Genomic DNA, 62,598 nt, shown 5'->3' with positions numbered 1-62,598 from the left:
TGGTCTCTTGAGGACTGAAACAAAAGGAAAAACACAAACAAGAAAAACATACAAATAAATGTAAGAACACAGCTGTTTTTCAAACAGTGGAAATAAATGAAGCGACCAGAGAAAATGCTCATTACAGACATTTTGCACTGTATGCAAGCTATTTTTGGCTGCATCCTTGATTCTGACCATTCACATCTCTTTCTCTTTTGATGAGACATGGTAGAAAAACTGAAAAAAAAAAAAAAAACTAGTAAAACAAAACAAAAAACATCTGAAATCAGTTCTTTCTCTCGTCACAGGCAGTGGGCTTTTTGTTACCAGATTTGGGGTTGGAGAGCACCAAAGAGGAGGAAGAGGAGGTGCTGCGGACACCAACAGGTCTCCTGGTGTATATGTTTCCATCACTGCAACTTCTCATTCGGGCTTCTCCCCGACCTCCACCACGTCCACATGCGACAGCTTTCACGTCCTTAGATGGAGTGACTGATGGAGACAGAGATATTGTTATAATTTTATTACTTCTTGCAAATCTTATTACACTGTTGATTAGAACTGTAAAAAATATTTTGGATTTGAGCACAAACATTTGACTTATTTGCCAGTATATAAATATACCCCAGTATATATATATATATATATATATATATATATATATATATATATATATATATATATATATATATATATATATATATATATATATATATATATATATATATATATATATATATATATATATATATATTCTAGCAGTAAGAGACTGTGTTTTTTGCCATGCATTTACAGTGTTGTACCTCTCCCCTCACTCCTCAGCACTACCTAGCAGTAAAAAAAAAAAAAAAAAAAAAGAAACACTGACCCAGGACCGAGGGTAAATGTTGACCTTAAAGTGATGAGGTGGAGACTTCCACATTTTCAATAATAAGGATTAAAGCTGACCCAGTTCTGTGTTTAACTTTGTTAATTTAGCTTCCAACAATTCAGTTCAAACATGCTTTGATAAGAGCCAACGCTTCTTTAAATAGCAGAGATAAGAAAGGCTAACAGAGTTCGTGGTGTTGGCTGAGTTGGGTAGAGAGGATGGCCCTGTTCCTTTTGCTCTAAGATGAGGGATGACTGAGTCCCTGACCCTTTCAGTCATTGATCACTATTTCAAAATGCACAAAGAACATTTCTCTCTAAAAATGTGAACTTGAACTCTCAAGTGATGGTGAGGGATGAGACCAAACCACTACCAGCACTACAGGAATGCTGCAAGTGTTGCAGCTGATTCAAAAGATCAAACTCCCCAAGAGTGACTACAGAAAATAAATGTGCTAAAGCAAAAGCATTGTGAATATCAGATTTGTGATAAAATGGATATCTGTAAATAGACAGAAGACTGGTGAGCTGCTCTCCGTGGTCATGTGTTGTCACGCTACCACCAAACCTTAGTGTCCCTTTTTCACACACACACACACACACACACACACACACACACACACACACACACACACACACACACACACACACACACACACACACACACACACACACACACACACACTTGTCTCTGTTATTTGTATCATTTTATGAATGGGTGATTCATAAAATGGGTGATTCAGTGAAGATGACTTCATGAACCTGGATGATAACATAACAGTAAAACAATAAAGTTAGTTTATTTACATGTGAAGCAGATCACAGGCTTTGTCACATCATAGTACTTCCTCTGTAGGATAATAATTTACTGTCTTCTTCCTCGTGTAATGAAAGTTGGTGTTGTGAGTCAATAACCGTGTCCATACCAGCACTTTTGGCAACTAGGGATCAAATAAAATTCGCAGACAATTACACCATTTTTGTTTTGATGTAATGTAAAGTAAAGGTTAACATTCAGCTGTCTGAAGTATTTTTGTCTGTGCTTTGCTCGTCCACTTGCCTACAATCACATTACTGTAAGCTTCTTTCTGCTTACACATTCTTTTATTTACACCTGCTCTACAGTGATGGCATGAAGGGTTTTGAAACAGAGGCTGAAATTGCTGTTTGGGAAAAATGTCCAGGCTAGAGTCTATCCCAGTTGTCTCAGAGTGACTGGCAGGGAACATCTTGCACAGATCAACTATTAATAATGTTGCAGGTAATTGATTACTTATAATAAGAACTAACCACAGAAGCTGCTCTGTATTAACTCTAAAATCATGCTGCCTCAGTGGCCTGATCTGTTCACATATGCAAGAGTACTATCTGGGAGCCACTGATGAGAAACCAAAACTCTCCTGGAAGAAACTAAGAAGATACTGTTACAGAGAAAATACAGATAACGCTGGAACTGAAAAAAACAAACAAACAAACAAACAACTTAAAGACAAAGCTCTGATCTTTGACTTTCTTACAACTTTTTTTTCTTCTATTTTCTTGTGATGTTACTGTTACACTTCTGGTGCGTGGCTGAGGTGTTATTTCTCACATTTTCAGGATTTCCAATCCTCCAGTCTCATTGTACATTCTGTATAATGACAATAAAGGCATTCTATTCTATTTGGAAAGCAAACTGAGATGCTCTTACCTCCTGTATGGGGTCCCATCTCTGTTCAGTTCCAAGTAAAGAAAACTGCAGAGGGTGAATCCAGAAGACAACAACCTTTAACGGCTCATACAAACTGACAGAAACATTGATGGATCAGGCTTCTGATGAGTCTCTTCACACGGTTGATGACACCTATTAGTTGTGTCAGTGTAGTCCTCAGTTATTGGACCTGTTTATGTGATCTGAAAGGGAGGGTAGTCAGCTGGTTAGGAGAAAAAAAACATGTGTGACTGAGTTAAATATTAAACCCTCGAACAAACAAACCGGCCTTCAGTAGGAGGCAAGAGGAGGCACGTGTGATGTACAGTTCTATGAAATAAAATTTAAAATATCAATGATTCTCCAAATTTGTTATTAAAAATTACTTGTGAATCATTAAAACAAATAAATGTAACAATCTTTTTCTTCCAGGCTTGAATGTAAAGATGTCGCATGGGAGCTCCTCTGTATCCCATAGTGAAGGAGTTTATAGAGACTTCACTGAAAAACATTAAAATATTCTCACAAAAATGGAAAGGGTCTTAAATGTTACTCATAATAGAGAATTAAATCTTAAATACATTTAAAAGAGGAAAGTCATTTAGAGTCAAAGCAAAAAAAAGAGAACTTATAAAAGAATTTTTATGAGGCCATTCAAAACATTAAATATGCATCAAATGTAAGTAAAAAAAGAATAAATATCTGTTCTGACATGAAGATGTAATTTCAAATAGTGGCATTGCTTTAATAATTTATGCTTTAATTACTTTGATAAGTTACATCATCTAACTATAGGACAAAGAACCTGGCAGTATTCCATAATGTTAGGTTGACAAGATGCTAATCTCTATGAACGGATATTAGCATATACACAAATCTATAGATATGGTACAATATGTTTACCTTCAGGCAGACTTTGGCTGCATGCAGGTTGTTCGGAGAACAAAAACAAAAGCATTTGCAGAAACTGAGCTGGAGCAAGCATCAAGCTTTGTATTTCCAGTAACTCAAACTGAATTCGCTGTTCCCCAGATCAGCATGAATGATATTTCTGTTTAAAAGTTTCTGCTAGTGGAAGCTACTGTCATAATAAAGGTAGATTTATGCTTAAAAAAAACTTTCGCATTGTGTAATTAAAAAAAAAATTATAATTGGCAGCCCTTGGCAACATTATAAGAAAGCAAGGGGACATGTGAAGGATTTAGGAAGGTGTTGCTTGTAAATGTTATTGAGCTTCAGTCTGGTTGCCATGCAGACTGCAGGAGCAGCTGAAGCCAGAGAGGAAGGGGAAACACAAGTATCATTTCTGCTCTGATGGATGGAGAAGAAAGGCAAAAGCAATGGAGATTTCCATCAAGCATTTTCATCAGAACAGCATGGTGAACACTGAATTGTTGTCCACATTATTCAATCCCCTTTGGACCAGGAAATGCTTCACAACATGTGCAGGACCTAAAACAGTTTCTGTCACACTCACATATTGTCACTACTTGGTTGGTATATACAGACATGTTCATGAGAGAAATGCTTTAACAATAAACAAAAAAGGGAAAAAAATGAGAAGAAAAATACACTAAATACTAACATTAATTGCCCTCAGAGTTGTAATGTGCAGTTGTTAACGGGGAAACTAACTACAAGAGGCAAATATTTTTGTGCCAGTATTTTTTTTCTGCTGAAAGCTGAGCAGTTTACCAAAGAAAACTGGTTCTGGAGTGTGATTTTGAAGCTTCCTTGTCAGCATTTTGGTTTCCGCCAACAACACACCCAGAGGACTCCAGAGGAATAGCAGATTTTGCAGCTTCTGTGTCTGCCTAATATTTCAGCCCTGGAGGTTGTCACTTGTTTTAGACCTGTCGATTGAGTCACACGGTGTGGCTGAGAGTATGACATAATGAGGAGATATGTGGTTGTAATCACTGTTATACAACAACATGTGGAAGATCAATGCACATTCCACAGATATATCCACATTCCTGAGTTTTGAGATTACTCATCAGTGAGTTGATCATAAGTCTAAAAGCCAACAGAGCTCTTTAAAGGGAAGATAAAAATACAAAGATACAAGGAGAGCTATTGTCAACAAGATGGAAGGAAACAGGTCAATAGCATCAGGTAAAAACCAGTTTCACACCATCAACAGCAGTGTCTGGTTATATTGGTTAATTTGTATCAGTAATACTATCGCAATAAGATTTGATTGAGTCCAGTAGTAATATCAAGATGACAGTGTAAACTGAAAAAAAGAAACAAAACTGAAGACATTTCCCCAAATTCATTTATACCAAGATACATCATGCTTATTTACATGTATATTGGACCAAGACGCTAACTAACTAACTAACTAACTAACTAACTAACTGACAATTAAATAAGTAAGTAAAGAAAGAAACAAATAAAGTTGACTTAAATACGCCAAAAACAATATAGAAGAATAACTGTGCTCAGTTTCTAAATGCTAGATTTGCATTCAATTTTTATTCATTAAAAAATGAGAATTAAAATAAAAAATACAATATATACAAAGCATCTGCGTTATTCAACACTGGAGACAGCATTTAGTTATTTTCAGTGTGGATTCTTATGAATGGAGTGTCAGCAAAAATATAATCAATTTTAAGCACAACAAAAGTGAAATAAACCCTCCTACCATATTTTTTTAACATGGTTTAAACTGCACAGTATAGTTGTCTGATGGTCGCTGTGTCAGATTAGAAAATCAAAGAATAATAAATCCTTGACTGATGTTGAGCAGGTAACAAACTAACCAAAAGAATAAACAGTTTTCTTAAACGCTTTTCATTGTATTGTTCCACCACCACCTGCTGAAGCGTAATCCTGCAAATATTCAATGTCAAGTTGGAATTTTGTTCTTTTTGCATGACTTCATTTTTCTACTTTGATGAAGGAATTAATAATAGTTTCAGCTCCCAGGGTAAATTTAATTATAGGAATTTCTTGGACACCTGGGGGTTGGATTACTGAAGATCAATGAGTTAATTTTATTAGCAACAATATTTTTTATTGTGACGTTGTTGCCGTTTAAAGCAAATGTAACTTGTGTTACATAGATGCTGTAAAGGCAGCAAATGATTAAATGGGACTTCCTGCCATCAGCTAAAGGAGTTCAGGCACCCCTGCAAACCAAAACAAGCTCTTAACCTTTGACACAGTGACCCAGAGGTCATAAGCGCCTCTAACAAAACACTTCTCATATGTCTATGAAAGGTCTTTTATTCACCTGGAAACATTTAAATTAAGCAAGGATCCGGGGTTGTCAACTATATGACTTTATAACAGTTTAGGACTTATGTGGGTGTGTGGTCTGTAATAACTCATCCATAAACAAGTTTTATTGTCATTTTCCGTCCTGGGTTCTTTTTATTAGACACCTCTGTGACTCACAGTTGAACACTGTTTTCTTCACATGTAGCTCAAAGCTGACTTTTCCAGTCATTTCCACATGAACAATCCTGGAGGATTTTCTTTTTATTTATCCTTCCAAGGAACAGATCACTCATCAGTGCAGTGCAGGAAACCGTGTCATGATCATATTGCAGCAAGTGGTAATAGTGAGCAGATTGGGTTGGTAGTTCTATTCATCCATTTCCTTCTGCTTATCCAGTTTGGAGTCGTGAGGGGGCTGGAGTCTATCCCAGCTGTCAGCCTCTTGCTTTCAAATTAGTTGAAAATTAATGGGAACTATTGACACTTTGAAATGGTCTTTCTTCATAGTCCACATATTTATTTTGCTGAGCATCTTATTGCATGTAATCTGTGAACGTTAAGTCCAGAAATCTCTAATACAGAGATATAATGTGAAGCAAACCAGGACAACTTTAGCTCCATAGTGTTTGGCTTAATGAACTCCAACACAGCAGTTCATTGTGCTAACACACAATAAAGCAGCCTGAGGTAGACCACAACACAGGAATATCAAGGTGCAATACCCCATCTGCTAGACATTTTATATCTATCTTGTTGTTTTTCTTGCATGTTTACTATTTATTTCTTTAGTCATATGTTTGTTTGTTATGATTTCTGCTGTGTTTGTGTGCCTATAATGTAAGCTGCTACTGGAACTTAAATCCCCTAAACGGATTAATAAAGTCTAATCTAATCTAATCTAAATTTAGACTAAATTTAGACCAATTGTTTTATTTTGCTCTTTTATCCAGGTGACATTAACTACTCATGTTGCAAACTGCTACTGCTTCTACATGTTTAAACAGAACCAGTTCTGTCAGGTACACGTGACTCAGACCTCTCTATGTTACAGGCTCGTTGTTCTTCTGATTAATAAATGTAGTTTCATGATTTTTTTTTTTTTTTTGATTGGCCAGTCCAGTCTCATGGCATGGTGTGAAATAATCTATTAATTTATGGTCATGGGCAAGAATTGTCCCCCCCCCCCCCCCCCCCCCCGTTAAGTTATCATGGTTTTGTGTTTGTGCCACTGATGTTTTTCTGAGGTGATGCTTCACCCTGGAAAACAAAAAGCTGGAGAATAAAAAAAGTTTCAACCCTAACTAAACCTAAGTAAGTTGTTAAAAATACATTACTAGAACACACAAATGCAGGATGTGACACAAAAGTTACAACAAATTCTAAATAAGCAAGTTGGGGATGGTGGATTCAGGGTCAGAAGAGCCAAAGAACACAGAGATGCAGACTGGGAGAAGAATCTGAGGGCCAGGGAAGAAGAATCAGGTAAGTCTGGCAAAAAGCCCATTTTATAGCACAGCATAAAAAGTGGAGGAAGACTCTCACACAGGACACATAATCTCACACAGGAACAGGAAGGACACATAATCACTCACCTCCTGTTTACGCAGGAGGTGAGTGATTATTTGATTTAAAGCCAAACAAAAACACTAGCTGAATGTGAAAGTAATACCAAAGAAAGTGTCAAACTTGTTGGTTCACTTCAGATCAAACTGGTCTCTGGTGTGAGCAGTGAAACCACATGTCACATTCCAGGGTGGCTGTGGCTCATGAGGTAGGATGGTGGTTCGATTCCTGGCTTCTCCAGTCTGCATGCTAAAATATCCCTGGACAAGATACTGAATCGTCTGCATTTGAACATGTGTGAATGTCAGACAGAAAGCACTTTGAAGTAGAAAACAGTGCTTGTGTGAATGGAAAAATCCAAATGTGTTGTATGAAGTGCTTTGAGTGCTCAGCGAGAGTAGAAAAGTGCTATATAAGAACTAGCAGATTTACATACAACCTTGTAAACCATAATTTCATGTGCATGGACACAAATCAGTCGACATAAAGCCAAGCTGTTTAAAAACAGTGCATGTGTAAAAGCAGAAATTAGTGTCTGACATCTCTCTGGATAAAGTAATTTCTTTCTTCTTTGTGTGCAGAAAAATAGCTGCTCATTAATATCATTTGTATGGGACCTGTTTGTTCCAAATGTAAAAGCTTATTTCATAATTAGGCTTCATTTAAAATCATTCAGCTGAGACAGTGGTTATATTAAGGAACATATGACACAAGAAAGAGGAAAATAGAAGCTATTAATAAGGTTCTTTGTACTGGTGAGCTTATTCTAATGTGCGTTTTAGTTCTTTAATCACACAATAATTAAAGTCCCAATGAGGGAAAACATAAAGATAAAAAATAGAATATAAAAAAGAATGAATAATTAATAACTTCCCTTCCTCACTGCAGACTCACTCATGGTGCCCTTGAGCAAAGCATTTGAGGCTTCACTTGTGAGCTGCTTGTTCACAAAGAGGTTTGGACATATTTTGAGGTCATTTAAATAACCAGCTGCTTGAAGTAGATGTTTCATGGATGTAAATTCCTCTGATTAAGCATCACTCTGAGGGCTTGCTGTGCATGTCCCTTGTTAATAATGCAACAGTGTCCTCAGCAGCTTGGTGATCTGATGCTGCCTTGTCTCATTGATTTCATGGATCAATAAGCTCCTAGACTGCAGGACACAGAACACTGGAGTCAATATAGATTATGTTTTACAGAACTGTTAACAATGTGTTTTACTATTGATTCACTGTCTTTATATAAATATACGGCACTTTTCTCAGCAGTAAATTCTGACTCTTGGAAAGGTCATCCATTAAAAACATGCTATCATCACGATGCTGTATGCACATGCAAATATGAGCCTGCAGCTTTTGGGCTGTAAAGATCTGACCTTGATTTATGGTAAGGCACCACAGAGAAAGTGTACAAAATGTTTTGGCAAGATGGAGTTTTTTTGGTTCGTTTGAAAGTCTTTCTTCATAACTTTCTGAGCAACTTTAATATCTGTTTTCATTTCCTGACTCTCTGCCTTTGCTCTCCAACGACTGCCTCGCCTCCATTGTAAAAGATGTAATGCTGCTCTCTGCTGGACAAAGCCTTCATTTACACTGTCACAGGTTTTGTTTTGTTTTGTTTTGTTCTGGTTTTTACAGTCACACCTTGTTTCTTCCTCCCCTTCTTTTCTTCTTTGTATCTCTTTTTCTTTTTTTTTTTCAATTTGCTGACAGGAAACAGTTAAGCAGGCGATGTTATGCTACTTTATTAACATCTGCCTGTGATGACAGTGTTGCTTTGTGTGAATGAGTTTGTAATGTGGGTATTCTAAAAGTAAAAGTATTCTAAAATGAGAATAATTGACCATATTCAGATATGAATGAAGTGATGGCTGGAGTGTGACCCATGATGCATTGGTTATGCCTTCAGTTTGAGCATTGCTATACTGCCAAGATTTAGTATTATCATTAATGTTCCTTAGACTGAAAACATTAATAATCTAAATGTATCACATTTGTGTATCATTGTGTAACAACCAGTTAAATTTCATTGACTTCAATCCTGGTAATGAAGTGATGTCTTGGTTATTAGTGCTGGCACAGCCTGTATACATACTGTAAGAACAGCTTTTTGTGGCCCATTTTTGGAACACTGAAGTTTCGACACAAGAGAGCCATACTGACACCTTCCACCATCACATCTCTGCCGTCAATGAACTGCTGTTCTCTTTTCTAACAACAATCCTTTCTTGCCTTTTTACACACCAGGCCATCTGGTCACAGCAAAAAGGGAGATGCACACAAATTCCAATTAAAACACTGTTTATTGTAATTAAAGCAACAAAGAACGAACTTAAACTAACCATGGTGTGAGTGGTCAGTATGATCAGTGTTTTAAGTGAGTGCATGAGTGAAGAGATGGTGTTTAGTGTTGTTTAGTGTAAGAAACTAAAACAAGAAGCAACCAAAATCCAAAGAAGGTGCCTCAGGGAGGAGAGCCACACAGCAGCTAAGCTCAAAAGGCTTTTGTAGTGCCACACGTTGTCCCAATACATGCAGAAAACAACTGCAGGGTGGAGTGGGTCACCACACTATTACATTATGTTTTCTGTTTTTCATCATCCCTGTTGACCTGGAAGATTTTCTTTTTTGTTTATTTGTTTGTTTCCCTTTCTCTCTCTATCCCTGTGCCCTCAGGTGGGGCAGTGGGACAGGTTTCCTCACTGTTGGTGGGGTTGGTGTTCCTGTACCTGTTTCTAATCCCAGTAATCAAGTCCTGCAGTATTTAAGGCCTGTCAACCATGCCCCTTTCTGGCCAGATTGTTGTTGCCTATGAGGGCCTTCCCCTGTTAACCCTGTTCTCATTATTCTCAACTTCTTCTCACTGCTGTGCTTACCTGTTTCAGCTGTCTGGAGGAAAATTGCTTACTTGCTTGTCTGCTCTCCACCACTTCTTCACCTCCTCTCGCTCGCTCTGGACTCCACTGGCTGCCTGCCTAGTCCCCCTGAAAAAGAAAACCAAGTAAGAACTTAAATCCTAAAATCATTAGCTGTAAAGATCCGTCTCTCATACTCACCTGGATCTCAATTATTAATCCCTGTTGTCCTTGGTGTTTTGCTATTTTTTTCAATTAAAGTTCTGAAAACTGCCACAAGTTTCTGAGTCCTGCTTTTGAGTTCTTGATCCTGTTCATTATGACATGTTGGCTCGTGATATATATATTTTTTTATCAACATACAGATAGTTTGTTCATTTCTTAACTTCTTTTATTTTGTCAGGACAAAAATCAGTCTGTAATTGTAACAAAATGTTTCTAAGATGTTTGTTGTGATGACACAAATCAGTTTGTGTATAGTTCATCTTAAATAAGAGATAAACACTGGAACAGGCTGTTTGTGTGGGTTTGTGTTTGAGTGTAGTGAGGCAAATATTAACCTTGTCCAAAGTACATTACTGTTTCAGAATTACAGTGAGCAAAGAGTTCATGCATTTCAGTGAGATGCTGTCTGAACCTCAAACTGCATTCAAGAGCATGAGTGGCTAATCTTCCATAGTCCCAGAATCAGGGTCTCTAAATACATATTAAAACATCTAAAGATGAAGTTTTCAGATTGTGCAACTACTAGTGAGCACTGCAAAGACTTGTTAATGTGTTAACTGTGACAACTTTGTAAAGCAGTACTCTGTTGTATGTGTTTGTTTTAAAGGGGACTACTATCCTTTTCTTTATTTTCCGTCACGTGTACTGTTACAATAGCCAGCATTTCAAATAATGAGGTCAGTATAAGTAGTTTCCATGAGCCAAAAGCCCAGGCTTCAGACCACTAACAATGCTTCACACAGCTGTTTCTACTTCTGAATCTGTATAAGATCAGTGAGAGCAGATACATTCATCTCAGACATTTAGCTCTGATGTGAGCACAGAAGTCCAAAAACCTGTTTTAGTGGTTAAATTTAGTGGTCAGTGGATTAAAAAGGTGGCATTCAAGCCAAGAAGTTAAAATGGATGAATTGAGGGACTGCAGTTCAAGGCCAAGGCCAAGCATGAGGTAAAAAAGATTATTTTCAAGTGTGAATAATGCAGAGCTACTGTAGTATAGTCCAAGAATAAAAATATGGCACTATGTCATGTTGTTTTCTCTGTCCCCAGTGGCCTAAAACATTAAGAAACTCTGGGAAGTCTGGCCCTTTGGTTCACCTGGACACCTGCTAGTTGAAATATGGACTTTACAATATGTACTCATTGTTCACCATATGTTAAAGAAAGAATTTTAAGGAAACTTACAAAAGGAGAAAACACAAGTAGAAAATCCAATTACCAAACGCTAATTGGTTATGTCCTTCATTTTCACTGGAAGATTGTCTGATCTGGATTATAATGCAAACACAATTGTTTGTTCTTACAAACTCTTGTTTGTATGTTTTAATGCTCAGTGATGACATTTGTACCTTAATATAACAATGTAGCTGTCTTCAAATTCCAAGTAAATTGCTGGTTTAGTGTAAACTGTGCATGTGTAAGCTCTGCTTAGGAAGCCAAAGCTCAGCATCTGCCTATCCTATTGCATCATGCTTATTTCTGCTTCTTGCTGTTTTTCGGTTTTTAACACAAAATGAGAAACAGTTTGGCTGAGCTGACAGTGGCACTTTGAGTCATCAGTAAAGGAAGTTGTAATTCTGTAAAGTCAGCAATTCTGTCCACAACATTCATGAGTCAGAATGTATAATTCAGATTGATGACTTACTTTCAAGCTGTTATCTCAGTAACACGGGGATGTTTGAACAAATTCCCCCACAGACCTTGATTTGAAAAGTGATACAAAAAGCCACACAAAGGATGTTTCCAGCAGTTTTCAAATGGATTCTTATGCATTTATTTATATTTACATGTCTTGAAGTCCTTTGAAGCTTTACTGTACATGACTCATTCAAATAGAATACGTAACATATATATAACATATAACATTTTGTTGGAGTGTGGATGTTTTCTAATCTTTTACCTGTTCACATCTCACTGACTTGACCATCATGGTTGCGGTGTCCAGGTGCTTTGAAATTCGAGCTGCAACTTGACATCCTTCTAGGATCAGCCATGCAAAGCCACAGGTGAGAGATATGGACACACCGGCCAGTAAGATGTCTTTGTGACTCCTGGGTCGGAATCTTTGTATTTGCATAAAATTTCAACATAGAGCTTCACAGGCCTCAGAAACAACTGTGACTGAGGCCCCATTTCTTAAAAAAAAAAAAAGCCTTTAAATGTTTTGGCTGTTCTGTTTGTGTCTATTTAACTCTTTGTGTGTGTGTGTGCTTCTGGCATGCAGCCGTGAGCCATGCCTCTGTATGAATGTGTGCCCACGCATATGTGTCTGTTTATGCATGTGTGTGTGGTCTATGTAAGATGAGGATGCTTGCCCTGAAGTGATGGATGTACAGATCAGTTTCAAAGCCCAGAGAGCCCCCTCCCCCAACCTCCACCCCCCACCACCCACAAACAAAGTTTTCCCAGCAGACTGCAGACAGAGCAGAGCCTTTAAAAGCTTTCATGTGTTCTTAAACTTGGGTAAGGTTAGAGTAAAGTAATTTGTGCGATGTCCTTGAATGACTCACTAAACCCTGACCTGGAGCACCTGACCTCTGATTTTGTACACAAGACCTCTGCACTGCTGTGGTGTTGCAGGAGCAGATGGTCTTCTCCACAGTGTGCAGGAATATTAGTAGACACAATCTCCTCATTTCATGCCATATTTGTCTTTTGGACTCTAACAGAGTAGGTTTGCATAATTCACATTTCAAAATCTATCCATCCCTTCACCCATCAATTTTCTGCAGTTTATCTGGATCTGGGTGTCTAGGACAGCAGTCTAAACAGAGACAGCCACCTCTTCCAGCTGTTCCAGGGGACACACTGAGGGATTCCTAAACCAGATGTTCTCTGGGACCTGCTCCCCATAGAACATGCCCGAAACACTTTCCATAGGAGGCATCCCAGAGGCATCCTAGTCAGAGGCCTGAACCACCTCAGTTGACTAATTTCATAGTGAATAAGCAGCGGGTCTACACTGAGTAGAATTACTGAGCTCTTCTCCCTACTCCAACCACTTCATTCTCTAAGGGAGATCTCAGAGACACTGTGGACAGAGCACATTTCCACAGCTGGTACAGCTGGTACCTGCAGTCGCACCCAAAGTTTGTGGCTATAGATGAGGGTGGGGGTGTAGATCAATCAGTAAATTGAGATGACCATATTAGGAATATCCCAACCTTCCTTTTCTCTCAAAGATTCTTGAAAGAGTAGTTGTAAAACAGCTAACTGATCATCTGCAGAGGAACGGTTTATTTGAAGAGTTTCAGTCAGGTTTCAGAATTCATCACAGTACAGAAACAGCATTAGTGAAGGTTACAGATGATCTTCTTAGAGCCTCTGACAGTGGACTCATCTCTGTTCTTGTCCTGTTGGACCTCAGTGCAGCTTCTGATACTGTTGACCATAACATTTTATTACAGAGATTAGAGCATACTATAGGTATTAAAGTTACTGCACTGCAGTGGTTTGAATCATATTTATCTAATAGACTCCAATTTGTTCATGTAAATGGGGAGTCTTCTTCACACACTAAGGTTAATTATGGAGTTCCACAGGGTTCTGTGCTAGGACCAATTTTATTTACATTATACATGCTTCCCTTAGGCAGCATTATTAGAAAGCATTGTATACATTTTCATTGTTATGTTGATGATACCCAGCTTTATCTATCAATGAAGCCAGATGACACACACCAATTAATTAAACTACAGGAAGGTCTTCTAATTTCTTGCTTCTAAATTCAGATAAAACCAAAGTTTTTGTGCTCAGCCCTACAAATCTTAGAAACATGGTGTCTAACCAGATACTTACTCTGGATAGCATTACCTCGAGTAACACAGTGAGAAATCTTGGAGGTATTATACAAATATGCAGGACCACTTTTTTGAATTGTGCAATATTTCTAAAATTAGAAACATCCTTTCTCAGAGTGATGCTAAAAAGCAAATTCATGCACTTATTACTTCTAGGCTGGACTATTGTAATTCATTATTATCAGGCTGTCCTAAAAGCTCCCTGAAAAGCCTTCAGCTGATTAGAGTACTGACAGGGACTCGAAAGTAAGAGCAGACTTCTCCCGTATTGGCTTCTCTTCATTGGCTACCTGTTAAATCTAGAATAGAATTAAAAATCCTTCTCCTCACATACAAGGTCTTGAGAATAATCAAGCCCCATCTTATCTTAAAGACCTTATAGTACCATATCACCTCAACAGAGCACTTTGCTCTCAGACTGCTGGCTTACTTGTGGTTCCTAGGATACTTAAGAGTAGAATGGGAGGCAGAGCCTTCAGCTTTCAGGCGCCTCTTCTGTGGAACCAGCTCCCAGCTTGGATTCGGGAGACAGACACCCTCTCTATTTTTAAGATTAGGCTTAAAACTTTCCTTTATGATAAAGCTGATAGTTAGAGCACTGAGTGTTTATTTTTATTCACCACTTTTTGCTCTGTTTATACCCCACTATGCAATTAATCAGTTAGTTATTATTATCTCTGGCTCTCTTCCACAGTGTCTTTTGTCCTGTCTCTCTCCCCTCAGCCCCAACCAGTCACAGCAGATGACCCCCCCCTCCCTGAGCCTGGTTCTGCTGGAGGTTTCTTCCTGTTAAAAGGGAGTTTTTCCTTTCCACTATCACCAAGTGCTTGCTCACAGGGGGTCGTTTTGACTGTTGGGTCTTCTCTGTAATTATTGTAGTGTCTTTAACTTATAATATAAAGCACCTCGACGCTACTGTTTGTAGTGATTTGTCACTATATACAGTGGTTTGCCAAAGTATTCATACCCCTTGAACTTTTCCATATTTTGTCACATTACAACCACAAACATAAATATATTTCACTGGAATTTAATGTGAAAGACCAACACAAAGTGGTATACAATTGTGAAGTGGAAAGAAAATTATACATGATTCAAAAGATTTTTTACAAATAAAAAACTGAAAAGTGCAGTGTGCAAAAGTATTCAGCCCCCTTTTCTCTGAGTGCAACCAATTACATTCAAATATTGCCTGATGACTGCTAATGACTAAAAGAGTCCACCTGTGTGTAATCTATTCTCAGTACAAATACAGCTGCTCTGTGACGGCCTCAGAGGTTGGTTAACAGAATACTGGGGAGTAAACGGCATCATGAAGTCCAAAGAACACACCAGACAGGTCAGGAAGAAGGTTGTGGAGAAGTTTAAAGCAGGCTTAGGCTATAAAAAGATTTCCCAAGCTTTGAACATCTCATGGTGCACTGTTCAATCCATTATCTGGAAGTGGAAAGAGTACGGCACAACTGTAAACCTACCAAGACAAGGCCGTCCACCTAAATTTACAGGCCGAACATGGAGAGCACTGATCAGAGATGCAGCCAAGAGGCCCATGGTGACTCTGGACCAAATGCAGAGATCCACAGCTCAGGTGGGGGAATCTGTCCACAGGACAACTATTAGTTGTGCACTGCACAAATGTGGTCTTTATGGAAGAGTGGCAAGAAGAAAGCCATTGTTAAAAGAAAACCATAAAAAGTCTCATTTACAGTTTGCCAGAAGCCATGTTGGAGACACAGCAAACATGTGGAACAAGGTGCTTTGGTCAGATGAGACCAAAATTGAACTTTCTGGCCAAAATGCAAAACGCTATGTGTTGTGGAGAATTAACACTGCACATCACTCTGAACACACCATCCCCACTGTCAAATATGGTGGTGGCAGCATCATGCCCTGGGGCTGCTTCTCTTCAGCAGGGACAGGGAAGTTGGTCAGAGTTGATTGGAAGATGGATGGAGCCAAATACAGGACAATCCTGGAAGAAAACCTGTTGGAGTCTGCAAAAGACTTGAGACTGGGGCGGAGGTTCACCTTCCAGCAGGACAACGACCCTAAACATAAAGCCAGGGCTACAATGGAATGGTTTAAAACCAAACATATTCATGTGTTAGAACGGCCCAGTCAAAGTCCAGACATAAACCCAATCGAGAATTTGTGGCAAGATCTGAAAACTGCTGCTCACAAACTCTCCATCTAATCTGGCTGAGCTTGAGCTGTTTTGCAAAGAAAAATGGGCAAAAATTTCAGTCACTAGATGTGCAAAGCTGGTGGAGACATACCCTAAAAGACTTGTAGCTGTAATTGCAGCAAAAGGTGGTTCCACAAAGTATTGACTCAGGGGGGCTGAATACTTTAGCACACCACACGTTTCAGTTTTTTATTTGTAAAAAATCTTTTGACTCATGTATAATTTTTTTTCCACTTCACAATTGTATACCACTTTGTGTTGGTCTTTCACATTAAATTCCAGTGAAATATATTTATGTTTGTGGTTGTAATGTGACAAAATATGGAAAAGTTCAAGGGGTGTGAATACTTTTGCAAGCCACCGTAAATAAAATTGAATTGAACTGAAATACTGAAGGTTCTGGCTGAAACACTGCCTTTTCTCCATGGTGTGTGAAGAGAAAATCAGCTATAGGGAATATTATGAAATGTGAAATATGAAGCCGAAGAAAGCATGTCTGAGGAGTGTGAATTTCACACAAACAATGCCAAAAAAAATGAGCTCAGAACAGAAAAAAAACAATAAAAATGTATAAAATAATACAGCTTAATATACGTCTTTGACTAACTAGGCGAAATCATTAAGAACACTTCTGGTGGTGTTCAGTTCAACCTATTTTGGAGTTATGAGGCAATATGAACAGTTTTAAGGAACTTTAGATTTTCACAAACCCTAGTTGTTCATTTCAGAGAGCTGCTGGCCGGTATTTTTCAAATGTTTTTCTGTATTGTATGGCCATGAATAAAGACTCAAAATAGTATGAAAATGGGACTAAGCTGTTTTGTCTTTCTGAAGTATCAGCTCACAGTCACTGTGTATTGCTCACATTTCACCACCAGTTATTAGGCAATGCAAAGCATTTGATAAGTCAGCATACAGTTCTTTGAGCTCGGCTGGGGACTTTGACTGAAACTGGTGCAATATTTCTCAGGAAAATTCAAAACCGTTTTGTTATGCAATGTGTCCATGCAGAAGTTTATTTGATTTAAAACAATCACAGCAGCTCGCTACAGAGACTTTTAAAGATCAACTGTCAGTGATTATTAGGACCAAGTGTAAAGTTACATCAGCCCACATAAGTCAGGGCCATTTAAATTGCCCAGCAAAACAAAAGCAAAACAAAACACCATATTCCTTTAAGACAGTCAGAAAACGGTTGAGGATCAGAGATTATACAAGTCTTTCTTCTCCCTGTGACTGCCGCCCCCCCAGTCCGCCCCCTCCCCTCTCTCTCTCTCTCTCTCTCTCTCTCTCTCTCTCTCTCTCTCTCTCTCTCTCTCTCTCTCTCTCTCTCGGTGATCAGTTCAGTGCTGCTGACTGTGTTGGACTCCGGAGCGTCACCCCGACCTGACGCACTCTTGTACCAGAGCGCAGCTGTTATCATTACTTCATCTCTTATTGGATGAAGACCGAGAGAGGGGCAAAGGCAAACAAGTGGACAGAGAGAAAGCGTGTTTGAGAGAAGGAGAGAGAAAATTGGAACCCAGCGCTGTGCTTCATCGATCTGCAGAGGTGCACTGAAGACCTTCTGTCGGACATTGGCCACATCTGATCTTTCGGGATTTTTTTTTTTTTTTTTTTTTTTTTTTTTAGGGGGAATGCCAAAAGTAGATTCACTCTTTGGAAAATGCTTCTGGAAAATTTGGTACGGTAAGATTGTGACAGTCGTGTCGCTTAATTTCAATGTTGTTTTGTTTTATCTTTCATTTTAAGCCTTCCCAGCTCCGCCCCGCCTGCCCTCTAAACAAAGATTGCACGGCTGCAGAACTGATATATCGAGCTTTGAGCGAGACAGTTGCTCTTTGCCTCAAGATGTTAAACCTGGTCCATTACCTTAAGAAAGAAGAGATTATATAACTCTGAGGAGTATTATCAATTATGCAGCAGCCGTGACCGCTGCTGGTATTTTTGGTGAGACTGACGGACAAGATGTACGATGGTGATGATGGATAGCCTAAAACAGCTCAACAATGACAAATTTGTTTACCTGTGGAAGGTAAACGTAAGCAAAAGCTGTAGGTTAATGGTTATACTATGGATTACTCACGTCTCCGACTTTCACGACATGTGGGTTTGATCACCAGCATCACTATTGTTAACACTGATTTTAGAATTAGTTTAATTAGAGTCCTAGAAGTCAATATCTTAATGGACTAATAACGAGAAATATTTAGCATTACCTATATAGTGTAATACAGGTATTGCGATTTTTTTTTCAAAGTTAAATGATATCTGAATTACTTACTATATATAAATGTGATCAGTTATTGGATGCCTATAGTGTCAAAAGCACTGGGGTGTAAAGAGCACACCTGTGCACATTTTTGCCAAGTTGACAAAAAATATCCAGTGACCAGACACATTTGGACCTAAAATGAGCTACGTTGGACTTTCATAACTCAGTTATGGCACTGGCAAGTGCTGTGTGGGCCTGATAGGGCCCAGAAATCACAACATCTGGCCCATATAATATTGACAGAGAGGGCCAAACAGAGTCCCCCAGAGTCCAAACTGTCTGTCAAGGCCAAATGTCGTCCATAAGAGAACCACAATCACTGGACCAAACATTCAATTCAAAGATTTATTTGGTGTTCTATTTATGGTGTAGCTTCTGTTTATTAATGTAAAATTGCAAATAAACTGAGTTTTATCATACACTAATTAGTAGTAATAAATAAAATAATGAAAACATTCAGAGAATCAAGAGAAATCTCTTCAGCCAATGGAAAAGAATGAAAAAGTCTTTTGGTTCTGAATGCACACTGACAGAAAACTGTGAAAATGTGAATCAGATTTTTTTATTTTCTTGTACGTCAAAGAGAAGAAAGATCAGAGCACAGTTAAAAAGTTGACAACGGCAATTATATGTATGTGTAAAAGTGCACATGGTGAAAAACAAAACAAAAACACTGCTGCATAGGTTTGTAATTGTCCACTGGCTGTTCCACAACACTGTGTGGACAGGAGAGAAAAAGGTTTAACTTTGTGACAAAACTGAACAACACTGAGTGAAAAAAGACACTTCCACACCAACACCAGAGCTTCACCCTAAGTGTGAAGCATGATGAAGGGAGCATCGTGTTTTAGGGCTAAATGCTACTGCAGGGCTCAGCTGTTTTTCTCTCCTCAAGGTGGGCAAAGGTGATTAGATGTGGTGGTTAAAACTGCATCAATACATTTCATGGGAGAATGTCAGGACTTACCCTAGCTTAGATATTGGCTGACGCAACAAAGCAATGAAGTTTACAACAGAGTTGTAACAGAGACAATTCATGTAATTCTATGGCATGACCTGGAAAGGGCTGTTCAAATATTTCTCCTATTCAGAAATCTTGGTTCCAAAGTGTTCACAACATTTTTCTTACAACTGCAGTGATACAAGAAGTGAAATTACACAGTTCTTAACTCAGTTCCTTGCTGCTTGTGGACTATATATTTTAACATGAATGTTTATCTGTATTTTGGTAAACATCAACACTAATAAATTGTTATTGAGCAGAATACTAAGGTTGTGTTAGCTCCAGACCTGCTCATAAGCCTGACCTGTGACCTTTAGGAGTGGAAATGTATTAAAGAAAAAATATGGTCTCTGGTTTTCTGCAGGTAGTGATTGTGCTCTGTCTGTGGGGTACTGATGTCAGCAGAGCTTACGTGTTTCAAGCCAGCCGACCTTCAGAGGGAGGCGACAACCCACCACCTCCTATTAAAGGTGAGAACTGACTCAGTGTCTTAGCAAAGTTCATTCAGAGTTGTTGAATTAAAAAAGAAGTCTTATTTTTGAGCTGCGGACTGAAACGACAACACTAGTGGTGGAAGACTTGTTGTTAGCATTTTGAATAAAATTACATTGATTTTGATGTTTAGCATGTAAAATGCAATGTTATCAGCTAGCTAATAAAAAAAAAAACACTCAGAGCTAAATTAATAAAATACACAGCAAAACAGATGTTCTAAAAGGCACCAGCACCCCAAATATATCTTAAAAATCAACTTCAGTGGCTTGAATTAGCAGAGGTGAGGTCTAGCAGCCAGATAGTGGCTACAGGCTTTGACATTTGTCTATCAGTATTTTGCCTCCTATTGAGGCAAACCTTTTAAAAATGTAACTGTAATTCCATTTCTCAAGTTGCGCATATTTATATGAGAATCTGGAGGACTGATTTAATCACCAAGTTGACATTTCAGGAAATGCACTTATTGGTATACTTCCATCTTGGCTTCATTGTTTGATGCAGATTTTGTGTATTTTCTTGGCCAATGCTGGCAACAGATATAGTGTTATATTTAGCTAATTTTATGAAAAGAGTTAACAGACATAGGTTTAAATCTGAAGTTTTATACAAGCAGTTCAGGTGATCATTGCGCAGCTCTACAGTTTCAAATAGGAAGGTGTGCGGTGAATTTAATTAAGTTCTGAGAGTCAATAGTATGTTATATTTATAAGTTTTGACATGTAAAATCCAGATCACACAAAAATGATTGTGTTAGGGAATTGAGAAAAGTTGTATGATATGAAGAAATATATCAATTTGTTACTGCCAGTTGAGACTTAAACAAAGACACTTCTCTTTTAATTTACTGAGCTCTAAATGGGAAATCAAACCAGAACTTATGAAATGTTCAAATTTCTGCACTGGGCATTCTTGATCTTGCTTTAAGGGAGATAAAAACATTCTATATGAGAATTTTTTATAATTATCATTAATGTTTAAACTTTGTAGCTGGGCATGTTTACAGTATTTGTGTCTCACTGTGCCCCTTCTCCCTGTAGACATTTCAGAGTGGGTCAGCTCAGCAGGCTCCTGTAAGGGGAGGTGCTTTGAGCTAGAGGTGGCCAGCCCTCCCGGATGCAGATGTGACAATCTCTGCAAAACCTACTACAGCTGCTGCTCTGACTTTGATGAACACTGCCTGAAAACAGGTCATTCTGATACAGCTTTGTTCACTTCTCTCTTTTATTCTGTTCTCTCCAAAGATTTTGCCTATTTTGCTTATCCCGTCTGTGGCTCATGGTCCAGAACTAATTGCATCTTGCTGAAACTAAGTAAACTAAACTTTTAACTAAACTTTTAAAAGTGGTTTAGAAATGTATAACAGCACAAAGAAGCAATATCTACATATGTGTAAGGAATATAAACTTAGCACAAAAAGTCAATAATTTTGTGTTTGGTTGATTATTTCTCTGTTGTAACAATGCTTCATGGCAATAAATGTTATGCTGTTGGAAAGCCTGTTTATTTTCCCATAAATGGTGTCACATTTGTAGCTTATTCTGCTATTGACTCTTGTTTTGAGCTTCTGGTAAGACAGGTGCTGACAATCAGGCTTGTCATCATTGAAGGCAATTTAAGTGCAGAGACATATGCAAGATGAGATGTAACTAGTGCCACAATCTTGGACTGAGCTCTATCCTCCAAGATGACCATGCTCACCCACACAGAACAGGATTTATCTAAGACTACCTTCAGTATTTGTGAGTCGAGAGGATGTAATGGCCTGCCTGCAGTCCTGACCTCAACCACAATGAACACATTGGCTAACTTTGGGGTGGCTGTAGCTCAGTAGGTAGAGCAGGTCACCTACTGATCGGAAGGTCAGCGGTTCGATTCCTGGCTACTCCAGGCTACATGCCAATGTATCCTTGGGCAAGATACTTAACCCCAAGTTGCTCTCCGACCGTTCTGTCGGAGTATGAATGTGTGTGAATGTTAGTTAATTAAAAAGCACTTAGCTTAGTAAAAACATGGAAGTGCTTGTATGAATGGGAGTGCATGGGTAAATGTAAAAACGTGTTGTATAAGCGCTTTGAGTGCTCTGACTGAGTAGAAAAGCGCTATATAAGAACTAGTCCATTTACCATTTACTTGTGACAAAAGCTGGCTGAAGAATGGGTTGCCATCCCACAGCAGTGAGACCAAGCTGGTGACCAGCATGAGGAGGAGGTCATTGGTCGGAGGTGTTGTGGCTGTCTGGTGGTTCTTCCACATGCTACTGAGGCTCCTGTTTGTTAATGAATAAATGTCTTGTTTCTTCAATCATCCAATACAATAAGTGACACCAAACAAGAGTCTATAGTAGAATAATCTGTTTTGCATTGGCAGAGAAGACTTGGCAAGTTTTTTTGTAAGTGCTATAAAGTCAGCCTTGCTTGGATCTTGATAACTGAAGCAATATTGTAGAGGAGAGTGGATGAGTGGACTAGACTGAAAAAGGCATACAGGAAACAGTTACTTCAAGTTATTGCTGCTAAAGATGTTTCTACAAGCCGCTGAATGGTGTGGTAAACTTAGCTTTTCATGTGATTGCATAGAGTTCTGTGAAAACTTTATTTTTCACACAACTGTATATTCGATAAACCGACTTCCTCTCTATGTTTCAGAGGGAGGTTTTGAGTGCAAACCAGATCGGTGTGGGGAGGAGAGGAAAGACAACCATGCCTGCCACTGCTCAGAGGACTGTTTGGAGAAAGGAGACTGCTGCTCCAATTACAAATCTATTTGCAAAGGTACGTTTCATTATTATTTTTAACAGGGCCACACGGAGATTAAATTTGCTTTGAAGTATGTAATGACTGTAGTTTCCTAATAAGGTGAAACTTCATGGCTGCAAGGAGACTGTGAGGAGATCAAGAGTCCTGAATGCCCTGCAGGGTAAGGTTGATGAGGAATTCCACTGCAGATGCATATGCACTACTTGAAAGAACCCATATTGTTTAGGTGACTTTAGGTACACATGATGCACCTGAATATGTGCACATTTGCACAATCCAGTCTCACATGGACAGCCTCAGAAAGTTGTTTTCTGCTTTTGACTTTGTATAATGTCATACAGAGGGTCCCTCCCTATTATTGTCGTCACAGGCACAGAGCTGACTTACAGAAGCCCCACTCGTGTAGAAGAAACTTGGCTAAAGCCACCAACAAACAGAAGATGAGCTGAAGAGCTACTGCAATCCCAGTAAAAGATAAATTTGTTTGAACTGGGAATCATGCAAAGCTACTCTAGTAAAGTCCCAAAATAAAATAAAAAACTCCTTTTTACACACAAGCTGAGGCGTGTCCCTAGGTTAAAGGGTTTTATGATGAGGTTGTATAACTCATGTGATTAAGAAGAGGCAGAACAGTGCTTTTCATGACTACTAGTGGTACTCCAGAGGATAACTAAATGAATAAAAAAGCATAATGGCTGCTTTTCTTTCTTTGAAACCTGAAGCAACATTTTGGAGGATAATTGCAATTGGATGAGGTTCACAAAATTACTAAATCTTTTTTGAGTTTTCATTTCTTATTGCAACTTCATGAACCTTAAATTTTCCCTTTAAAGTTTCAAAAACTGCAATTTCATGAACTTTGTGATTCTTGTGCTTCTCAGCTTCATCCGTCCCCCTCTCATCATGCTCTCTCTTGATGGGTTCCGAGTCTCCTACCTGAAGAAGGGCCAGTCTGTTATTCCAAACCTTCATAAACTTAGTATGTTTTCTTTCCTTTCTTCTTATTCTTCTGTATTTAAATGCAGTTACCATGGTTGTAGAGTAACTAATTTCTGTATATCCATGATATACCATTGCATAGTGTAAGTCAGAATATAGCCTGATTGCAAATGACTTGTATCATCTTGTGAAATGCAGATTTCAGAGCTTGACTTCACTCTTTAAAATATAAATTTTAGTGAAAAGTTGTTGTTGTTGTTTCCCCTCAGAAACATGTGGTACATCTGCACCGTACATGCGACCAGTCTATCCATCAAAAACATTTCCAAACTTGTACACCTTAGCAACAGTAAGTGATCTAGCATATTGTATGAATGGTTCATGTTTGAAGTTACAATAAATCAGGACTGTTAATGAGTACTCTGGCTAAAAGCTAAGTAAACACAAAGGTTTGCCAATATGTTCAAAATGCTCTCATAGTCTGCTCAGGTTGTGACTCCGTTGTAGGACAGATTTTTTAAAAAAACCACTAAATGTAATGGCAGGACATTGCTCTGTATGATCTCTCAACAGGGTTTGTACCCAGAGTCCCATGGGATTGTGGGAAACACCATGTATGATCCAGACTTTAATGCCACTTTCACCCTGCGTTCCAGAGAGAAACTGAACCACCGGTGGTGGGGTGGACAGCCTGTGAGTACAGTCTAGAGTCCAGTATGTGGCTTGACTAAAAACAGTTTCAACTCTTAAAACATAAACATACATAAACATAAAATTAAATAAAAAACAAACAAACAATCAAACAAACAAGCAAACAAGAAAAAAAACAAAAAAACGTGCATTTGAAAATCTTGATGTTTGTGTTGGAGCATACATTTGTAAGCACCCAAAATCACAGTCAAAATCTTTTGATACATTTGCAAATATTAACTTAATTTGTAGATTATTTAATATACATTTGTGATCATTTTGTGAATATTTTCTCACCATAGATTTGAAGAACTTGAAGTGGTGTGTGAAGGACACACGTATCAGTGGATAAGAGAGATGTTTCCAGTCATCTGCTTTCTTTTCTGTTTTGCAGATTTGGATCACAGCAGAGAAACAAGGAGTGAAACCAAGCACGTTCTTCTGGCCTTGGTACTTAAGTTAGTACTGGAATGTTTTTCAGTGGTTTTGGATTTACAGTGCTACCCCACTGAGGGTCACTGTGTGACTTCTTCTGAACTGCTTTTTACATTCTTAATACATTTTGTGTTCGTTTTCTTTAAATGTTAAATGCCTCAGTCAGTTAAATACACTTACTCTATATGACCAGTGGTGGGATGTCACAGTTCATCTGTAAGGGAGCATGTACACCAAAGTGTTTTTCCTTTTTTCAATCAGCAGATAATGCCAGGCACTCATCTGAAAACACCCAGCTGAGAGTGTGTGAGAGTGCTTTGGAGGAATTTTCTTAACTGAGACATTTTGGTTTGTACAGAATAAATAAATTACAAAATTACAAAAATAAAAAAAAGCCAATTTGCTCCAATTGTAAAACATTGCCAAAGTACTCATGGCTCAGGGAAAAAAAAATGTTTCGCTCTATACGTCTCCTAATATACTGGCAGGTTAGTTAAATACAGATACTAAATAAAGGAGAAATGAAATGAGTGTGCTGGTGAAGCTCTGGTTCCTCATGGTGGAATCTTCTTTGTCTTACTTGTACTTGTTCAATAAGACAATGACACACGGTAATACAGTTGAGTGTTTCTGTATTGATCAGGAGGAATACTGAAGGAATGCAAAAGTAGTCCAGTAAAAAAAAGTCACTATGACCTTTCTGGGGATCTGTAATGCTCTATAGCTGATCTGGTAGCTTAAAAACTCTTGAAGATTGACTGAAGCAGTGAGGATGCTAATGGGGTATTCGGGTAGAGAGTAAAAGATTTTGCCAAAAGTATTAAAATGTAACATGTAAATAACATGAGGTAACAATGCTTCTCCAATGCTTTGTACAGTTAGCTAAAAACTGCAACACAGAAGTATAAAAATAAACTTTTGATTTTGATGTCACCCAGCGACCTTAGGCTGAGCTTGTCTGACATATACAATGCAGACAGGTTCGTGTCAGCAAGCATTCACGTCCATGACTGAATGATCACGAGGGCTAGAGAAGATGTGCGCTAGTCACATCCTGAGACTGACAGACAATGGCACAGCACACACAGATGCGGGACAATACCCGCTACACAGTCAGTCACAACAGAGGCCACTGACGAGTCAAAGTTTAAGTCACTGAGATCTGCTGATTTACATTCAAGCCAAGAGTCTCACTTATTTGTTAGTATAAAAAAATTTCATCATCACACTGATTTTGTCATATTAATATGCACATTTTAATCATCAGTTGATTTTTGTTTTCAGGGTGATTACTCTTGAAAGGAGGATTTTGACCATTCTGCGTTGGCTGCATCTGCCTGATGATATAAGGTGGGTCGATATGTTTTCTGGATATTACTTAACCAACTGAACAACCAACCAACCAAACAACCAACCAACCAACCAACTACTCCAGCAAACAATCAAAAAGTACAGGTTGACTAATTACACAAATGTTGACCGCTACATTTAAGTGTTAAGCATTGAGTTAGACTGTTTTAAGCACCATTTCTTTTAATTTAAAGTATATTTTTTAGCACACTTAGATCAAAGTACCATACTAAAAAACTCACATGCCAACAAAAAAAAAACTCGGTGCCCCATTTGCTCATATGTCATATATAAATATTAGGGGTGGGACTTTAACGCATTAATTTCGATTAATTAATTACAGGGAAAATAACAAATTAAAAATTTTACTGCATTTTAATCGCACTTTGCACCGTGGAATGTTTCTCAGTGCACGAGTTCCAGGCATACAGATTATATCGACGCACGATGTCGAAAATTCAGGGGCCGCATCCTTCGAAGGACCCGGCCCACATAGATGAGTCCTTGGCAGACAACAAAGACCGCAAAGGCCGGAAGTGAGCAGCTAGCCTTCATATCAGCATCGTCTGCCCTCAGCTCTGCGTAGCTCATGTCGCCCAGCAACCGTGAGTGCGAAGCACAGCTGTGTAAAAGCATCTGGTTAAACGGAGAACGAACTTTTTCTCCTTTTTGTGGTTTAATTTTCCATCCATCCATCCATTCTCTTCTGCTTATCTGGGGCTGGGTTGTGGGGGCAGGAGCCTAAGCAGAGAAGCCCAGGCTTCCCTCTCCCCAGCCACCTCCTCCAGCTCATCTGGAGGGACCCCAAGGCGTTCCCAGGTCAGCCGAGAGATATAATCTTCCCAGCGTGTCCTGGGTCTACCCCGGGGCCTCCTCCCGGTGGGACATGCCTGGAACACCTCACCCAAGAGGCGGCCAGGAGGCATCCTAATCAGATGCCCGAGCCACCTCAACTGGCTCCTTTCGATGTGGAGGAGCAGCGGCTCTACTCTGAGCCCCTCCCGGATGGCCGCACTCCTCACCTTATCTCTAAGGGAGAGGCCAGCCACCCTTTGGAGGAAACTCATTTCTGCCACTTGTATTCGCGATCTTATTCTTTCGGTCACTACCGAAAGCTCGTGACCAGGTGAGGGTAGGAACGTAGATCGACTGGTAAATCGAGAGGTTCGCTTTTACACTAAGCTCCCTCTTCACCACGACAGACCGGTGCAGCGTCCGCATCACTGCAGAAGCAGCCCAGATCCGTCTGTTGATCTCCCGCTCCCTTCTCCCATCACTTGTGAACAAGACCCCGAGATACTTGAACTCCTCCACTTGGGGCAGGAACTCATTCCTGTGCCAGAGAGGGCACTCCACCCTTTTCCGGCTGAGGAGGCCTCAGACTTAGAGGTGCTGATTCTCATGCCGGCCGCTTCACACTCGGCTGCGAACCGTTCCACTCCGAGCTGGAGGCCACCCCATGATGAAGCCAACAGGACAGCATCATCTGCAAAGAGCAGAGATGAGACTCTGAGGCCACCAAGGAAGAAGCCTTCCGCCACCTGGCTATGCCTAGAAATTCTGTCCATAAAAATTATGAACAGAATCAGTGATAAAGGGCAGCCCTGATGGAGTCCAACACCCACAGGAAAAGAATCTGACTTATTACCGGCTATACGGACCAAGCTCTCACTGTGGTTGTACAGAGATTGAAGGGCCCGCAACAACAGGCCAGACACCCCATACTCCCACAGGACCTCCCACAGGATACCCTGAGGGATGCGGTCGAATGCCTTCTCCAAGTCCACAAAGCACATGTAGACTGGTTGGGCAAACTCCCGCGCACACTCGAATATCCTTGAGAGGATAAAGAGCTGGTCCAGCGTTCCGCGACCAGGATGAAAACCGCATTGTTCCTCCGGGATCCGAGGTTCGACTAACGGACGGACCCTCCTTTCCAGCACCCTGGCATAGACCTTACCAGGGAGGCTGAGGAGTGTGATCCCCGAAAGTTGGAGCACACCCTCCGGTCTCCCTTCTTAAAGATGGGGACCACCACCCCGGTCTGCCAATCCAATGGCACTGCCCCAGATCTCCAAGCAATGTTGCAGAGGCGTGTCAACCAAGACAGCCCTACAACATCCAGAGCCTTCAGGAACCAAGGAGTTGTTTAACTGCCTCAGTGACCTCACCTCCAGTGATGGTCAAGTCATCTCCCTCGTCCCCAGGCCCTGCTTCCACTACAGAAGGCGTGTCAGTGGGATTCAGGAGGTTCTCGAAGTATTCCTGCCTGTCTTGTCTACACAAATGTGTGTCGATGATAACCTGTGTCTATGCAAGCAAGTCTCTTCAAAGTAGTCAGTAATTGCTCAAAGCTAATTGTCTCAGTTGGTAACAACTATGAAAGGACACCAAAGTACTTTGTTGGTGTATTAGAATATTTAAATCACTATGCAGATATAAATGTGACTGAACCAGCATTCTTCTGCAAATTATATTACTTCCCACCACTATATGCCTTCATAACTAACAGTAAATATATCTTGTCTCTTAAACTGTGTCAATAAATTAGCATGTACTTTTCACATCCATCAGCAAATATTTTAAAATTACTCAAGAATGATAGTGTTAGTGAGTGTCAGTGATACCGAAAGTGTCTCCATGAAAGAAGCTGTTGATTTAAGTATAAAAGAGCCAGTTTTGGGTCAGTGAAGGGGCCAGAAGCTGAGAAGTGTTGTTACAGTAAGCTGTGACTGCAGGAGAAGTAGGTTTTTGTGTTTCTTTTCTCATTGAGAGTTCAGGTGAGATACTTGAATTCACGCTAAAATAACAAGATCAGTTTAAGTTTTTAAAAAAATCTTGTTTAGTCACCACTGTTCCATGAAAACTCTCTCATGGTAGAATGCTTTTGTTGCAGGCCGTATGTTTATGCCGTCCACTCAGAGCAGCCTGATACCTACGGGCATCGGATGGGGCCACTCAGCAGTGAGGTAAATTCAGCCTGAAGATGGCGTGAAAGTGTGCGTCACTGGAGGCAGGATTCATATATTTTATCATTAATCTGTCCAAAAAAATGTATATATATTTCGTGTATTGTTCACAGCTGGATAACCTTTTGAAGGATATTGACAACATCATCGGCCAACTCATGAATGGACTGAAGCAGATGAACCTGCACCGCTGTGTCAATGTCATCATTGTAGGAGATCATGGTATGATCTCCACAGAAACCTGTTGAATTTAGAGGTTTTTGTGTAATTAAACTTTTTTTGAGGTTCTTGTAAATATAGGACAACTATAGTCATATCAAGGTGCCTTAGCAAGAGAACCCCAATGATTAGACAGTCCTCTATGAGCAGCCCTTGGGAGGAGGGACTGCTTTTAAGGAGAAGTGCTTAGTGTATCTTGGGAAGTTTCCCAGCAGCCTCATCCTGTAGCAGCATAACTAAGTGATAGTTCAGGGCCACCTGATCCAGGTATTTAAACTGGGAGCTGGTTCCGCAGGAGAAGACCCCGAGGACCCTTAAGACTCTGCCTCCAATTCTACCTTTAGAAACTAGGAAACACAAGTAAGCCTGCAGTCTGAGAGTGAAGTGTTCATAAAATCATATTTTATTCCAGAGGAAGTCTTTACAATATTGTGGTGCTTGATCATTTAGCAAGGATTGTAAATTCAAATCTGGATATTACAGGGAGCCAGTGCAGAGAAGCTGTTAGTCCTTGTTAGTACTGTCACTGTGACATTTTGGATCAACAGAAACCTTTAGCTCAGCCTTGTAATAAGCAGTTATGATGGTCTTATCCAGAAATATTTTTACACAGAAAAAAAAAATTGATTATCTTAAGGACATATCTTTGTCAGAAAATGACTTCACATTTCCTCACAGTAGTTCTGGAGGCCATTGTGAGTAAGCATCTGGTTTTCATAGTCCCTATTAAAATTGTTGAAAGCGACACATGTCTCTTAAAAGATGTTTGTTAAATTCTTCAGTTCTTTCAAAAACACAATGTTCTTTCACTTGCAGCACACTTTCAGTGTCAGCAAAAATTTCAGAGGCAGAGATTTTAAAACCAAATCTCTCAACATAAGCAGAAAATGCATTTTTGCATAATTTGTGTTCATTTGAGGTGTGTTGACGCTGTAATCATAACAAAAGAAGCCACAAATGTCTTTTCTATTTCTCAGGGATGGAGGAGGCTCACTGCGACAGGACAGAGTTTCTCAGCAGCTACCCACTCAACATAGACGAGATCACGCTGATCCCTGGCTCACTGGGCAGAATTCGACCCCGCAACCCAAAATCTACCACATGTAAAACAAAAGATTTAAATAGCAGGCTGTGACAGATGCTCTTTTTTTTAGCTATAAAACATGCTTTATATTCCTCATATTTCCATTTCCAGATGACCCAAAGGTTGTGGTTGCAAACCTCACTGTAAGTAACAAAAGGCATAAGATCACAATACAGATATAAAATAATCTGAGACATGCAGTGGTGGCTGTGCTCATCTGTTTGCAAGGGGGAGAGAGAGAGAAGTTCAGGTCATTCACCTCTGTATTTACTGTTTCAGTGCAAAATGCCAACTCAGCACTTCACGCCATACCTGAAGCAGCATTTACCCAAGAGGCTTCACTACGCCAATAACAAAAGGATCGAGGATGTCCATCTGCTGATGGAGAGGAAGTGGCACATTGCCAGGTAACCTTTGATTCTAATCTGCCACAAGCGATTTTTTTTTAAATATCAGTACATCATTTCATCAGAGGAAAAAGTGAGACCATTATAGAAGAAACTGCCAGTCTCCAGTAGCCCCTATCTGCAAGTTTAGCTTTCATTTATTTCTCTGGATTAATTTGAGGATTTTAAGTCGCCCAAGTTGCACTTATTTAGTGCTGAATTATTTGGTGCTTTTTAATTTAGTGCTGAATTTGAGGTCAGTTGAAGAAAGGATTTTGGAAAGTGATAGCTTCAATTTTTCAATATGTTATTTCAAGCAGTTTAGAAAAAATCTTTTTGTTTCAGGAAAATGCCAGAAAAACCGAGGACTCGATGTGGTTTCTTTGGTGACCACGGCTTTGACAACAAGATAAACAGCATGAGGGTACTGTACTGTATTATGTCTACTACGTGCTCTTTCTATATGTTAAAAGGCATCAGGCCTCCAGCTATGAAACTTTGTTTAGATACAGTGCTATGAAAAGGTTTGGGCACCTGTGATAATATTGATGATTTTCCTTTATAAAAATCATTGGTTGTTCAGATCAGCAATTTCAGATTAATACATCATATAGCAGACAAACACAGTAGAAGTGAAATGAAGTTTATAGGATTTACAGAAAGTGTGCAATAATTACTTAAACAAAATTAGGCAGGTGCGTAAGTTTGGGCACCCCAACAGAAAAATGACATCAATATTTAGTAGATCCTCCTTTTGCAGAAATAACAGCCTCTAAATGCTTCCTGTAGCTTCCAATGAGAGTCTGGATTCTGGTTGAAGGTATTTTGGACCATTCATCTTTCCAAAACATCTCCAGTTCAGGCAGGTTTGATGGTTTCCAAGCATGGACAGCCCGCTTTAAATCACACCACAGATTTTCAATAATATTCAGGTCTGAGGACTGAGATAGCCGTTCCTCTGCATGAATGCCTTAGTAGATTTTGAGCAGTGTTTAGGGTCGTTGTCTTGTTGAAGTATTGAGCCCCGGTGCAACTTCAACTTTGTCACTGATCATTCAATTCAATTCAATTCAATTTTATTTATATAGCGCCAAATCACAACAAACTGTCGCCTCAAGGCGCTCTGTATTGTGGGTAAAGACCCTACAATAATACAGAGATAACCCAACAGTCAAAACGACCCCCTATGAGCAAGCTCCCTTTTAACAGGAAGAAACCTCCAGCAGAACCAGGCTCAGGGAGGGGGGGTCATCTGCCGCGACTGGTTGGGCTGAGGGGAGAGAAAGACATGCTGTGGAAGAGAGCCAGAGATTAATATCAATTAATGATTAAATGCAGAGTGGAGTATAAACAAAGTAAATAAGGTGAATGAGAAACAGTGCATTATGTGAACCCCCCAGCAGACTAGGCCTATAGCAGCATAACTAAGGGATGGTTCAGGGTCACCTGATCCAGCCCTAACTATTAGCTTTATCATAAAGGAAAGTTTTAAGCCTAATCTTAAAAATAGAGAGGGTGTCTGTCTCCCGAATCCAAGCTGGAAGCTGGTTCCACAGAAGAGGCGCCTGAAAGCTGAAGGCTCTGCCTCCCATTCTACTCTTAAGTATCCTAGGAACCACAAGTAAGCCAGCAGTCTGAGAGCGAAGTGCTCTATTGGGGTGATATGGTACTATGAGGTCTTTGAGATAAGATGGTGCCTGATTATTCAAGACCTTGTATGTGAGGAGAAGAATTTTAAATTCTATTCTAGATTTAACAGGGAGCCAATGAAGAGAAGCCAATATGGGAGAAATCTGCTCACTCTTTCTAGTCCCTGTCAGTACTCTAGCTGCAGCATTTTGGATCAGCTGAAGGCTTTTCAGGAAGCTTTTAGGACAGCCTGATAATAATGAATTACAATAATCCAGCCTAGAAGTAATAAATGCATGAATGAGCTTTTCAGCATCACTCTGAGAAAGGATGTTTCTAATTTTAGAAATATTGCGCAAATGCAAAAAAGCGGTCCTACATATTTGTTTAATATGTGCATTGAAGGACATATCCTGGTCAAAAATGACTCCAAGATTTCTCAGTGTTACTGGAGGCCAAAGTAATGCCATCCAGAGTAAGTATCTGGTTTGACACCATGTTTCTAAGATTTGTGGGGCCGAGAACAAGAATTTCAGTTTTATCTGAATTTAGAAGCAAGAAATTAGAGGTCATCCAGGCCTTAATATCTTTAAGACATTCCTGCAGTTTAACTAATTGATGTGTGTCATCTGGCTTCATTGACAGGTAAAGCTGAGTATCATCTGCATAACAATGAAAATTGATGCAGTGCTTTCTAATAATACTGCCTAAGGGAAGCATGTATAATGTAAATAAAATTGGTCCTAGCACAGAACCCTGTGGAACTCCATAATTAACCTGAACATTGTTCTCAAGAATCTGCTGATATTGACTGGAATCCATGCAACCATCAACTTTAACAAGATTCCCAGTACCTGCAGTCGCCACACAGCCCCGCAGCATGATGGAACCACCACCAAATTTTACTGTGGGTACCAAGTGTTTGTCTTGGAATGCTGTGTTCTTTTTCCACCATGCATACCGCCCCTTGTTATGTCCAACAGCACCTTATTACAAAATGAAGCTGGCTTGTCCAAATGTGCTTTAGCAGACCTCAAGTGACTGTTTGTGGTGCGTGCGCAGAAAAGGCTTCTTCTGCATTACTCTCCCATACAGCCTCTCCTTGGGCAAAGTGCGCTGAATAGTTGAACGATGCACAGTGACACCAGCTGCAGTAAGGTGATGTTGTAAATGCTCTGTGGGTTGACTATGACTGTTCTCACCATCCTTCACCTCTGCCTGTCTGAGATTTTTTTTGGCCTGCCACTTCAGGCCTTAACTAGAACTGTGCCTCTGGTCTTTCATTTCACTTCCATCTCACTATGTTCCTCACAGTGGAAACTGACAGCTGAAATCTCTGAGAGAGCTTTTTGGATCCCTCCCCTAAACCATGATGTTGAACAATCTTTGTCTTCAGGTCATTTGAGAGTTGTTTTGAGGTTCCTATGTTGCCACTCTTCAGAGAAGATGCAAAGAGGAGAAATACTTGCAATTGGCCACCTTAACCCTTTCTCATAATTGGATTCACCTGTGTATGTAGGTCAAAGGTCAGTGAGCTTACAAAACAAAATTTGTGTTCCAATAATTAGTGCTAAAGGTATTCAAATCATTGAACCGATAACTTTCTGTAAATCCTAAAACTTCAATTCACTTCTCAAATATCAATGTGTTCGTCTGCTATATGATATATTTAACTGAAACTGCTGATCCGAACAACCAATCATTTATAAAGGAAAACAATGAAAATTATCAAGAGTGCCCAAACTTTTGCATATGAAGACTAATGAGGTGACACATAATTCTACAGGTGCTGTCGCATCACTGTAGAGCATGTAGAGGGATGGATCAAATTTGGCCTTATGAGTATTACCATCTTTGGTTTTTGAGCAGGACATCACCATTTTTGGATGAGAAAGTAGAGTGCTAAGTTATCAGGTATTGCAAGCTAGTTTGACTAGAAATCTCCATCCAAATGGGTACTTACACATATAGAGAAAGAATATTATAATTTCACTCCAAGAAGCTTTTTCCTCTCTTTTTTCTTTTTTCTTTTGCATGGGCTGTACAATTAACCGCACAGCAAGCCATATTATTTTAATATGCTCTAAAAAATAAAATACCAATACTTCCAGGACAGTGAGAAGGGTCAGTTGTCTGTGTAGATTCTCAGTTATCCAGGTCATAGTAGTCTCTGGAGCTTGAAAAAAGGCGACTGGACTTCTACTTGGTCAGTTCAGTGTCTGAACTAGGTGAGATTAAGCCTAGCAGGCATCTAACAGTTACTGTATAGGTAAATAGAACAGAAGTGGTTGAAGACAGAAACGTGTCGTAATAACACTTCTCACTACTCTTGGCAATGTGACAACATGTAATTTTGTACTTGTGAGGAATGACCTTTGAGCAGCAAGGCTTCAATCATTTCAGGCAGAAACAGTATTTTTAATATACTCCAAGTTTTGTTATTTTTATTTATCAAGGCTTTCATTTACAACGCTAAACTCAGCTGCCTTGAGAAACAAATGTGACCCAATCTGGCAGGACTATCACACTTTCCAAAAATGAAATAACCATTTATATATTATTCTTTATTATTATAAATATAATTATCATAATTATAATATAATAATCACCCAACAATATCCATAAATCCCAAATCTACACTAAAATCATATACCCATACAAACACCTAAAAATCCCACGCAAGTCCCCCACCCAGTTTCCTCCTTGGTCTCTCCCGGACCCATTAAATAGTGTTCAGACCCCCGTTTGCCTGAACGTGCCCTGGAAACTGCATGAGTTCATTACTCACACTTTTCTTAACCACATGATAATCAGTTACATTTGTAGCTAACATCATCTCTTTATCTTACAGCATCTGCCCGCTATACACTGAGAAGCTGCTCAAGTGCCCCGAAGACAGAACCACACAAATCATTAAAATGTTCAATAAATAATCAATAAATATTTAAGAGTTCTCATGTATAAATACTTTTCTTAATGTGCCAAAAAGTGCTGAGTCCTAACTAAAGTGCAAAAATGCCTGGACATGTTGATTAGATTAGATTAGATTAGATTAGATTAGTACATTTTGTAAGCATATTCATTTACGGGAGTTTATTTCACTGTGTTTGACTGTCTACATTTTTTGCATGCAGAAAAACATTTTTAAAATTTTATTAATTTTTTTACAGACAATCTTTATCGGCCATGGGCCAAGCTTCAAATTTCAGAAGATGGTGCCAGAGTTTGAGAATATAGAGTTATACAATGTCATGTGTGGTAAGAACTCTTTTGTTCTTCTCCAGAACATATGGTTTGTGTACTACCTAAAATAAAGGTACTGTAGTACCTTAACAAAACATACAGTTTGTCAAACATTACTGTATATAGACTGTTTTAGGAGAGTGCCATCACATTTCTTCTGCAAAACAATAAAACTCAATATAACTATTATATTTGATTCAAATGAGGTTTCTCTTCTGTTTGTTTCTGCTTCAGACTTGTTGGGGTTGAAGCCTGTTCCAAACAATGGGACACATGGAAGCCTGAATGACATGTTGAAAGAACCACCTTTCCAACCCAGTATGCCAGAGGAAGTCACACCACCGTCACATACATCTGCCTCTGAAATCAGCCATGATCTGGGCTGCAGCTGTGATGATGAGGTCAGTGGGAGACAGTAACACCAAAAAAAAAATTCTAATTTTTTTGGTGTTACAGAAGAAATTCTGCAACAAAAAATACACTGCATTAATGCAGAGATCTCTACTAGGGCCAGATAAAAAGACAACCAAGTAAGCCCATGTTTTGTCATTCTGTTTCAGAATAAAGTGGAGATCACTGGAACATTCACTCGCGCATCAGATGGGGTCTACAATTATAGTAGGTTTCTCTTACAATGTGATTTTTATTCTACATGTGCACACTGGAAGAGCTGTACTTGTAATAGAATAGAATAGAATAGAATAGAATGTCTTTATTGTCATTATACAGGATTTACAATGAGATTGGAGGGCCACTCCTGTTCAGTGCCATGCAATAGAAAGTCAAACTTTCTAAAATATAAAATATAAAGTTGAACTTCTAAAAATATACAGAAAGTAAAACAGTGTGTATAAAATATACAGAAAATAAGAGAATGTATAAAACTATATATGCCCTACAAAATAAAATAAGTGTTTAATTATAATAATGAAGATGGTGAGTATTGCACTCGGTGAATGAATATTGCACTAGTAGATGCATATTGGATATTACACAATATAGGAGTGATAGATATTGTTCAGTATGAATAATCTAATATTGCACAGAGATGTGAGTATTTCACAGTTAGAGTGGGTGAGTGTGTGAGTTCAGGGTGGTGATTGCTCTAGAGGAGAACCTGTTCTTGAGTCTGTTTGTTCTGGCTTTGATGCACCTGTAGCTCCTGCCAGAGGGCAGCAGGTCAAACAGTTCAAAGCCAGGGTGTGAGCTGTCCTGGATGACGATCCTGGCTCTGCTGAGGCAGCGGGAGGTGTAGATGTCCATCAGGGAGGGGAGAGGGCAGCCAACGATTCTTTGTGCTGTCTTGACTACCCTCTGAAGCCTCACCCTGTCTGCCTCGGTGCAGCTGCCGTACCATACTGTGATACAGTACGTCAGCAGGCTCTCAATGGATGAGCGGTAGAAGGTCAGCAGCAGGTTTGAGTCCAAGTTGTTCTTCCTGAGGACCCTCAGGAAGTGAAGTCGCTGCTGAGCCTTCTTGATAACAGCTGTGATGTTATCTGACCAAGAGAGATCAGCAGAGATGAAGACACCAATTATACAATTAAAAGCATAATTGGTAGCAGCTGAGGAAATATAACTATGTAACAGTACAGGTCTCGGGATTTTGCTTTTAATTGTATAATCTGTAACTATTTTATTGATCAATAGGAACTGCAATGGACAACTACATAATCACATGTAATGTCTCATGGGGAAATAACATAATTATGCAGCATACTAAATTAGTCTAGAATCTGAGAAAGAAATGTTTTGCCCTTTTTGTGCAAAATGTCATTCAAGGTATTGGAGAAAAACTTTGTATTTGCAGACAGCACCCAACTACCATTTGGTCGACCGGCAGTGATGTTTGACACTCAGTACAGTCTTCTTCATCATGTGGAGTTCATCAGTGGATATAGCAAAGAGCTAGCCATGCCTCTGTGGACATCATACACATTGCCACGACAGGTACACACACACACACACACACACACACACACACACACACACACACACACACACACACACACACACACACACACACGTATAATTTATTTCTCACTCCATCATATGTCAGTCAGCAGTGTTCTATGCTCCCATTGATTGTTCCTTCACTTGTTCACCTATGAGGTTATTATAGTTTAACTCAATACACTCCCACAAATAGTTATTTTGTCTGTTGCTCGAATTTCATTCCATGGCCTCTGGTCACTACGCTGCTAGTCCTCATTACACATTGCATGTTTATATATCATACAAGTATATCTAAGAATGTATCATCTGTACCTTTATATAAGGGATTTTTCTGTTAGCAGTATTTAACAAAAGTCTTGGCGCAGGTGGCGCAGTGGTTAGCACTGCTGCCTCACAGTTAGAATACCATCTAGAAGGCCTGGGTTCGATTCCACCTTGGCCCAGGCCTCTCCCTCTCTCTGTGTGGAGTTTGCATGTTCTCCCCGTGCTTGCGTGGGTTTCCTCCGGGTACTCCGGTTTCCTCCCACATTCCAAAGACATGCACTTACTGGGGTTAGGTTAATTGGCTAATCTAAATTGCCCATAGGTGTGACTGAGTGCGTGAATGTGAGTGTGAAAGGTTGTCTGTCACTCCGTGTTGGCCCTGCAACAGGCTGGCGACCTGTTCAGGGTGTACCCTGCCTCTCGCCCTATGACAGCTGGGATAGGCTCCAGCCCCCCCGCGACCCTTAACAGGATGAGCGGAAGCGAATGGATGAGGTGTGAGGTTGTAAAATGCTTATACAGCCATGTCACTGTGAATGTGGTGTTGTTTGCAGGGTGTGACAGTGGGTTTTTTTTTTCCCTTTAATGAAATCATCATTTAAAAACTGCATTTATATTTACTTTGGTTATCTTTGTCTAGTATGAAAATTTTCTTGATGATCTGAAACTTTTAAGTGTGACAAATATTAATAAGGAAGGGACAGATTTTTTCACGGCACTGTATTTTGTCTCATATGTTGTCATTTGTCTGTCTCACAGGAGGACATGACTCCTATACCAGATGTTTCCACAAGTGCTCAGTGCATCCGAGTTGACACCAGAGTGTCAGCTGATCACAGTCAGAGCTGCACCACCTACAGTCTGAACAGCCACCTCACCTACGGCTTTCTTTTCCCCCCAGGTAACACTGCAGGATGAACACACCATGCTCTGTGCAGAAGTATTCGTGTTGCTCAATACACATTGTACATGAAAAAAATCATAAAAATGGGATTTCCATATGAATAAGATTACTTTATTATAGTATATTATATAGACTTATTTGTCCGTCCATCCATTTACTTCCTCTTATTCAATTTAGGGTCATGGGGGCTGGAGCTTACCCCAGCTCCATAGAGCCAGAAGCAGGGTCCGCCCTGGACAGGTTGTCAGTCTGTAGCAGAGCTAATACAGAGACAGACAATCATTCATTCATACTCACATTCACACCTATCAGCAATGATAACCTAACCCCACTAACTGCATGTTTGGATTGTGGGAGGAAGCTCGAGTACCCAGAGAGAGCCCTTGTAGACACAGGGAGAACATGCAAACTCCACACAGAAAGGATTTGAGCTCAGGACCTTTTTGCTGTGAGGCAGCAGTGATAATCACCACATCATAAGATGCATTACATCTTATTTATAATGCAGATATTTTATATAATTTTATCTTTTTGCAAGTTTCAGTGAACAATAATTCCCTGTTTGAGGAACATGATGAAAGCCAGCCTTGACCACTGTAGTTGTAATCATTTCCTGAGCAACAGTGTAGAAAATAAAATTCATGACAGTATCAAGTAAAATCTTAAAGGATATGGCACCAGGAGCATTTCCAGCATTTTTAAAAAAATACAGTCTGACACAGGGGAACAAGAACCAGTTTATTACATTTATCACATCATTTGATTTAAGTTTATCTTTCCAAAGAGGTTAGAGAATGGCAGGCACTTCATTTGTCAAAACTCTGTAGTACCAGTGCTTATGTTATTAAACATGATATGACATTATTTTGACTACTCTGTCACAGTGTTTCTGTTGTGATTCTGCGATGCCAACATTTCAGATGAACTTGTTTGTGTATAAACAGTGGATGATGAGAAATTGTGATTCACATCTTTATGTTGCTAGAACTGGCAACTTCTCCAGAGTCCAGATATGATGCATCACTCATCACCAACACCGTCCCCATGTACCCTGCCTTCAAGAGTAAGTCACTTCACTGAAATAAAAAAATTCAAAATTTCAATTCAGTTTTATTTATATAACACCAGTTCACAACAGTAGTTACCTCAAGATACAATACAGTGTTACAGAGCAAGTAATTATACGACTGGCTGAATGGTGGGTAATCTGGAAACGTGTCATGTTTTGCCATAAAAAATAAAATAAAATAAAACAAAACAAAATAAAATAAGACCCTAAAGCAGTAACAAACATGAAGAATTTATATATTTATAATCATGGCAAAACAACAAGAATTTGCTTGGCTAGAAGCAAAATGTCATTTATTCTTGACATTTCCCCCCAAAAAACAAAAATTTATATATATATATATATATATATATATATATATATATATATATATATATATATATATATATATAAATTCCAGCTCGCCCCTACGGGCGGTCTATTTTACCCTCCAAGCTCGGGTCCCCTACCTGAGGCCTGGGAGCTTGAGGGTCCTGCGCAGTATCTTAGCTGTTCCCAGTATTGCGCTCTTCTTGACAGAGATCTCAGATGTTGTTCCAGGAATCTGCTGGAGTCACTCTCCCAGTTTGAGGGTCACTGCCCCGAGTGTTCCGATTACCACGGGGACCAATGTTACCTTCATCTTCCACATTCTTTCCAGCTCCTCTCTGAGCCCTTGGTATTTGTCGAGCTTCTCGTATTCCTTCTTCTTGATGTTCCCGTCACTTGGTAGTGCAATGTCTATCACCACGACTTTCTTCCTTTGTTTGTCCACCACTACGATGTCCGGTTGGTTAGCCACCACAAGTTTATCTGTCTGTATCTGGAAGTCCCACAGGATCTTAGCTCTGTTGTTCTCAACCACCCTTGGGGGCGTGTCCCATTTTGACCTTGAGACTTCCAGGTCATACTCAGCACAGATGTTCCTGTATGCTATGCCAGCCACTTGGTTATGGCGTTCGATGTATGCCCTGTCTGCTAGCATCTTTCACCCTGCTGTTATGTGCTGAATTGTCTCAGGGGCATCTCTGCACAGCCTGCACCTGGGGTCTTGCTTGGTGAGGTAGACACTAGCTTCTATTGATCTTGTACACAGAGCTTGCTCTTGTACTGCCATGATTAGTGCCTCTGTGCTGTCTGTCAGTCCAGTCTTGTCCAGCCATTGGTAGGTTTTCTCTATGTCGGCCACTTATTATCCCAGCAGGGTATCTGACAACTGGCAGGACATAGGTGCTGATAGTCTGGATCTTGTTCTTCCTATTCAGCTGACTCTTCTGGACTTGCCTTACTCTCTGCAGGCACTTGGAGGTTGCAGCTTTTCCTAGCGGCCTCTTCATGGTTCCCATTTGCCTGTGGGATTTCAAGGTGTCCTCAGTGTCTGCAATGCTGCTTTCTGGTAGTGTAATCCCCTCAGTTTGGACTACTTTTCCTCTCTTAGTTACCATCTGACTACACTTCTCCAGTCCGAATGACATTCCAATATCATTGATGTAGATCCTGGTGGTGTGGATCAGCGAATCAATATCTCGTTCACTCTTAGCATACAGCTTGATGTCATCCATGTACAGGAGGTGGCTGATGCTTGCTCCATTCTGTAGTCGGTACCCGTAGCCCGTCTTGTTGATGATCTGGCTGACGGGATTCAGGCTTATGCAGAACAGCAGTGGGGACAGGGCATCTCCTTGGTAAATCCCACACTTGATGTTGACTTGTGCAATGGGCTTGAAGTTGGCCTCTAGTGTTGTTCTCCACATACCCATTGAGTTCTTGATGAAGGCTCTTAGGGTCCTGTTGATCTTATACAGTTCTCGGCATTCCAGGATCCATGTGTGCAGCATAGAGTCATAGGCTTTCTTGTAGTCAATCCAGGCGTTGCACAGGTTGGTCAGTCGGGTCTTACAGTTTCGAGTGACTGCTCTATCTACTAGTAGCTGGTGTTTTGCTCTCCTGGTCTCTCTGCCTATCCCTTTCTGGGCCTCACTCATGTATTGTGCCACATGCCTACTCATCTTAGCTGCTATGATGCCTGACAGGAGTTTCCATGTTGTACTGAGGCAGGTTACGGGCTGGTAGTTGAATGGGACTGATCCCTTCTGGGGGTCTTTGGGGATTAGGACCGTCCGGCCCTCAGTCAGCCATTCTGGGTGTGTCTTAGCCTCTAGCAGCTGGTTCATTTGTGCTGCCAGGCGCTCGTGGAGTGCAGTTAGCTTCTTTAGCCAGTAGGTGTGAATCATATCAGGGCCTGGTGCTGTCCAACTCTTCATGTGTGAGACTCTTTCTTGGATGTCTGCCACTGTGATGGTTACTGGGGCCTGTTCAGGGAGGTTGCTGTGGTCTGCTCTTAGATCCACTAGCCACTGAGCATTGGTGTTGTGTTACGCATCCTTCTCCCATATGCTCTTCCAGTATTGCGCCAGCCTTGGTGGGGGTGCTGTTCTCATATTGTTCCCCTGACACTGAGAGTATACCTTGGATGGTTTGGTGGAGAACATCCGTTTTTTTTTTCCTGGCTTCTATCTCTCTGGTATACCTCTTCAGGTGGCTAGCCAAGGCTGTGAGTCTTTGCTTGGCAGTCTCTAAGGCCTCAGGTATGGACAGCCCGTTGTACTTCTTAGGCACTGCTTTTTTCATTACACCTTTCTGCAACTCTGAGAGCTGGCTAACTTCCCTCCGTGCTGCCTTGATCTTAGCCTCTAGTCGTCGTTTCCACGGAGGATACTGCTTGTTATTGCTGTTCATCTTATAGCCAAGCATCTCAAGGATCACTGCTGCCGTGATATACATCAACTGATTGGTTTCAGTGATGGCAGTGATGGTACTGGTAGGGATTGTCTCCGTAGTGCTGCATTCGCATCTTCTAGTAGGTATTCAGTGAGTACTATATATATATATATATATATATATATATATATATATACAAATTTGGTGGTTTTTTGATTAATAGATCGATTCCTGTGCTGCCATGATTAGTGCCTCTGTGCTGTCATTCCAGCTTTGTCCAGCCGTTGGTAGGATTTTTCTATGTCAGCCTCTTCTTCTGTCTGCCAGTGGTATATGCTGTGCAGAGGCCTGTCCTTCAATGATGGTTCCTGTGGTTGTTCCTCTTCTTTCTCGGGTTTCTGCTGCCTGAGGTACTCACTAAGCACCAGGTCCTTTGTGGCCATCTTATTGTTGTATTCATGGATTTTTGTTGTTTTATCTAGGACAGTGGTTCTGACACTCGTTAGTCCTCAGTCTCCTTCCTTTCACTTAGCGTACTGTCACAGGGTGCTGGATTTGGGGGGGGAACCCTCCATGCATGGTAAGGAGCTTTCTTGTCTTGAAGTCAGTGGCTTCTCTGTCCTCTTTTGGCAAGCTTATTATCCCAGCAGTGTATTTGACATCTGGCAGGGTGTAGGTGTTGATTTCCGAGATCTTGTTCTTCTCATTCAGCTGACTCTTTAGTACTTGCCTTACTCTCTGCAGGCACTTGGAGGTTGCATCTTTCCTAGCGGCCTCTTCATGGTTCCCATTTGCCTGTGGGATCCCAAGGTACTTGAAGCCATCTGCAATGTCTGCAATGTTGCCTTCTGGTAGTACAGTCCCCTCAGTTCTGACTACCTTCCCTCTCTTTTTTACCAGTCCAAATGACATTCCAATCTCATCTATTGTTCAAAAGCAATGGGCAATGTGGCAATGTCTATTTATTATATACAGTCAAACTCAAAACAAAAACTTGGCAACATGACAGATTGTCTGACTATTTGTGAATACTTGTCAACTCTGGACATTTTTCCAAAACCCCTGCAACAACATAGCATTTGGTGACAATATTAATATTTAATATTTATTTCTGCATTTAAAGTAGATTATGACTTGTAACCTAAGAGGAATTTAACTGAGCTTGACATAATGTGCAGGACATTTTCAAGGATTTTTTTCTGTGTTTAATCTTTCTACTGCTCTTTCTGTATGTTAGGGGGATTCACTTGTGTCACATGAGACACAGGAAAGAAATGTGGTGATGTCAGTGCTGAGCGAGGATGGCCTGATACCCATTGTTTATACAGCGAGCGAGTGGACTTATCAGGAGAAAACAGACACTCACTCTCTGAATAGCTGTCTCATGAATATACACATAGTTCCTTGCTGTCATCAGCTGTTTCTTTGTGTGCATCTGCAGAATTTATTCATTTTTCTTCCTGTTTTTTTAGAATTGATTCACTCTATATTAATACGGTAAAAGGTTGCAGGAATAAAGGTTAAACAGCATTGGCAGAATGGGTAATAGTTTCCCTATTTAGGACTTCGAGTAGTATGTTGTTTAGATTATTAAAGTGTTGTTATTTTCAGCAGATTTAAGGATGTTTGACTCCACTGGTAAAGCTAGATAACCTCACTTTTCCAGTAATTATGAGAAATAAAAATCCAGAATAAAATAATAACTAGCCACGATAGCACCAACTAGTTAGTTATGAAACTTACCAAAACAATAGAACAAACTCTTCCTCTCTGTTTGTGCTCTGGTCTGGCGACTGCATCAGATAAAGCAGGAGAAAAAAAAAGAAGAAACCAGCATCAATGCTAGCATCTCTGTTGAACTGGAAGAATCTAGAGATTACATTATTAGTGTAACTAATTTATAAAAAGCGCAAGTATGAGCAGCATCTCACTTGGCTTTTTTGTGTGCGCTCAGGAGTGTGGAGTTACGTACAGGGGGTGCTGCTGAGGCGTTATGCAGAGGAAAACAATGGTATCAATGTTCTCTGTGGACCTGTTTTTGATTACAACTACGACGGCCTTCAGGACACCACAGAAGAGATAAAAGAGTAAGTTCACTACAGCGGCATGTGGGGATGGCTGATAACACTTCGGCACAGGTTCCTCTGTAAAAAACTGTCTTTGCATAAAGAAAAAAAAAATTTGTATGGTATCATGATCCCTAATATTCTGTTACTGTTTTACTTCATAGTGAAAAATGTTTTAATGTTTCACTTGACTACAGATGTAAATTAGCTGCTAATTTAACCAGTCCCAGTTACACTGATGCATTTATATGTTTAACCAACCCAGCATGAACTGTACTTCCCCCTGCTCGGTCCAGGTTCTCGGTTGATGCCCTGCCTATTCCTACCCATTTCTATACTGTGGTTACAAGCTGCGAGGAGGTGAACCAGACAGTTGAGGAGTGTGATGGAGCGCTCAAGGTTTTCTCCTTCCTTCTTCCTCATAGATTGGACAGCAATGAGGCCTGCAATGTGAGTTCAAAATAATTCCAGCTGAGGGCAGTGCTGTCCCACGTTTTGAGTGAATTTATCTGAGCAGAGTGAGAAGGGAGCATAGTGGCTGGTGTGTGTCAAATAGAGGAAAAAATAACAGTTGGCTAATTTTTACTAAGCTGTAGCTTTTTATTTGATCTTTAAGGTTTAAAAAGATTGAAGAATTACAATCAAAACATAACAAAAACAAAAATAATGCATTGTAAATAGCATCTAAATTTCAAATTGCCAGTCATTCAGCTGTTTCAAATAAATGAAAATTAACTTCTTTTTGATAGCCATTTCACCAGATCAGATTTCTTTTTTTTTTTTTTATTGTTAATAAATGTCAAACATTATACGGCTTGACTCAAACTGCAGTTAAATTTTTCTTGGTTTCAAATAATATGTGAAAATTTAACTTTAGCTGAGTAAAGTCATGCATTTCTTACTTCTTTTGCTGTCATAAACAAACCAAAACAAACAAACAAACAAAACTAATAATTTCCATTGCAGCCTTGTATAATATAATAAAAAGGTGCTGGACAAAAAATTCTGCTGTACATTTGTATTAATAATAATTATTTTTGGTTTTCAAACTTTATGTGCCCAAGGCACTGAACCAAATTTTCAGGGCTTACATGTTTTTCATCCATCTGTTCAACCATCCATTTTCTTCCACTTATCTGGGGCCAGCTCATGGTGGAAGCAGTCTAAGCAGAGAAATCTAGACCATTCTCTCTCCAGCCATCTCCTTCAGCTTATCTGGAGGACCACTGTAGTTTTCCCAATCAGTAGCGATATATCATCTCTCCAGTGTGTCATGGATCTACCCTGGAGATCCTCCCACTAGGACGTGCTCAAAATCTCTCATTCACTTCCTTTCTATTTCAATTCTTCTTTCTGATATTTTCTAATGCTCTGTGTAAGGTAAACAAAGATCTTGCATAAAAGGTGATAAATAAATACCTGCTTATACTGTGTTAATGAGTAGCTTTGTAAACATTTCCAAACTTTGTTGGCGCTGTTTAGCTCTTTTAAGGAGTCTGAATAAATCACACTAAAGACATATTTAGCCTCCGAGCTTACAGCTTTCCATTTTGTTTTAGCTCTAAAGGAAACACACCAATTAGTTTGTGTGAAGGGAAACTTCAGTCTCTTTTTACAGCCTCCATGGACTGTTTTGATGTTTATACAAACTACAAATATATACTCAGTGTAGATTAAACTATTTCCATTTTGATGCCATGCAATGTCCTTTTTAATTCAGTTGTTACCAGTTTACCTAAACAGCCCACCATCTTGTCCTGTGTTTGCTGCAGTTAGTCATTTATAAAGAATGTGCTTTTGTTTGTAACCCCCCAAAATTGTCCGTCTTCTTACGTTGGATCAGTTTGGCTGAGCCTGTTCCAGCTGGCATTGGATAAAAGGTGAGGTTACATAGAGAGACTGAAAAACACACACAAAACTACTAGTTTAGAATCACAAGGAATGAACCAAAAAACTTCTTGCTTTAAGGAGAGGGTGCTAACATGACACCACCATGGTGCAAATTTAAAATTATCCTTTCGCAAACTTTACATCACTTGTACCAAAAAGTAAGCTTTTCCCAATATCTAAGCCACAGTGAGTTAGTAAAATTATCAATGTATTGATTTATTCAGTGGTGATTCCTCTGTGAATCGCTACCTTATAACGGTGGAGAGGTTTGTGTGTCCCAGTGATTCCACGAGCTATGTTGTCCACGGGCTTGTCCCCCTGGTAGGGTCTCCCATGGCAAATTGGTCCTGGGTGAAGGGCAAGACAAAGAGCGATTCAGAAGACCCCTATGGAAATATAGAACAAGGGAACTGTTTACCCTGCTCGGGATAGGGTTACCAGGGCCCCACCCTGGCCTGGGGAGGGAGCTTGAGGGAGAGTGTCTGGTGGCCGGGCATTAGCCTTTGGTACCTGGCCTGGTATAACTCAAAGAAGAGAGGTGGGCCCACCCTATCGAGGCTTGCTATTGGGACATGCAATGTCACGTCTCTGGTGGGGAAGGAGTCTAAGCTGGCAAGCTGGGGTGGGTATTCTTGTATTCCCCCCAGATTGCTGACTGTATGTTGCAGTTTTCACTGGTAGACAAAAGGGTTGTTTCCCTGCACCTTCAGGCTGGGGAGTGGGTTCTGACTGTTGATTGTGCTTATGCACCAAATGACAGTTAAGAGTACTCACCCTTTTTGTAGTCACTGGGTGTGGTGCTCGAGGGTGCTCCATCCGGTTACTCCATTATCCTGCTGGGAGACTTCAACACTCACGTAGGCAATGACAGAGGGATCTGGAGGGGCGTGATTGGGAGGAACAGCCTGCCCGATTTGAACCTGAACTGTGTCTTGTTATTGGACTTTGGTGCAAACCATAAACCATAATGAACACCAGACAGGCTGCAAGCTGAGGGGGTCCATAATGAACGCCATGTTCGAACATAAGGATGTCCATAAGTGCACGTGGCACCAGGACACCCTAAGTCGCAGGTCGATGATCGATTTTATAATAGTATCACCAGATCTGCAGCCATATGTTCTGGACACTTGGGTAAAGAGAGGAGCTGTCAACTGATCACCACCTGGTGTCGAGTTGGATCAGGTGATGAGCAGGATGCTGGACAGACCCCGCACACCTAAACATGTCGTGACAGTGTGCTGGTAACGCCTGGCAAAAGCCCCATTCCACAAGATCTTCAACTCCCACCTCCAGCAGAACTTTGACAACATTCCGAGGGAGGCTGAGGACACTGAGTCTGAATGGACCAGATTCAAGAGGAACAATGCGGTTTTTGTCCTTGTCGTAGAATGCTGGACCAGCTCTTTATCCTCTTGAAGATATTTGAGTGTGCATGGGAGTTTACCCATCCAATCTACATGTGCTTTGTGGACTTGGAGAAGGCATTCAACCACATCCCTGGTGTCCTGTGGCTGCGGGAGTATGTTCAGTCCCTGTACAACCGCAACGAGGCTTCTGCCTTGGTAACCTCAGAATGTCATCTTTGCACTTTGCGGATAATGCTGTCCCTTTGGTTTCATCAGGTGGTGGCCTCCAGCTCACAGTGGAATGGTTCACGGATCAAGTGTCTGCATCAGCAGTGATGCAGCAGTCTGTTGTGATGAAGAGGGAGCTGAGTGTAAAAGTGAAGCTGTTGATTTATTGGTCAATCTGTGTCCCTACCCTCACCTGTGGTCATGAGCTTTGAGTAGTGACCGAAAGAATACAAGCGGCAGAAATAAGCTTTCTCCAAAGGGTGGTTGGCTTCCCCCTTAGAGATAGGGCGAGGAATGCAGCCATTCGGGAGCAGCTCAGAGTAGAGCCGCTGCTTCTCCACATCGAGAGGAGCCAGTTGAGATGGCTTGGGCATCTGACTATGGTGCAACCTGTGCTCTTTTTGGGTGAGGTGTTCCAGGCATGTCCTACCGGGAGGAGGCCCCGGGGTAGCGATTATATCTCTTGGCTGGCCTGGGAACACCTTGGGGTCCCTCCGGATGAGCTGTAGGAGATGGCTCAGGAGAAGGAAGTCTGGGCTTCTTTGCTTGGGCTGCTGCTCCCATGAGCCAGCCCCAGATAAGCAGAAGAAACTGGATGGATGGATGATTTATTTAGTCTATAAGAACAGCAGTGACAACGGTATCATTTTTACGGAGTTACAAAGTTTTTCAAACAAGTTCACAAAAGCAATAAAAAACTAGAAGCACTCAGAGAGCGCAAACCTCCGCCAAGGCCATAGGGTCACTGATGCTGTAATACGTGTATCTAAATACTGTGAAATAATCTTTCATCTTTCCCAGACAACAATAACCCCTATCCCACAATAGTGAAGAATCCTTAAAAAAATTCCTGGATCCAGATCGGGATCCGGATCACCACCAAAATTTAATCACTTCTTCCTCTTGTCATTTCCAACCATTCCACAAAATTTCATCAAAATCCATTCATAACTTTTGGAGTAATCCTGCTGACAAACAAACAAACAAACAAACAGACAGACAAACAAACCAACGTGTCCAAAAACATAACCTCCTTGGCGGAGGTAATAATAATTACTGTATTGCATAATTAAAAGAAATAAGCCGCATTTCCATCGGCACGGGTCGCCTCGACTTGCCGTGGTTTGACAGCTTTACCTTAGTAACTGGTACAAGTTTGCAGGTACTTTTACATACCCACTCACCCGACGTTCTGAGCGATCCGAGGCGATACAAAAATGTGACGAGGATGACAGCATGCCACTGATTGGCCAGGGAATGTCATCACTAGCAGAGTCATGAGAGTGACTCCTTCACCAGAACCAAGCGTGCCATTTTTAAAACCCGACAGCAAGAAACTGGAGGCATGCAAAGCACCGGTTGAATCCCCAGACCGACAGTTTGCAGCAGTGGTTTTGCAACATGAGAGCCATCTGAAATGCTCACACAGCATACATATTGTAACCCTATACTGCCGGTCGATCGCCGCTGAAGCACCCATTACCTGTCTCTACTAGCCAAACAGCTGGTTAGCACAGAGCCTGAGGTGGCTGATCAAAGGAATTTTGAATTACCGTAAAAATGCAACTGTTTGTCCTATTGGAAAAATTCAGTCAGTTTCTGAAAGCTGAGAAACTGCACTTCACAACCAACATAGGGTATTACTGTGGTTTTATTACAGTAATTGTTGCCGTAAATCTGCGAATGCCGGCTCTTTTGAAGTACACTGAGCCGATTATGACATGTTCGGGGGTATAGTTATACTTAACAATGATAACCTTCATCCATTAAAACATTGTATGGGGGACTTATGCATGATGAAGATATTAAACTGGCATTAGCTGTTAGCTTGCCTCTATCTCATCCATTGTTGTGTTGTGTTTTGAGCCACATATGAGTTACGTCATGTGACTACTGCCCGTGCTGCTATATCGACTCCACCCACACTGTGGTAGTCCTCAATTGCAGTGGAAACACAACATGACCATGGCGAGTTGTGTTGACTGAGTATGGAAACGTGGCTATACAGTCTTTCGACCTGAAAACTTTCTGCACTTCTATGGGCATATGTACTATATTGTCAAAAGTGTTCACTCACCCATCTTAATCTGATATGCAGGCTACTTCTACTAACATTTTTGAAAGAATGGGTTGCTCTCAATGAATTCCAGCATGGTACCATGATAGGATGCCACCTGTACAGTAAGTTCAGTCTTTAAATTTCCTTGCTACTAAATATTCCACAGTCAGCTAAGTATTGGGGGCACACACAAATACAAACTTTGAGCACCGGAGAGTGTCAGCTTGACTTGGCTGGGTCCGCCTCACTACTATTGCCGGTGTTGCTAAATACTCTATAAATGGTAAATGGGCTCATTCTTATGTAACCCTTTTCTACTCTTGTTGAGCACTCAAATATTTAAATGAGCATTATGTAAGTCAATCAACCTATTTCATTAGAGTGGCACGGGAACCAGTGAAGCTTCTGGCTTTAATTTTAGCAGTGACGTATCACGTGACCAAGACAAGCGTCAGCAGTGAGTCATAGATAGATGTAACGCAGAAAAAGAAAACATTGTTCAGACTCAGATAATAAGTATAACTGAAATATTGTAAGTTATTAATTCTTTAAGTGTGGCCCACTACCAAATGACCCCCGCACCAGTCTGCGGCCTGGGGGTTGGGTACCTCTGGTGTAAAGCATGCCACCACTGGGCTCTAGAGCAGTGGAGGCCTGTTGTCTGGACTGACAAATCACGCTTGGCTCATTGGTCAGTCCGATAAATGAGTTTGGGTTTGGCAGTTCCCGGGAGAACTGTACCTGCATTGTGCCAAGTGAAAAGTTTGATGGAAGGGGGGGTTATGGTGTAGGGTTATTTTTCATTAGTCAGGCTCAGCCCTTAGTTCCAGTGAAATGAAAACTAAATACTTAAGCATACAATATTTTGAACAGTTGCATGCTCCTAACATTGTGGGAACAGTTTGGGGATGGCCCCTTCCTGTTACAACATTACTGCACAGCAGTGCACAAAGCAGGTCCATAAAGATATGGATGAGCAAGCTCCACATCTTGTGGAAGAACTTGATTGGCCTGCACAGAGTCCTGACCTCAACCCGACAGAACACCACTGGGATTAATTAGAGTAGAGACTGTGAGCCAGGCCTTCTCATCCAACATCAGTGTCTGACATCACAAATGCACTTTTGGAAGAATGGTCAGAAATTCCCATAAATATATATAAAAGCCTTCCCAGTAGAGGTCTGCGAAAGGTGGGGCAATATCCCGTTAATCCTATTATTATGTCACTGGCTCAATTGGTGAGCAGGCTATCATTTATCCCTGTGGTTTGCTTCTGATCTGTGGCCCATTGCTGCATGTCTTCCCTGCTCACTCTCTAACCATTTTCCTGTCTCTCTTCACTGTTTATTATTCAGCATAGGCCAAAAAATAATTTATTTAAAAACAGGAATGGGATGTCACTCAAGTTCATATGCAGCAAGAATTGCAATCAAGTGTTTGCAATAACTGGCAATGAGTCTTTCACAACACTGTAGAGGAACTTTGGACCACTCTTCTTTGCAGAATTGTTTTAATTCAGCCACACTGGAGGGTTTTCGAGCATGAACAGCCTGTTTAAGGTCATGCTAGGGCATATCAATATGATTTGTGCCCGGAATTTGACTAGGCCGCTTTTGGTAGGGTGCAAAATTCATGGTTCCATTAATTACGGTCATCCAGGTCCTGAAGCAGCAAAGCAGAAACACTCTACTACCAAAATGTTCGACTGTTAGTATCATGTTTGTATGAAATGCTGTTTTTGCTTATGTTTATGTTTATGTGGTTTATGACAGATGTAACAGGACTCAGACCTAACTTTTGTCTCATCAGAACAGTTTTCCAAAAGTTGTGGGAATCCTCAAGATGTTTTCTGGTTTTCGTTTTTGCCCAGACTCTTTTATATTATTGAACTCTGACTTCAGCTGAGACAAGTGAGGCTTGCAGTTCTTTAGATGTTGTTCTGGGTTTTTCTGTGACTTCCTGGATGAGTCGCTAGTGTGCTCTTGGAGTAATTTTGATAGGCCATTCTCTCAGGCATATTCCATGCTTACTCTGGTGACTCCACCATTTCAGCTAATTAAAGTGACTTGCCAGTAAAAATGAAAAAAAATTTTAAAAATGTAAATTAAAAAAATTAAAAAAAAAAAAATTATCAATCATCTTTCTGTTTTTTGGTTACACAATCAAGCCATTGTTTTTCCCGGTCACAGACAAAACTGCACAGTTAAAGCAACCAATCTACACATCAATGGTGTTCTATCATTCTTTAGCCCCTATAATAGGCAACCATTCCATTACAATAACTAATTAACACAAAAACAGTATATATTACCAATTAGAAAAAAGGAAAGAAAAGTGGATCCATAAAATGTAAAATCTCCGCTTTCCAATCAGAGAACGTTTAAAGAATAGTTTAAACAGGTCTTAGACTCAGACAGGCATCATGTTCCATGGTTTACCATTCTGACTACAAAAGCTCTGTCACCTCTAGTATTCAGACATGCCTTTGGAACAGACAGAAAGTCCTAAGTAGTAATTTAAATGCCTAAGAGGTGTTTAAGGCCAGTCTCCTGAAGGTAATTCCTAATTCTGTAATTCCTCCCTAGATGCCATGATGTGCTGAATAGATGTACTCTGTTTTGGGAGGTTTGTAATATTCAGAAACGTGAGAGTGGCGTCACTTACCCTCTGACTCATACTTGGTGCTCATAGAGAGGTTGGAACAGAAAGCAAGATGACTTTAACAATAACACTGGCCCAGTAACTGTTATGTGCTTACAGAACTGTTTCTGTGGTGCGTCACGGGCTGGTTCTTTGTGCAGCCCCTTCACAACAAGCAAGCCCAGACATGCTTGGTTTTAAATATAAACTCTGTGTGCTCTGAAGCACACTCTGTGGAATGGGTTTAGCTCATGCTTTGTGACCTGAAAAAAAGTTATAGAGTTTGAACGCCACATGACCTCTAACTGCAGAGGCCACAGTGTCCAAATTTGTCATGATAATGTCATATCACCATCAATCTAAGTATGGTGCTTGAATCCAGCCAAATTCCCCTTGTCTTTGAAGGGAAATTTATGCCAAAACTTGAGTGTTACTTGAAACACGTACCAAATATTGGTATGACTCATGATGTAATATGTTCCATCTTTTAGACATAAATCTCTTCTCTGTGCAAATGTGTAAGGAAATATAAGTTAGTTTCATTGACAAATGCGTCTCCAAATAAACAGTGAGTCAGCATATATGGCACGCACAACACGTCCCAGATTATTAACATTTTAAAAACATAAGCAATTGTGAAACATCAAAATAGAAGAAATATTTCAGTTTCTGTGTTGTTTCCAGATGCTGCTTTATATAAAAAAAAAAACAGATTTCCTGAAATTATGTCCATTCAGCATTCACCGGAAAGGATTTGTGGATTTGATTGATTTACACAGTTCTTGTTGTGTCTCTATACATTTGCATTGAATTTGCAATTTGAGCTATAAGTTCACTTTTAGTTCAATAGAATGAAATATAAACTTGGAGGTTTATATGAGCTGTTTGTATGTATGCACCTGGAAGACATTACATTCCCATTATCCTATACTAGATGTCCTAATCTATAAAACAATTCTTTAAGGAGAACCCAAGAGTGCAGAACCTCCCCGATCAGTGTTTCCATGTGGTTAGCAATTAAATGAAGGTTATTAGAAAAAACATATATTAAGAAACTTAAGAACCTGCGCTGACAGCATAGATTTTTAAAAATCTACACTGAAGTGAGATATTGTTTCATTATTTAAAAAATAAAACAATTATGTTTTCAATTAAAATCAATCAACTGTTTGTTGATAGTGTCAAAGGTATTTCTTACTCCTACTAATATAGATAATAGATACAATATTGATAACATTCTCACTTCCATTCAACAACACAGCAATGATCGTATCCTTTGAAGGCATTTGCTGTGACATAATTTGTGAAAAACAGCAATAAAGAGCAATCTGAAATTAAAAACAGACATTCAAAGCCAGGCTGCCTTCTCACTGTCACACAATTAAATGATTATTGATTGTGACATTTAAAATAAAGGTTTTAAGCTAGAACCAACTGCTGACAATGGAAATGGATAGACTGTGAGGTTAGGGGAAAAGGTACTTAAATAACTAGAGTGCCAATCAAAAGTTTGGCTATGGTAACAAAAAGCACTCCATAAGGAAGCAATGTAGTCCACAACAAAGAGGAATGAAATGCTAAAAATGAGTCAGCAGGGGAAAATAGCAAAGGGGGAATGGGGAAATTGGGAACATGAGGAAATTGTAACAAGAAAAAAGGCCTGAGGATGAACATGCTGACTAAAACTCAAATTATGGATCAAGGAAATAAGAGCAGTAAAAGGAATAAAAGAGGGAATTAAAAACACAAAACTATCAGAAAATATTCATCAGCATTATGCAGGAAACAAAAAAGCAGGGACAAAGAACAATCCATGCATGTAGCAGGAAGCTGTAGAAAGAAAAAACAGCTTCTTTAGAAGGGACAAAGATGTGTAAGGGGGGAGTTTCTGAAGCCCATGGCATGATAATTTATAAGAAAAGAAAGAAAGTAGTCTTTTGGTCACTTTAGGGCCTTAATAAGAACTGGGAGACAAGTCACTGAGCAGGACAGGCTATACTTGTCCTATTTGTGAAGTGTTTTTCTGTCATCATATTGGACCAGTTTTGACATATATACTTTCCTCTTGATGGGGAAACACCCTTAGTGCTTCCCTGTGATGTTCCTTGGTATATTATAGCTGTTCTGGGAAGTTAATGTGCTCCATTAATTGCTCTGAAGGGTTTGTTATGGTTTTTTATGCAAGATACACCACCAAGGCAATTCTCAGCTTTGATAAGGGTCATGAACTGCTCTTTGTATTGTGCAGAAGCCCACATATGGTGCAGTTAACTGTACTTTCATCAGTAGACATGGTTACATAGCTGCAGTGGTGTCCCAACAAAAACATAATGTCATGGGGTAACCCTTGGCATTTGTGTGGAGTGTGCGTGAGAACGTTTTTAAGACATTGTTTTGCAATACATGGTTCACTTTGTGCTCCTGAACTGTTTGTGTTCTTGAATGTTTTCCATTCATCATAGCGTGCAGACCTGTTTCCACAGCCACAGCAGTTGTGAAGGAATGACAAAATGTTACTGTTTGACCTGCAAAAGTTTCTTTGTTTCTTTCTCTTCTTTCTTTCTTCTTTCTTTTCTTTCTTTCTTTCTTTTCTTTCTTTCTTTCTTTCTTTCTTTCTTTCATCATGTCTGCTACATTTGTGTTAGCTTTAACAAGAATGTGGAGCATTGGCAAACAAAATGTCTATCACTGTCTGTCAGAAGGATTGTGTAAAAGCTACCAACCTGATATTTATGAAACTTGACCCATAAATGTAGAAAACTGATACAAATACTGAACTTCAGTTTGTAGCCTTGTGCACTAATACAGTTGGGATTAAATGAAAAACTGATGAAACAAGTATTTGGGCTCTTAACCTAAGTCATAATCTTATCTTAGCTCCACATGACATTGCAGAGGTATGTCAACCAAGGCAGCCCTGCAACATCCAGAGCCTTCAGAAACTCATGGGTGTCTGTCCGAAAGTCTTTTTCCATGGACTCACTGAACTCCTCCCACACCCAAGTTTTTGCTTCAGCCACCACCCAAGCCGCATTCCGCTTAACCTGCCGGTACCTGTAAGCTGCCTCCGGAGTCTCACAGGCTAATCAAGCCCAATTAGACTCGTCCTTCAGCTTGATGGCTCCCTTCACCTTTGGTGACACCATCTGGTTCTGGAGTTACTACTATGACAAGCACCAACCACCTTGCAGCTGCAGCTCTGAGCAGCAGCCTCAACAATGGAGACTCCCTACTGTCAAGGTTCTGCTGGAGTTGGGAGTTGAAGATCTCTTGGACTGGGGCTTCTGCCAGGCTTTCTCAGCACACCCTCACAATACGTTTAGGTTTGTCAGATCTGTCCAGCATCCTCCCTCGCCACCTGATCCAACTCACCACCAGGTGGTGATCAGTTGATGCTGAGCTCCCCTCTTCACCCGAGTTTCCAGAACATACGGCAGAAGATCTCATGATATAATTACAAAATCAAGAGGTAACTCTGTGTCATGTAGGTCAATTACAAGTACTTTTACTGACATTCGTTTGCAAAAACACTGGATATTGGCTGAAAATAATTAGGGATTTTTTAAATATGCAAAAACAATAAATGACCAAATGAACAATAAATGAGTCTCACTGAAGACCCTTGTTGTCTGCAGAAGCAGACTTTAGGGGCAGTGGGGTAAGTTAGATGGTTTGCATCCTAATAAGAGATTTGTGTTTCATTTGCTGATTTGTGTTGTTTTTTACTTTTGCTTGCATTAAATAAATAGGTTTTGCCACTAAAAACTACTTCCATCCGTCCATCCATCCTCTTCCACTTATCTGGGGCCGGGTCGCGTGGGCAGGAGCCTAAGCAGAGAAGCCCAGGCTTACCGCTCCCAAGCCACCTCTCCTCCAGCTCATCCGGAGGGACCCCAAGGTGTTCCCAGGCCAGCCAAGAGATATAATCTCCCCAGCGTGTCCTGGGTCTACCACGGGGCCTGCTCCCAGTGGGACATGCCCGGAACACCTCACCCAAGAGGCGACCAGGAGGCATCCTAATCAGATGCCCGAGCGTTTTTATAAAAAAATTGTGACCTCGCTTTGCTGTATAAGTGCTTTGAGTGCTCAGATAGAGTAGAAAAGCGCTATATAAGAAATAGTCCATTTACCATTTACTTTGAACATTGCCAAGCTGGCAGAGACAGACCTGTCTCACTAATGCCATAACCTAGAGTATCAGGCCACAGAAGCCAAAAGAGACCTTGTGTGTAAATTAGTTCAATTCTGGAGAAAAATATCAGGTTTGTTAGCTGCTCCATTTTCCACTGTGTTCACCAGCAGGTCAGCTGTGTCTTTTGGTTGTGTGGGCAGTGGGCTAATATTAGCCTGTTTGATGGTGAGGCTGCTGCAAACAAGGCGAATAAGGACATAGAGCCAAAGTCATAAAGCCAGTATTTCATCTGCAAATGTAATTAAATGTGTGTTCAGGTGGCAAACAAAAACTTTGGAACACTGAATTTCTCCAAAGTAAAATTTGTCCCCTAAATCTAACATTTACTGCATACTGTTAGCTCACAAAAGCTAATGAAGATTAAAAAAAGAAAAGAAAAGAAAGACAAACAAAGTGGCATTTGTACCACCAACTTTACAGTAAGTACTGACTCAAGCCATGGTAAAATATAAATTAACAAAAAATATGAGTCAAATTCAAATAGCTAAAATAAATCTCGATTCTAGAAAGCTGATGATTCATAGGTTGAGCATATATGGTGTCACAACCTGACTCAACGAAAGTCACATAAAACAGTGAAGTCAGTAACCACAGTATTGGAATCAGTGTTGGAAACTGTGCCAAGTGTTGGCATGTGTGTTATTGTTCTCCTGTGAATAATGGCATGCTGCAACAACATGAAGGAAGCATTTTAACTGGCTTTCTGGTGGAGTTAGTTTGTCAGGATTACACTTTGATCCTTTGATTTTTTTTCTTCTTTTTTTTTTTTTTGTAGTACATCAACTTGTTTTTGTATTAAAATGGTATCACAGAGAACATTACCTAATTTGTGTGCAGTTAAACAATGAAATGTGGATTTTAGTTACATATAATTTAAACACAAATTGAGAACAACAGCTGAATGGGTTTCATATACAGTCTTACATTAGTTACTCTCATATGAGTGACTGTGGAAACATTTTCTGTGTAGATGAAAACTGCTTTCAAACCAAAAGGAAAGCTAAACTGGAAAAAAAAAGCATGGCCAAACAAATCACAGCTTCAAATTAATGACCTCGTCACACCAAACACTACCTGGGATAAGTTTTAACAGCTTTACATATCTCTGACTCCAGAGCAGCTCATGTAAATAGCCTGAGGGTTGACCTTTTTACCATCTACTGTGTATAAGGTTTATGTTCTTATTTTTATTTAATGTGATTTGCAGTTAAACATACCTGCCAACACATTCTGGTATGAAAAAGTTCCCAACATTCATATGTACTTAGGCAGAGAAACTGATCGGAATCTTTTAGTCATCTGAAACTTCACCAAACCCTAAAGAAAAACCTTGTGGGGTGAAATGTTTACACATATGAGAGAATATATTCAAAAAAAATACTTAATTCACAAGTTGATGACAGTATCCATAAAGAATAACGGCATCCTGCCTGTCTCTCTGCAGAGTGCCGAGGATGAATCGCAGTGGGTAGAAGATCTGCTGAAGCTCCATACAGCCCGAGTCCGAGATGTGGAGATCCTTACGGGCCTGGACCTCTACAGATCCATAAACCTCACTTACACCAGCACCCTGAGTCTCAAAACCTATCTGGAGACCTTTGAGAGTGATGACTAGAAACACGGAGACAGACACACACATACAGACACATACAGGATATAGCCCTTTGTAAAAGTCCTGCATTTTTATTGCATGCTCTCTGGAAAAACAACACAATGCTGTTCCAGTCCTGAGGAACTGCCCCAGAAGTACTTGGAAAAGGGAACACATAGTTGAAAATTACAGGATTACAACAATGGTTTGTTATGACAGGAATATTCAATCCTAGCCACAAAATCTGTTTAGGAATAAGCTAGCACAGGAATGATGCAGAGTGGGTACAGTACGCATTCTAACACACGCATCAAGAGCCATACCATTGTTTCATCTCTGATGATTTACACTTCATATATACTGGCATATGCGCCACATGCTATGAAATTTAAATGTAAATGTATTTAGTTCATTTATAAAAAATCAATTATTAGTTTTGGTTAAAGGAATATAATCATTGTGAAGCAACACAGTGAGAATTGTTCATTCCAAGCTGTGAGCAAAATAACACTGAAGTAAGAATGAAGTGGTTGAAAAATTACAAGAAAAATGAAAGAGTCTCAAGCAGACTATAATCTTTGCCTAGTCCACGGCAGTATAAGAGATGGACGAAGCTACTGCGAAACCACACACTGATTCTGAAATCTTGCCATCTTGGTTCCAAAAAAAACCAAACAAGACTAGGGAAGGTGGGTCTGTGAAACCGCATGCTCACTGGGTAACTTGTGATTGACAAGTCATTAGCCAATGGCTGTGCCACTTCATAAACAGATCAAGTTTCATCTTAAAAAAATAGTATAACAAACATTTACAAAATAGACTTTTTTTAAAAATTCAGAATAGCCCAAAATCAGTGACTGAGCTTGTACTCTCATCAGAGAAGTGTTGACAGTGATCAGGACAGAAAAAATGATTTTCCCCTAAATTTCTACAGAAATAGAAGTCTTTTTACAATTAAAAGAATTGCCATCTGGTGGTCTTCAGGTGAAATGCAGGTTTAAGGCACTGCTGCACTAGCTTCAGTTTTCCGAGCAGGGCCATGTATTATACTGTCTGTGCTCTTAAAATACACCAGGAAACTGAGGAACAGTCTACGGTTATGGGCAGGGTTTAGGTTAGAATCAGAATTCCCCCTTTTTAGAAGTCTTAAAAGGAAAAATTAGAATGAAAACAAAGTGAAAGTTAACATCTATTAATTTATGAAAATGTAACACTTCTATTCTAAAACTGAACCCTAAGGCTAACCCTTAAACAGGTTACTGGTGACCTGGTAGATGTTAAGAGTGGTGTGGTTCTGTGAGGTATTTAGATAATTTAACCAACACTTAACTGAACACTTAAATATATATTGCATCCACCAACCCTAACATAGCCAGACTCATCATTTCTCCCATTCCCTGGCTGTTGAACACACACACACACACACACACACACACACACACAGATTTCTAGCGGTCATAAAATGTTTAAATTCTTTTTGCTGTTTTCAAGTGACATTGTGTGACATCATAGAAAGAATTAGTGTTTCATCTGAAATGTACTATTACAACCACACTGTGTACTATTTAACACAAAAGAGATGGTAAATAAATAAATCTCCTTGACAATATTCACTGTTTTCCATCCAACTGTGTGACCACATGTGAGTAAGACATGAGAGCTATTATTTCTAATGTAGCCTTGTGAGATATAATGTCAGTACAATTCCAACATAAACATCAACTTGTTGGGATTGGCTGCTGACAATAAATCAACTTAAAAGTTATGTTTTGTTTTTGTGAAAACATCAAGATTTCCTTTGAATTTGTTGCTCATGCAACAGCATGAGTTTTGTGTTGTAATGTGTATCGTGATGAGCAGGACAGCTAGTCACAATGTGCATCTTTGTTTCTTAAATGATTTGCCCATGCAACTTATATTAACAGTAACACAAACTGCAATTGCACCTGAGCTGCATCACAATTAGTGGGAGGTTCTCAGGGTGCATATATATTAATATGATTGCACTAACGTTTATATTGTACTGTATAACTGGTTGTTTGCTTTTATAATGTAGTTAAATAGAAACATGTAGTTAAATAGATTGCAGGGTTGTTTGGCTCACGGCTGATTGCAGGCTTAGGAAGCAACTCAGTAGTTTGCTTTTCTTAGTAGAATAATTATCAAGTTTTCTTCTGAGAAGATTTACAGGTTGCCTAAGTGCATAATTATGATTTAGTCATAGGTGCTTTTTGCCTCTGCAGGAGCCCTAGCTGTAGGAATTACATTTTTGGCTTTATGTTCCATTCTTGTGAATGTGATATCTTAGAGCAATTTCTTCAAGTTTGACTTGAGGACACAGAAATTCACAATTTGTGATGTCACAAATATGATATTTATGACATCCCATTTCACATCAGTTTGTGACATCACAAACCATATTTGTTAGCCATATGCACTTTTTTTATGTTTGGTAGTTCTGGTGGATATTATTCAATATTTGAACATACAGCATGACCAACCAAACTTGTTGATTATGATTTGTGGAAATTCAAGCCAAAGATAGTGGCTTCAGAATGTTAAGCAAACACCACCATGAGCAGGAGCAACATTTACAAGGCAAGCTACAGTCTGTGTGATAAAGCCTGAACATTCAGCAACTAAAGGATAAATCGGTTTATATGCTCACTTTACATTCTAACAGTAGAGCAATTAGGGCACCTTGCCTGTTTTTCATCTCATGTCTCCATTACTGATTTCCTTTGCTTTAAACTGAAGAGAAGTAAGGCAAGAAATGATTATTGCAATCATGTCACACAAACCATCCAGGGTTATTATAACCCTGGACGGTTTGTGTGATTGCTGTGTTTGCAGGCATTGTTGAACACAGAAAACAATACGTCACCCCCTAACATCCAGCAGGAAAAGGTTTCCTAGGTGGAATGCTCCAGTTACAGGTGAGTCACTAGCAGGTTGGTATATTTTCATAGTTGCCCTTTCTTACATGGAGCACACAACAGGAAATACTGCTTCAGTTTTAGTTCAATTAGTTTGATTTATATTATGTTCAATTCATAACAACATACATCTCAGCAGTGCTTTACATTGCAAGGTAAAGATCCTACAATATTGTTGAGAAAATCCCGACAATTAGATGATTCCCTATGGGCAAGAACTTGGTGATGGTGGGAAGGAAGCGCTCCCCTTAAACATAAAGAAATCAGAACCAGGGGCACCCATCTGCTGCAGTCTGGTTGGGGGCAAGGGGAAAGATAAGAATCTGCTTGTTTTGTCGTTTGTGGTTTTGGTATTACTACAAAAGATCAGTTATGTCTCCTGTTCTCTGTGCTTCAATGTTCCCTACTTTGGTTTGTCTACCTTTCCTGTGTACTATGTTTCCTCAGTGTGCTTTCCTTCCTGCATTGTTAAGTCCATGTTCCTGTTGTTCACTCCTTGTTTTACTTTGACAGTCCCATGTTCCGTGCGCTTCCTCTGGTGTCATCGTTCTGTTTACCTGTTTTCCACTGCTAGTTGCAATCTTCTCTTGTTACCTCTTGTGCATATATTGTCTATGTCTTCTTCAGTTACTCGCTGCATCATCTATGAGTCCCTCATGCTGTGTTTTTCTCCATTTTGTCGTTTCCCTTGGTTTCCAAGGTTTTGCAGTACTGGCTCCAGTCCTGCCTTGGTTTGGGATTTTGTATTTTTATTCTAGAACCTGACAAAGATTTCAGAATTAAACCTGCACTTCAAAGTTTAAGTTTGTTTGCCTCCACATCTTGCAATTGGGTCCAACTCTGCCTGCTACACAGCTGACTTGACACGAATAGTGTCATGTGAA

At 40.0% G+C, this 62,598-nt stretch overlaps 2 protein-coding genes across 4 annotated transcripts in view; one reads left to right on the top strand and one right to left on the bottom strand.

Moving 5' to 3' along the window:
- The window catches only part of LOC115788608 (DEP domain-containing mTOR-interacting protein-like), a 6,755-nt gene extending 4,024 nt beyond the window's left edge, over positions 1-2,731 (bottom strand). For both annotated transcript variants that reach the window (XR_004020604.1, XM_030741713.1), the window contains exons 1-3: positions 2,543-2,731; positions 310-474; positions 1-14 (exon numbers count right to left, since the gene is read on the bottom strand). The exon at positions 1-14 is cut by the window's left edge and continues 57 nt beyond it. Coding sequence is in view for 1 of the 2 variants with exons in the window: in XM_030741713.1 (XP_030597573.1) it covers positions 1-14; positions 310-474; positions 2,543-2,561 (198 nt within the window). In the remaining variant the exon portion in view is untranslated. The remainder of the gene's footprint in view (positions 15-309; positions 475-2,542) is intronic.
- Positions 2,732-17,745: 15,014 nt separating this feature from the next.
- Positions 17,746-59,316, top strand: enpp2l (ectonucleotide pyrophosphatase/phosphodiesterase 2-like). Of its 2 annotated transcripts, XM_030740759.1 has the most exons (26): positions 17,746-18,081; positions 20,040-20,145; positions 21,208-21,357; positions 22,816-22,941; positions 23,026-23,086; positions 23,808-23,905; positions 24,135-24,214; positions 24,439-24,558; positions 24,950-25,005; positions 26,275-26,340; positions 29,237-29,309; positions 29,423-29,531; positions 30,506-30,631; positions 30,724-30,755; positions 30,892-31,019; positions 31,344-31,422; positions 35,798-35,885; positions 36,105-36,271; positions 36,431-36,488; positions 37,681-37,820; positions 38,850-38,991; positions 39,980-40,057; positions 44,718-44,850; positions 45,126-45,279; positions 58,632-58,840; positions 58,971-59,316. In XM_030740759.1, the coding sequence occupies exons 1-25, from the start codon at positions 18,064-18,066 to the stop codon at positions 58,800-58,802; spliced, it is 2,559 nt and encodes an 852-aa protein (XP_030596619.1). In that variant the 5' UTR covers positions 17,746-18,063; the 3' UTR covers positions 58,803-58,840; positions 58,971-59,316. The 2 variants fall into 2 exon arrangements, with proteins under 2 accessions (XP_030596619.1, XP_030596618.1); XM_030740758.1 differs by having other exon boundaries at positions 58,632-59,316.
- The last annotated feature ends 3,282 nt before the right edge of the window (positions 59,317-62,598 follow it).

The sequence above is a fragment of the Archocentrus centrarchus genome, chromosome 11 (assembly GCF_007364275.1).
Source record: "Archocentrus centrarchus isolate MPI-CPG fArcCen1 chromosome 11, fArcCen1, whole genome shotgun sequence".
Taxonomy (NCBI): Eukaryota; Metazoa; Chordata; class Actinopteri; order Cichliformes; family Cichlidae; genus Archocentrus; species Archocentrus centrarchus.
Note: the sequence above shows the minus strand (reverse complement) of the source record. Positions and strands in the feature narration are given on the sequence as shown.

Bases quoted from the DNA above. Each gene is read 5' to 3' on its own strand.
- enpp2l (XM_030740759.1), top strand. The intron at 23,087-23,807 runs GTAAGGTTGATG...TGTGCTTCTCAG, and splicing joins AGTCCTGAATGCCCTGCAGG to CTTCATCCGTCCCCCTCTCA. The intron at 35,886-36,104 runs GTAAGAACTCTT...TTTCTGCTTCAG, and splicing joins GTTATACAATGTCATGTGTG to ACTTGTTGGGGTTGAAGCCT.